Below are 72,089 nucleotides of genomic sequence, written 5' to 3'. Positions count from 1 at the left end.
TGGTGACTGTCGTGCTCGCCGCGGTGACTGGTTCCAGCAAAAATGACTAATAGTTGCAGCTCGCCGGCCGCAGGCTCTTTTTGTTCTCGCCGCCGCACTTGGAGCACCATGGCAACCAGGAACAAAGCATGTAGCAAAACGTTGACGCTAGTAGCAAAAATTAGACATGGTTGAAGCTTTGAAAAAGCCAGTTGTAGCAAACGAATTGGCCACATCCAGCAAAAATCGAAAGCAACAAAAAAAAATCCAAAGAACTTGGTTGAAGCAGAAAAAATTGCCGGTTCCAGTAAAATCGAAGAACGATGGTAGCAAAATTTAAGCATGGTTCCAGCAAAATCAAAACAAAAAGGGTGGTAGCAAAAATTATGACTGGTTCCAGCATTTGCCATGGCAGGTTCCAGCATCTCCAACAGCGGGTTGCAACTTTTGTCTCCGCCGTCGAAGCTTCGCCCATCGCGGTTCCAGCATCTCTGTACACTGGTTCTAGCATCCCCGCACCATGGTTCCAGCAAACGAAAAAAGGCGGTCACAACAAAGAACCTCCCGCTTGTCGTCGCTTGCAGCACTTGGCTCCGCTGGTGGCCGCGCCGACGAACGCCGGTTCTAGCATACACCACCAACGGTTGCAGCTTTGGGGCTTGGAGGGTCTAGCACGGCCGCGCCCACCCTCCACTCCCGGCTGCAAGTCTCTCAGCACCGGAGCTCGCTGGGTTGAATCCATGGCATTGATATGTGAGAGGGATGTGGAGGAAGAGAGGTGTTACTAGCTAGTTGTGAGGTAGAAGATGAGGGGTGGAAGCTACGGTGAAGTAAATGAATGGATGTGGAACCGATGCGTGAACAGATAAGGTTGGGAAGAGGCGTGGAGCGGTGGGTGGGCCTAGCTGCACACGTGGATGTGTGCGCGCTCGTACGTGGAATGACCTGGTTAATTGCGGATGCATCGATCGTAACCGCATCTAGCGACGCGGGAGCGACCGGCCGAAAGCTTCGGCCGGGGTACCGGCGCGAAACATTTACCTTGCGCAAATTGCATCTGTCGACACGCTGGTAATCAACCTTGACGACAACCACATCGCGGACACGACACAAGACCAATGGCATTAATACTGTGAAACTCTTGGGTCCGCCAGCCAGACCTCCACTGCTCTGTGGCGCCATACACACATAGCCTACACCGCCTTCTGAGACTGCCACTCCGACATATCACCGCTCTCCATCAAACTGCAACGCCGCACGACCCAGCTTCCTGCAGCCCACATTGCATAGGGCAGTCGTACCACAACCTTCCCAGCACTTCCAGAGCCGCCACCCCAACATATGGTCCAACCGCTCCTAGTGGGACGCATTGAACGAGCTAACTCATGCCACAAGAAGAAACGTCATGTCTGCCTGCCAACTTAAACAGCCAAATATCTCCATAACCATTGGTACAGAACAGTTGTAACTTTCCAGAATCATTCATATGTATACGTTAGACCATACCACAAAATGTCATGTAAAATATCATAAAATTGATGCACCAAACAATTTTTTTTTGATAAAATGGCCATATTCTCAGAAAATAAGATCACTACCACCCTAAGTACCCAAAGTAGCAGTGCCCACTATTATAGTATTGACATCATTCCAAACTAGTGTACGTTACACTTGCACACCAAACAGGCACAACCATGGTCTTTAATTCATTACATGAACATGAACAGAAAAGAACTATCTACTTCATGACATTGGAGGAGGTTCCCTAAGATAATTAAACATGGAAGATCTTGCTCTCTTTGGTGCTCCACTCCCGCTTGCCCTGTTCTTTTATTCTCTTCAACTACTCTTTTCTTCTCTTCGGTTACTCTTCTCTTCAGTTGCTCTTCTCTTCTCTTTAGGTGCAATCTGCTTTGCTTGATATGCAGCTCTCTTTCTTTAGCTTCAACTTGCATTGCTTCTTCTGCGGCTCTTTTTTTAAGCATCAGTAATTCAAGTGCAATTCAAAGAAAGGGACTACAATTACAAAGGCAAACGGCTAGGGTTTGTCCAAATACTACATAGAAAATAGAACTTTGTGTGATGCCATTACCCTGATCATGAAGAATACGTGGAAATTTTTTATTAGCTATTGCACCAGTCCTCACATCTCTTGCAGGAAGTTCCGCTTCCATAGCCCATCCATCTGAAATGATCTCATCCAGATCCCTCTCATCCTCTATCGAGTCATCTAACCCAACCGACTACTGATCCTGCGCATCCATTCTTCGGGAATCACTAGAAAAGGTGAAAAAAATAAAGCACAATCATCAAACAAAACTAATAGGATTAGCAAGAACTTCACAATTTCGAACACGGTTCTGTTTGTTTGAGATATGCCTTATTTCATCATACACTAAAAATGCAATCCAAAGTGAACTTTCTTGAACCCAAATAGCAAACTGTATAGCAAAATGAACAAGTACTCTAGTTAGGTTCAGTAAACTCTCGCACTGCTGTATTCCTTGGCCTCGTTGGGCTTATATGGTGTTACAGATGAGGAGTACAGAGGGGAAGAGAGAGAGTACAACGACGCTCCTGCATGGCAGGGCGTGCGGGGCGCACTTGGCGCATGACCTGCTCTAGGTAGTTGAGAACGTGGAGAAGTGAAAGAGGAGGCCGTTAGCCACCAGAGGGGCATGCTGGAGATGCTGTCGAACACCCCCCCCCCACCCCCGCGCAGTCGCAACATGGGGTTCGCCGATGTTGAGACTGGTACGAAAATCGTCGAAGAGACGCGTCGGGAGCCCCTTGGTGAAGATGTCCGCAAACTGCGAGCTCGTGGGCACGTGGAGAACTCGGAGCTCGCCAAGAGCGACACGTTCATGGACGAAGTGCAGGTCGATCTCAATATGCTTCGTCCGTTGATGCTGCACGGGGTTGCTCGACATGTAGACGGCGCTGACGTTGTCGCAGTAGACCACCGTAGCTCGTGAGGGAGGTTGGTGGAGCTCACCGAGGAGTTGGCGCAGCCACACGGTCTCGGCAACCGCATTGGCAACCGCGCGGTACTCGGCCTCGGCGCTGGAACGAGAGACAGTGTTCTGGCGTTTCGACGACCAGGTGAGAAGGTTGCCTCCGAGGAAGACGCAGTACCCCGAAGTGGACTTGCGCGTGTCGGGGCAGCCGGCCCAATCCACGTCGGAGTAAGCAACGAGATCGGTGCCGGTGTTGCGGTGGATCCGAAGCCCGAGGAGCGTCGTGCCGCGGAGATACCGAAGAACCTGCTTGACAAGCTGGAAATGGCAGTCCCGCGGCGCGTGCATGAATAAGCAACACTGTTGGACGGCGTAGGAGAGGTCGGGGCGCGTCAAAGTGAGGTACTGCAGCGCCCCGGCCAAGCTGCGGTAGAGTGACGGGTCGTGGAAGAGCGGCCCGTCGTCGGTGGAGAGCTTGGCGAGGGTGTCGACGGGCGTAGAGAGCGGCTTGCAGTTCAGCATGCCGGCCCAATCGAGTATCTCCAAAGCGTACTGCTCCTGAGAGAGGAAGAGGCCTCGGGTGGTGGTGGTGACGTTGACCCTGAGGAAATGATGGAGGGCACCGAGGTCGGTCATCAAGAACTCGCGGTGGAGCGCCTGGATGATGGAGCGGAGCATGTCGGTGGAGCTGGCCGTGAGGATGATGTCGTCCACGTATAGAAGGAGGTAGGCGAGGTGGTCACCACGGCGAAGAATGAACAGTGACGAATCCGCCCGCGACGCGACGAAGCCAAGCATGCACAGGTAGCTGGTGAAGCGAGAGAACCACGCCCGCGGTGCCTGCTTGAGACCGTATAGGGAACGGTTCAGCCGGCACACGTGCGTAGGGGAGGCGGCGTCGACGAAGCCGGACGTCTGGGTGCTGTAGACCGTCTCGGCGAGGTGGCCGTGAAGAAAGGCGTTCTTGACGTCGAGTTGATGAATCGGCCAGCCCCTCCCGGCAGCCAGACTAAGGACAGTCCGGATGGTCGCCGGCTTGACGACGGGGTTGAACGTCTCGTCGTAGTCCACGCCAGCCTGCTGTGTGAAGCCGCGAAGCACCCAGCGCGCCTTGTACCGGGCGAGAGAGCCGTCAGGATGGAACTTGTGCCGGAAAATCCACTTCCCTGTGACAACATTAGCACCTGCGGGACGCGACACCAAACTCCAAGTGTTATTCTGCATCAGTGTGTTATGTTCGTCGAGCATAGCGTTGTACCAGTTTTTGTCCTGTAGGGCAACGCGGTAAGAAGAAGGGATGGGACTAATGGAGGAAGAAGCAGGCGTGGAAGCAGCAAGTGCTTTAGGTTGAGCGAAACCAGCTTTGGCCCGCGTACACATGCGGTGTAGATTATTGGGTGGTGGTACGGGCACAGCGCGGTGGGAGCGTGGGAGCAGCGAGCAGACGCGCGGGGGTACGTGCATGTGCATGGGGGGCTGGGAGAGGATGCATGCAGCGGCGGGGAGCTGGGGGGAGCTGGACGTGCATGTGCATGGGATGGTGGGTCCGGGGGGGCACGGGCTGGTGCATGGGTGGGGGTGAAGCGGGCGGGGAGGGGCGCGCTGATTGGGCGCGCGGATCCGTGGGTGGCGGCAGGTGCAAGTGCGGGGCACAGATTGGGGAAGAGGGGCCCGGCGACGTGGAGGAAGGGCGGGGGGATCGGGGCGCGGGCGATCCCGAGGAAGGTTCGGGTGGATGCGGATAGGAGGGAAGGAGAGCGCGCGGTTCGGGGTGGATTTGGGGCCTAAGATTTTCTGTGGCCGGGCGTCGGGCGGGCTGTGGGGTGTCCGGAGTGGGACGATAGGGAAAAACGTTTTCGTCGAAGGTAACGTGACGGGAAATAATGACTTTGCGAGTGTCCAAGTCCAGACACCGATAGCCTTTGTGCTCCAAGGGATACCCGAGGGAGACACAACGAGAGGAGCGAGGGGCAAGTTTGTGGGGGCTAGTGGCGATGGTGTTAGGGAAACAGAGACAGCCAAAAACGCGCATGTGATCGTACGTGGGGTGTTTGCCGAGGAGACGGAAGTAAGGAGTCTCGGATGCAATGGCAGTGGAGGGTCTTCGGTTGAGAATGTATGTGGCGGTGTGGAGGGCTTCAACCCAAAAGGCAGGGGTAGTGTAGCATGTATGAGGAGGACATGAAGAATGTCATTCGTCGTACGAAGGAGGCGTTCGGCTTTTCCGTTTTGTGGAGATGTATGGGGCATGAGAGGCGAAGGGAGGCGCCATAACGGGAGAAGAGGTCGCGGAGGGAAGTGGTGAGGAACTCACCGCCGTTGTCGCATTGCATACATTGGATGGGGACATGAAACTGCGTGAGGACGTACGCGTGGAAACGATGGATGGCGTCGACGGTATCGGACTTGTGGCGTAAAGGGAAGGTCCACGAGTAGTGCGAGTAGTCATCTAGGATCACAAGATAATATTGAAAACCCAAAAAACTACAAACAAGGGAGGTCCATAAATCACAATGTATGAGCTGAAATGGTGCTATAGTAAATGATTTGGAATGGGAAAAAGGCAGCCGGGGCTGCTTGCCTAATTGGCATGCCGTACATAAGGTAGTGTGTGACATGCTGTTATTACATGTGGGAAGAAAAAAACGAGCTAAAGTGGAGATTGTCTTGTCACTAGGATGCCCCAAGCGTCAGTGCCATAAGTCGCTGCCGACCACCGTGAGAAGAGCTTGCACGCCGGAGTTGGTGAAGAATGGATAGAGGTCCCCATGGCTATTGGACCTCATGATGATCTTGAGGGTGGCTAGGTCCTTCACGGTAAAACCAAACGGGTCAAATTCTATACTGCAAGAGTTGTCAATAGTAAAACGACGTAGGTTTTGGATGACAGAGGGGGAAATAAGTACATCGTAGAGAGAGAAGGAAGATAGTTTGGTGGAGACGACGGCCGTCACGGGTAAGCGAGAACCGTTGCCAACTAATATGCCCGAAGAATGACGCAAAGATGGAGCAAAACACTGAGAGAGGGAGTCGGCCATACCAGTCACGTGGGAAGAGGCGCCGGTGTCAAGAATCCAGTCCGGACTGTCGCCGGCGTTCTGCTGCGTCGACAGGTTCTGAAGAGCGGCGTACAGCTGATGGTACTGTTCCCACGTCGGGCCAGCGGACGAAGGCGCTTGCACCACCGGGTAGGCCAGCTGGGGTGGTGGTGGACGCGGGCCCAGGACGCCGGCAGCGTTGGGCGCGGCCCAGGGGGCGCGAGGCTGGGGCGGGCCGTGAAGGAGAGCACCGTACGGGGCAAAATACCCGTGGAGTGGCGTGGTGGCGACGGGAGCAGGTGCAGGGGCGCCGCGCCCGGGCGGGGCACCGCCAGAGGAAGAAGAACCGCGCCCGCGGCCACGCCCGCGGCCTCCGGCGTCGCGATCGGCGGCGGGAGGGGTGGCACCTCGGCCGCGGTCGCTGGAGATGCCCGAGGATCCCGAGCCGGAGCCGATGGTGAGGGCGGTGGCGGTGGCCTCCGGGCGGCCGTCGAGTCGAGCGTGTTCGTTGGCGGAGATTTCCTCCATCAGCAGCCGGGAGCGCGCCTGCACAAACGTCGGGAAGGGCATCTGCATGGAAAGGAGAGTGGCCATGATCCGGAACTTGCTGTTGAGGCCGCGGATGAGCTGAAGGGTCAGCGCGCGGTCGGTGATGCGCTCGCCGACGTCGCCGAGGTCCGTGGCGAGGGACTTGAGACGCCGACAATACTCGGCGATGGAGAGATCCCCTGGACGAGGTTGCGGAATTCCGCACCGAGGATCACGGCACAGCCAGCTTGATTGTCGCGGAAGAGAAGGTGCAGCTACTGCCAAATGTCGAAGGCGGTGCTCTCCGGTGTGGCGATCACGTCCAGGAGATCGTCAGCGACGACCCCGTGGAACCAGAGGACGATCGTCAGGTCGTCGTTGCGCCACACGGCACTCTGGAGAAGCGGCTCGGCGGCGACGTCGAGGTGGTGCTGCACTTGATATTTGCAACAGACGACGTAAAAGATTTGACGCCATTTGGAGTAGTTACCCGATTCGAGCTCGAGCCGGTGGTGGAAGAAGTGGTTGACGGAGGGCGGCAGGCCGGCCGCAACGGAGGAGGAGCCGACGTCGGGCACGTCGGGACGAAGGGCCAGGGCGCTGCCAGAGCCGCCGGGCGAGAGTGGCTGGACGGGGACGCTCCCCGCCGTGCGAAGAACAGCCGCGGTGGTCACCGCGGGTGGCACGGCCGCCGGAGCAGACGAAGGAGGGGTGGCCTCGGGCATGGCCTGCTTGCCGCGGAGCACGTCGGGGGCAAGGCGCGCCTCGCGGGGTGCGGCCGGTGGAGCGGGGGGCGCCAAGGGTGCAGGCGGAGGCGCTGCAGCCAGAGGGAAGGGGGCGAAGGGGTTGCTCGCCGGCGTGTCGAGGTCGCCGCCGGAGCGCGTGCGGCGAAGGAACTGATGCATAGCGGAAGCGAAGGGGATAGGATCGGTTGCGTCTGATACCAAGTTAGGTTCAGTGAACTCTCGCACTGCTGTATTCCTTAGCCTCGTTGGGCTTATATGGTGTTACAGATGAGGAGTACAGAGGGGAAGGGAGAGAGTACAACGACGCTCCTGCATGGCAGGGCGTGCGGGGCGCACTTGGCGCATGACCTGCTCTAGGTAGTTGAGAACGTGGAGAAGTGGAAGAGGAGGCCGTTAGCCACCAGAGGGGCATGCTGGAGATGTTGTCGAACAAACAACACGGTTCCAAAAATACCGACCAACCAGAAACTAAAAAGATACTTTAGCAAAACCGCAGGGCGATAGAAAGGATCGTTACTTTGTTAAAAATGTACATGACTGGACCATATTATGCATCTGGACAGCAGGCAACTGATAAACAAATACATTTCAAAAATTAAATCATGAAAGAGGACATGACAGGGCAGATACTAATTCACACAAGCCACTGCATTATAACCCAACAAAATACCGAGCACAAACAATGGGATTTAATATCCAATTCAGGAAAACGTGCTAGCAGACGATCAAGTAATTCATTCATTTCTATTGGATCCATGAACTATTTTCAAAATCAACGAACTTTCTCTTAAGTCAACGAACTTTTATTAAAATTGATTAAATTTTATTCAAATCAATGAATATTTTTTCCCGAATCGATGAATTGTTTTTTCAGAATGATAGAATTTTTTTTAGTTTTTGAACTTTTCAAAAAAATTGATGAGCTTTTTTTCAAATTCGATGAATATTTTTCAAATTGCTCATCTTTTTTTAATATTGACGAACTTTATTTCTGGATCTTTACAAAAGAGTAGAGATAAGAAAATATAAGTTGTCAAAAATGTTAATTATATATTTGGGATATAGTAAACGTGTATATAAAAATTATTCTTGGTGTATAACAAAAATGTAGAAAGAAAAGAACAAAACCTGTAAAAATTGAAAAAGAAACACAAAAAAACAAAGAAAGCAAAAAACCAGTAAAACCCAAAAAAAAGAAAAAAATTAGACAAGAACGATAAAGACATGCTATCATTAACTACTAAACTGTACTTTGTTATTTTCATCGTACTGCAAATATTTCTTGGGCATCACCGATGAGCGGCGAGAAGAGATGCGTAATGAGATACCTGCAACTAGGTAGATATTTTTGTTGTCTAATAAATTAAAAACATCTTGAATACACTTAAAAAACCATCCCATCTTCATGTTTTTGCGCAACACCATTTATCATGTTATTTGTCATGTGACATCGTGAAAAATTTCAAGCGAATTACTCATGTCTTGGGAGTGTGTATGGGGTGACTTTTTCCCTCTCGTGCAACGCACGGGCATGTTAGCTATAATAATAAAGGGGCTATTATTTCTTGCTGTACGTCATGAAAATTGCCCCAAAGTTGTAAAATATTACCCACCAATGCCATCTATATAGGTGATAAAAATTGTTTCAGAGTCCCCCGCCTGGGCCGGCTCATGCAGTAGGCACCTCCTATACTGCGCTCTACCGAAATCACTAATTGAGGAGTACTTGTTCCAAAGATCAATTCCACCTCCTCAGGTTGAGATTGCGCCAATTTTCGCAAACTGAGGAGTTTTCCCTTTTTCCATAGATCTGTTTATTCAAAACGTTTTATCTCTAAAATCGTGTGTCCAAATGTTGAACCATTTTCATTGTTGGATCCCTCGCGTCGAGAACTTCAATAATAGATCTCATGTTAATAGGTTCTGACAAACTTTTTCTCATGAAAAAAAACGGACCAAAATAACGAACGCGAACTGGGAGCAAGTTTTTTCCTTTCTGGAAGCCGTTTTCAAGAGGCAAATCTGTGCCTCTCGCGGAAGAAAAAAAACAAGAGAGAACACGTTTTTTCCGTTTCTAATTTTTCTGTTTCTAAGAGGCACGGTCCTCTCGCAGAAGCGAAACCGTGCCTCTCATGAAAAAAAAAGAGAGAAACGCGTTTCTTTTGAGTTTCCGAGAGTGGGGGCCGTCCCTCTCGTGAAAGAAAAAAAAAGAAAAAAAACATTTTTTCCGTATCCGAGAGGCATGCCCGTGCCTCTCGCGAAAGAAAAAGAACGCATTTTTTGTGTAAAAAATACAAAAGAATTGTTGAAAGGCTAGAAAAGATAGGTGAAAACCCGAAAAAGAACCATCTAAAAAGCCAAAAACACATGCGGAAAAAAAAACAAGATCTGAAAGAAGCAGTGGCGTGCTCTCAACCCACTCCCAACCTCACCGGAGCTCCTGACACAATTCCGCCCTATAAGTTTGTGCAACGTTTTGTATAAAATAGCTGTGAAGCACTGGCTAACCGGCTAAAGGTGGTTCTACCTTTCATGATCTCTGAAGAACAAAGTGCTTTTGTCCCGGGGAGGTTGATAACCGACAATGTGTTGGTGGCGTATGAGTGTGTGCATGCTATAAGGAAAAGGAAGAGAAGGAAACCACTGTGTGCCGTGAAGTTAGATATGATGAAAGCATATGATCGAGTGGAATGGGATTTTTTGGAACGAATGCTACGGAAGTTTGGCTTCTCTAGTCACTAGACGAAGATGGTCATGAGGTGTGTCAGATCTGCTACGTTTTCTGTCAAGTTGAATGGTGGGCTCTCACACACATTTAGTCCTTCTCGAGGGCTCAGACAGGGAGACCCCCTCTCCCCTTATCTCTTCCTTTTTTGTGTTGAAGGATTTTCAGCGCTGCTCAAGAATGCGCAAAGTGAGAAAGAAATCAAGGGAGTATCTTTTGGGATGGAGGGGCCGACTGTTACACATCTCCTCTTCGCAGATGATAGCGTGGTATTTCTAGAGGGATCCAAAGAAAACTTCGAAGCTCTCCGAACCATTTTACATGAGTATGAAGTGGCATCGGGACAGAAAGTCAACCTCCAAAAATCTGCCATTTTCTATGGCAAGGGGAGTACGGAAGATATGAAACAGGAGGTGCAGCAGATTATTGGCATCTCAGTGGAGGCGCTAAGTGAGAGATACCTCGGGCTTCCGACAGTTGTTGGAAGATCAAAGGAAGGAACTTTCAAATATGTTAAGGAGAGTGCTAGAGGAAAAGTGGGCGGATGGAAGGGAAAAGGATTGTCCAAAACTGCAAGAGAGGTGCTTGTAAAATCAGGCCTCCAATCAACACCAACATTTACCATGAGCTGTTTCCAACTCACAAAGAAAATGTGCGGGAATCTGTCGTCTATCTCTTCAAACTTCTGGTGGGGTGAAACGAATGGTCAAAAAAAGGTGCATTGGATCGCCTGGGATAAGATGTGTACGAGGAAACATGAAGGGGGTCTTGGATTTCGAGACCCGAAGGCGTTCAACCAAGCTATGCTCGCAAAACAAGCTTGGAGGATGATGCAGGACCCGAACTCATTGTGTGCAAGGGTGTTGAAGGCTCGGTACTTTGTGGACGGCTCCATCCTTAATGCTACTTGTCCAGACGGGGGCTCCTTCACCTTTAGAAGTATCATACACGGCAGGAACCTCCTGTTGGATGGGCTGATATGGAGGATTGGAGATGGCACAAGTGTGAAAATTCACCATGATAACTGGATCCCGCGAAAAGGAAGCCTGAGGCCACTGGGCCAAAACTATGTACATGGGATAACATATGTCAGTGATCTTCTTAACGCGCACGGCAACGCTTGGGACCAAGCAAAGCTGCATTCTATGTTCCCCCCGAACGAGGTGGAGGATATCATGCAAATCACGATTGGAGGGCCGACAATGGATGATTATCTCGCATGGAATTTCACTAAAGATGGTGTCTTCACGGTGCGGTCGGCATACCACTTGCGGATGACCCAGAAACGACTAAAAACGGGCCGACCGGAAACATCATCTACCGTGGCGGACCACAAGTCGTGGGTGAGCTTATGGGACACCGTTGCTCCGGGAAAGGCTAAAACGCATATGTGGCGGCTCATTCGGAATGGGCTAGCCGTCGGAGCTGAACTTCAGAGGAGGAAGATCAAGGACGGGGTGCACTGTGTAGCATGTGGGAGGGAAGAGACCAACTATCACAGATTTTGGGGCTGTTTCCACTCAGCGAAGTTTTGGAAGATAATGCAATCGGAGTTGTGGGTGCCGGTGGCGATCCCGCCGAAGTCAGTTAGCCCCCAGACTGCATTATCAAAGTGGCTCTTGACCTGGTTTGCTGAGGCATCCGACGATGCAAAGGCTATCCAGGTACAAGGGGTCTATGCTTTGTGGCTAGCGCGGAACAATGCAAGGGGAGGTCAGAGAATTGAAGAAGTGGAAGCAATTGTGAAAAGGGTAAGGCACTTAATGGAGGAGTGGCCGTCCATTCACGGAAGAAAGAGCAGGCAAGCAACTCAGGGCCAACGGGAGAAGTGGCAACCACCAGATGATGGGTGGATTAAGGCAAATGTCGATGGTGCTCTGTCCAAAGTAGGGGAGATGGGAGGCGCTGGAGTTGTGTTCAGGAATCAGGAGGGGGCTTTTTTGGGAGGATCGTGCCATGCTTACCCTAGATGCAAGGACCCGGCAAGAGCAGAACTATATGCATGTAGAAGAGCAGCACAACTCGCAGCAGAGCTCAATATACAAAACCTTCACATTAAAATGGACTGCAAGGAGATCGTTTGCAAGCTGAGGAACAAGGAGAAGGATCTCTCTGAGCTGGGACCGATCATAGAGGAGGTTAAGCAGATCCTGGGTTCGAGAGAACGCTGGAAGATCACATGGGCTAGCCGATTTGCTAACGTTGCTGCACATCGGTTAGCTAGGCATGGAGCGGCAAATAACGTATGTAAGGTTTGGTTACATGAACCACCAGACTGCATTTTGTAGGTTGTATCAGACGAAATCCCTAGCTGGGAGCTTTAAATAAAGTTATGATGTGAGGTTCACAAAAAAAAGTGATTGTTGGGAGGCTCCTGAAGGAGCGTTTGCCAACTAGTTGGTTCCGCACTCTACCCGCTGGGATAAGACGCGGCGCGCCGCAACCTGTTTTTTAAATTTATTTTTTTCCTTTTTTTATACTTTTAGAACTTTGAAAAGGTTCCAAAAATAAAAAATGAGTATTTTGAAATAAAATATTTAATAAATCATAAAATGTTTGTGGATTCAAAAAAAATCGTGATTTTATTTAAAAAATTGCTTATTCAAAACATGTTCAAAACTTTGAAAATAAATGTTCAATAAATCTAAAAATATTCATGGTATTTTAAATAGTTCGTGTATTGAAATTTTAATAATATTGAACAAAATTTTACCAACTCAAAAAATGTTCATGATGGAAAAATATCCTAAAATTCGAAAATTCTTCATGACTTACAAAATAGTTATTCATCCATAAAATGTTCGCTGATTCAAAACATGGTCTTGCATTTCAAATAATGTTCATTAAATCCAAAAAAATTGTTAAATCAAAAAAGTATTTGTATATTTTAAAAATTGTTCCACTAATTTCCAAAATAATTTTATGCCATTCTAGAAATGTTTCGCTGATTCAAGAAAATTGTTAACGTAAATGTTTGTAATTTTAGAAAACGTGTTTGCAAATACTATGAAATGTTTGTGAATTAAAAAATGTTCTTGATTTTAGAAAATGTTTGATAATTTGTAAACGTGTTCATGAATTTAATAAATATTCATGATTTCAAACATGTTCATGAGTTCAAAAAGGTATTAATAATTTCACGAAATTGATTGTAATAGTATATCTCAGTGATGCAGCGAAATGTGATGATGGCCATTGGAGATTATAATTTTTTTTCTCCCGTTACAAACGCACGGGCCTTTTACAGTCAGTTCCGAGAAATAATGCTTTTATGCACATGTTATCATTGAGTACTAAAGTGTACTTTCCTATTTTTAGTCCAATGCACTATTTGTTGGGTATGACTGGAGGAACGCAGGTGAATTGATATCAGCAACTAAGTTGATATTTCTGTTGCCTAAAATAAACTAGACACAGCTTCAGTACACTTGAAAAATCATTTTTTTTTCCCGATGTAGTTTCTCGTATGGCACCGTAAAAGATTTCATGTCATTTGTTGGGGTCGACGAGTGTGTGTGTGCGGTGCGATCTTTTTCTCCCGTTGCAACAGACGAGCGTGTTTGCTAGTACACCATAAAATACGCGTCTGAGAACCAATCTTACAGGTAACCAAACACCTAGATGAACTGAGCATATGAGCTCTGCGCTCAGTTTGGCACTTTGAGTGCCCTCTCAGCAATTTTTGACTAGGCACTTTAGTGACTAGAACAGCGTATATATACTTTCAGCCAATATGACTAGCCTGCTGAATCAAAATATGGGATACATCAATCATTTCACAGATAATTTAGCACGGCCAGGAAGGGTTCGAATGTGAGGACAGATCCAAGTAGTCAGCAGAAAGAACATCATCTCATCACCTGTATCGTATCAGTGGAATATGAGGAGCAATTATGCAGCAGCAAGAACCTCACAAGATCTCTCAGCTGGCTGAACAAGGACATGAAATGCAAGTTACACGGAGTTCCCTAAAACAGGGATTTACCTGGAAAGAAGAAAGCATGCTGGCGTTTCTGCGCCCACAACCTGCATTTGCGAAAACTGTGTTAACTTTTCAGCTTCAGCAACATTTCATTTAGATATACTCCCTCCGTCCCAAAATAAGGTTGAGACACTTATTTTGGGACGGATGGAGTAGTTGCTAAAGTAGCAGCATGAGCTATTAAAGTTATTTTTACTAGTAACACATGGATATTTCCGCAGAAACTAGGAGGAAGACGGTATATACTTACACAATGCCCGTGCCTGCAGGGGCAAATGCCTTGAAGGACATTCCTCTTTGGTCGTGAGGCTATGGTACATTCCAGTCAGTTGCAGATTTGCAACAGATATCTATTATAAAACACATTCCCATTAGGATGAACCTATTGGTTACATACCACGGCATTGTTTTGAAGGATCAAACTGCCCGTGATGATGGTAACCTGAGCCATGGAGAGCACATAAAATTAACTTTAGTTACTGCAATAGACAGAACGAGTTTGTCCAAAATAAAAGAGGAAACTGTAACTCCTAAGCGGTGGCCAAACACTACTGCCGATTCTAATAAGTAGCATAACTGTAATCTATGATTTATGTACTAGGTCAATCTTCAAACTTTAGCCAACAAGGATTTTAAAATGGGATCAAAGAATACCCACACAGATTAATTTTTATGACTGATGCAGTATTCAGAACAACCGATAATCCAGGTCCTCACAGGTACGTCATATAGGGGTAGGCAAATAGAACAGATATGGCAAAACCTACCAGGTCAATCACAATATTTCAGGCATACAGACCCACAGCACGGTCAATCACAATATTTCAGGCATACAAACCTAGAAGATTAGATAGGTCCAATAACTTCAACTTTAATGATGGGTGGGTACATAAATAGGTGATACACAAGAAGGCTGGCACCTAAGATTGAGAAGGTAGGATACTGTTAATGTTGTTATCGCAAAAACTGGTGTGCAAAGTACTAAAGAACTGGCAACAATGAAGGTGGATTAAGCACATAATTGGAAGAGTTTATACAGCTTCAGGGGTATGCTGGCTATGGATAACAATTGTTTTCCAGTCCACAAGTCCCAACCAGCTTAAATTTATCAACACATGATATGTGTTTCCCAAAGGGAACCAACATCAAAAGTCTGCAAAACTGCATGCCTGCCTAGAAAATCTGTATTACGGGTATTCAAACTTGGGTTTTCCAAATTGTCTTGATGCATGAGTTGTACCAGCACAAAAAAGAGTTCATTTTCAGTGTAAAATCCACTACTTGTGGTTTTCTTCAAACCACCATGAAAGAGATTAATCTAATAGAGTCGGACTGGCTGAATCGAATTGGTCCAAATTAATCAGATGATTGATGCCCTGTCTAACTGAATTGGGTAAATATCTGTGCAGACATGACTTCGGTCATAAAGAAAAGACAATTTTGTGTAATGGTTTATGATGGTGGCCTGCACATAAAGTAAAGGGCGTCCACAATCGTTCCCATTAAAAAATTGAAAACACTGTCGAAAGCACATACAGAAAGCAACCTGCAATTGCAAGTGTTTGACCTACAGCTTCAGATAACAAAAAAACGAGTTGACGTTTATGCGGAACAGGCATTGTATTAGCTACCAGAAATCAAGAGAAACTTGTTTGTCACCAAATATATGATAAATACGACAAATATAAGTCATATGTTAGCACAACAAGTAGAGCCCATTTATGAATTGGAACAAGTCTCCAGAGTTTGCTCTTGTGATCGCCAATACAAGCTATCCTCCTCTAGTCTCTACTCTAAGCTGAACTCCTGACCCGGATAGCCACTACTAATTATGAATCATTCTCTACTTCCTGAAGTCTTGATTCTAACAAAAATTTGCACAACAAATTATTTTTTATGTCAAAAAAAAAGTTGTTCTAGATCTTCACGACGTGCTAAAAATTGACATTCCTCCTAGCACGTATCTGGCTAGTTGTGAAACTGGCAAAACCATACAGGGACCTTACTGAGAGATAGAAACTATAGACGATAAATATCCTTAAACAAACTCTTCACTGTAAAGAATAATTCCACAAGTTGGTACATCGGATCCGAATTGCTAGGTCTATCTAAGAAAAAAGGTTATAGTAATTCAGAAATTGATCTGGCTTCCTATATACTTCTGTAACTTTAGAATCACATCCATGATGCCTACATAACTGATGTTGATTTTGTCAAATCAGTTGTGAGCCCTTACTATAATATTTTTGTTTACCTGTAAATGCAGAGAGAAGTACCTGCTAACAAATAAAACATTTCAGAAGCAGCATCAATCTATAAAGTTATGCTTTCCCTTAAACATGAATTGTCTAGAATACACCAAATAGTTTACTAAAATAATAGAGAAATAACTTTCACGGGTGTCACTTTGGCAAGATACATGAAAGCAGGCTCCTCAAAAATTCAAAAGGCTGATGGGTTGATTAGTAAGCAAGCACAGAGCCACAGCGAGACATGCACAAATATTCAGAGGCATCGATGAAAGGCAAAGCATTATACAAGATGGACAAACAGTACTCCAAGATCTGAAAAATAGGATTTGTGCTGACAGTGCTTGCAATCAAAATCATCCGAATGGGAGATATGAGAACAGCCCATCATATCTCGACACATTCTTGCTGACAGTGCTTAAGTTACAGAGGACTGTGGATGTGAGAGACTGACCAGACTTGCTGCCAGTGAGAGGTGCATGGAGACGGAACATAAACCTTTCATCCAAAAAAAGGCTTCCTACAATACACAAATCAGAGTTTAAAACCGAAATTAACTCAAAAAATCGCTCACATCTAAGGAGATAGAGGGGGCAGCGCACCGCCTTTGGTGTGGGTGATGTTGGAGGAGGACGCAGACCACAAATTAGATTTTCTAGTTCACGCTATATCTATGTTTGTACACGCTCGAGGTCGATCCAACGTTGTTGTAAGCCGTGGTTGTTAATGGAGGGCCTACCCTGCGTTACCATTAGCCCACCCATACCTTCGAGGCCGAAAAGGAAGTTGTCCACTGGCTGGGCACTTGGCCGGCGCGGCGTCCGTCCATGGTTCAGTCGCTGGGCAAAGCATCCTTCCAGGAGCCAGCAGACAAACATAGGCCACAAACTCATGCCTTCCATCTGCCGAAGCGGCGAACGAAGCAGGGTTCGACACAGGCCACCAAGGACAGTTGCAGGGGCGGAGGAGGAGGGAAGGCAGCGCGCAGCAGCGGCAGAGGCGGACGAGAAGAGGACGTGTCGTGGACAGACGACCGTGCCAAAGGGGCTGACCACACGCAGAGATCGAGGGGAGGCGGCAGAGGTGCCGTGGACCGGCGACCGTGCCAGAGGGGCGGACCACACACAGAGATCGGGGAGGTGGCGGGCACCGCCCGCAGAGTCGGAAGAGGAGGGTAGGTGCCGCGGACCGGCGACCTGCCAGAGGGGCGGACCACACAAAGAGATTGCTTCCTATCCACCGCACTCCATACTATTGCCAGGGAAGAAGATTGGTCCTTTATTTACGAAGAGAGAGAGGAAACGGAAAGGATGCTGGTGGCAGGACGATTGGGCTTCTGTTTGCGGTTGGACACCACTGAGCTTCGGTGGTAATTTAGGACTGGAAACAGAGCAACCACATGCAAGTCTAGATGCTAATAAAATTAGCTAAATGAGAAAATAATTGATGATGTGGCAAGTTGCTGAGGTGGATAGGCTGCATGTGAAGAGAAATAGGATAGTGGGGATGAACTATTTAGGTATTATAGATTGCGCAAACATACATGTCCTTTGGCAATGAAAGCTGTAAACAAGTTTCTTTTGTCAAGCTAGCAGACATTAAAACAGCAGGGACTCGAACATGATTACGCCATTGGGCCAAAGGATCCAAACTGTTTGAACAAAAACATTTGCTCTGTAAAAAATCGCACTACAATTTGCACGATTTGGTACTGACCATGTCAAAACTACCAATCTGTACACCCAACCATGACAATTGTAAAAAAAATCCCATACGCGGGGCGGCGTAGCTCCGGGTGAAGGTAAATCTGTTTCCTTCTTGATAGGACCTTTACCACTAGCAGCTGAGTCTGCGGATATGTTGTCATGTTGATAAGATGATCAAAATGAGTTACAGTCAGTCGTTTGTTCAGGTTTTAGGCAATACTGTAATATCAAGTGTGGAAAGAATAACGTACCACTAGCTCCTTGCCACCAAAAAGAGTTTTGAAAGGGTTCTGAAGAGTACAGTCACAACGATGACAATAACTGAGGCCAAAATCGAAATTAGAATGTTTGGCTGTGTCTCTCCCTTCTCAATCACATCCCTGGAAACAAAGAGAAATTAGATGTCATTTTCAGAAGACACCAAACTGTTTGAACACAGGATATAAGAAAGGATCTTGAGCCCTACAATGATCTTGGTCCTGTATGGTTCCAACAACGGGATGTCTGCAACCTTGTACAAAATGTCGAAGATCCTCTGCAGTGTGCATACCAAATCGGTCAGTGATAACATGCAAGCATTGTTTTTAAGGCGGTAAGGCGACCTAAGGCGCTGGGGGGCGCCTTATCGCCTAGGCGACGCCTAAGCGCCTAAGGCGGGCATATTTGTAAGGCGCTGGGGGGGCGCCTTATCGCCTAAGCGTCCAAGGCAGGACGCCTTAAAAACAATGCATGCAAGCAGTGATACAATGAAGGATTTAATAAAAATAATTGCTGGAGATATGGAACAAAACATGAATCTGACAATGTCAAGAAAGGTTGTTGCTTCACTGAAGGGATGTCAAACATTTAATGTATGGAAAACATCAGAAGAATGAATTACCTGGAAGCCCTTATGATGCACCTGCTGCAGCCTCCTCAGCCTTCTGCTTTTCCTTCTCAACATCAAACTTTGGCTTCCATGTCTTCTCCAGGATAGATGTGGCTACCTTCTCATCATCGGCAATAAGAATGTTCTCAAACAGGATGCCATCATGCATTGTCCAGATCTCAATTCAGATAGCGGCAATTGGATCAAAGTCAGGCTTGTCAAGCTCAATGTAGTACTCAAGGTTGGGGATTTCTTGGGGCTTCCAGCTTCCCTTGTAGTTGGGGTTGTCAATCAAGGGGGCATGCCACTTGCCCTTGTAGGCAGGGTTATCCTTCATTGGCTTCTTCCATTTACCACATCCAGGTGCCTTTTTGCACTTGGGGTTGGTTGTCCATCTTTGGTGCCTCCCATTCGCCATCCTCCTCATCATCCCAGTCCTATCAGGACTAGCAGCCTCTGGATCATCAATTTCCTCAGGCTCATCAACTAACCATCCTTCTGGCTTGGTGGCCTTCTCATCCACAATTTCGATTGGGGCATTCTCATCCCAGTCATCAGGCTTCACGGCATCTGGATCAGGGATTTTAGCTCTCTCATCCCAGTCATCTGGCTTCTTGTCAGGGTCAGGAATAGTCTTTGATGGAATAAGTGCTGGCTCAAAATCGTTAGCGGAGACAAAAGTTTGCTTTGCGCTTCTCCTCCTCGTTATCCGGCTTCTACGACCATGAACATGGCATTGCTGCGTTTAAACATGAATGAACTATATGGCAAGAGGCTAAGTTTGACGCAGCAATGCCAATTCAGTAGGAAGAAAAACAGGGCATGAACATGAATGAACTAAATGGCAAGAGTTGCAAAGAACATGATTTTAACACCTATAGCAATCTACTAATCGCTGTACTCACAAATCAACATTGCATTCGTACCATAAGAATCCCGGCCAAAAAATCAAGTCTAAGGTTGCAGAGCCATAAATCAGCTAGTAATGTTAGGTAGTGAAGAGCGAGACGCTGCACTTTGCGTCGATCATATGTTGTGCTAGCAGGGAACGGTTCATAAAGGAACAATTTTAATTAACTCAATGCAGAATCATGGGGATATTGATATAATTACCCCAATGCAGACAGTTGCTATATTTTCTCAATGTTGCAAATGCAGTTCATCTACAAAAATCACATAACATAAAAGGCAAGAAGACAATACAAAGTCAATTCTCCTCCCAAAACATGTTGCATGTACTCTCAAAACATACAATCGTCTCACAGCCTTAGCAGATCAGATTCAGAGTCAGAAACGCAACCACCCGCTAAACCCATCAAATAAAACAAGCAAGCAAATACCTTTGTACTCTTCCTTGCTGGAGATGACCCAGCCCCCCGTCAAAGCAAAGGACTAGTGGAACAACTGCAAAACCCACGCAGAACATCACAAATCTCACCCAAAATTTAGTCAGAGAGATCAATCACAAAACAAAGCCTCGATATGCAGATTTATAGAATGGTAACTCTGTTTCCTTCTCGATAGGACCTTTAGCACAAGCAGCTGAGTCGATCAAAATGAGTTGGACTGTACAGACAAATTTCATCATGATATCACAAAACAAAACCTCGATATGCAGATTTATAGAATGGTCAAGATCTTGTGTCCCCAGGAAAAACATACATAAAGGGCAAATGATGGGACATATGTCCAGTCTTAGTAACCCCAGCCAAGATTGACAGAAAATAGCTTCCCAACAAAGTTCATAAGTCTAATAACTTATCCCTGACAGAAAACAAAGGTTCACCCGATACACCATATACTACATGGTTACAACATACACTACACAGCACTCATCTCTACTGGCCGGTGGCGTCGATCTTCTTCAGGAGATCTTCTTTCACACACTCCATCTCCTTGTCCACATAGACGCAGGCGGGGCTCTTGGTTCCCTGCCCTCCACCAAACCCCATGACCGAGAAGGACACGAGAGCCAGTGCCAAGCCTGACGAAAGGACAAGTCCACATACTTCGATGGAGGTCCTCACAAGATCGACCGAGGCGTCATACTTGGGCTCGGAGATGTCTTTGTTTATCTCTTTAACGGTGGTGGTGATGGGGGTAATTTTGTTGTCGGTGAGTTTGAATCGATCGGTCCGGTCGGCCTTCACCCGGTGGATCTCGGAGCGGACCTTGTCAACGGTGGACTGCGAACAGAGGCGGCGCGGGGTGAAGTGGGCGCGGGGTGGAGTGCGCCTGAGGATGGGGAGACGGGCGGTGGCGCTGGGGATGGGGGCGCCGGGGCGGTGGAGGGCGGTAGCGGTGCAGATGGGGACGCCGGAAGGGTGGAGGGCGGCGACGCGGGCAGTGGCGGTGGAGATGGGGGCGCCGGGGCGGTGGAGGAGGGCGGCGACGGCCGGGCGGTGGTGGTGGGCGGCGACGGCCGGGCGGTGGTGGTGGGCGGCGACGGCCGGGCGGTGGTGGAGGGCGGCGACGGCCGGGCGGTGGTGGTGGGCGGCGGCGGCGGCCCGGCGAATAGCCTCCATGGCGGTGGGGGAGAACTGGAAACCCTAACAAGTGGCGCACTCGACTGATCTAGGAGGAGGGGCGGCCCTTTTATTTCGCGGCCGGGAGGGATCGCCACCGTCCGATCAGATCAGATCAGATCGTCCAGCATGCTTTGGCTGGCTCGGTCCACGATCAACTCTTTGGGCTGAAAAAAAAAACTTGTCTAACCAAACTGGTGTTGGACACTCGTTTTCATCACAAATCTTATACATAAATTAGTAGAATGTCCGTGCGTTGCCACGGGCCTTTAGCTTTTTTCTGATTGTATGATATTGCCTTGGGATCTTGTCGATGGATTTTTTCTGAACATCAACACAATCCATCTCTACCTCTTTTATACTCTGCAAAAGTAAACAGAAGTACACCTTTTGTATTATCATGTACAACATATATATACAAGGAATAACAATTATCTGTATGCATCTCATTGTGTAAAACTCGATGAGTTTTGAGTCTACTCGATCGTAGGTACGTCCATGACTTTGTCAATCAACATTTTTTATGCCATATGTTTTTATCTCTAACCTATAAAAGTGAACATATAAACATATATTAAAAAATATAAAAGACAAAGTGTCATCTCATCCTACCATTGCTTGGCATCTTTTCTAAACTTTATAATATCTATGAAAAAGTCCTCACATACTCCGAGAGATGATGGCGTATTGTATATCTGAATGGAAAATGAGACGGTTATCACTACCTCGAAGGATGATGGCATATTGAATTTCTTATTTGCGATTAATGAAAGATGCATGTTGTTTTATGGCAAGTTTATCTCTCCTTATTCTTCAACCTCAACAAATATAATGTTTTTATGCCAAGAAGAAACATAAAGAGAAACACTCATTCATTAAACTTCTCCCAATTAATTGTGGTATACCCACTTGTTTTCTACCAAATAATAATGTGGGCATCCAAATTCTAATAAGATAACGGTGTGCTGATATATAGAGTAAAAAAGGACATAAAACGATGGTAGTTAAATAAACATTCTCTCATGACCATCATGCCACCCTGAGAGAACCTTCCTCTCTGCCGCATGCCTCCGCTCTCAATCTAGCGCATGACTTTGACTTCCCAACAAACTTGCATTTGGAAATGGCAGTGAAATTACAAGTCTTGAGTTATTCGTCTCTGGCCATGCTATATGATGCTTAATGCATGTGCATTGCCATGGAATAAACAAAACTGCAGACCCAAATGTATGTCGTTCACGATGGCATAAGGTTCCATTTACATAGGGACACATACCACTACTTAATTTGTTTTTATCTGTGACAATCATCATGTCTCCTTACAAACCAACTCCTTGTAAATAAGGCAACCCTTCCAACCCTTGACTTCCTCACATCACACGCTTGCTCTACCATCATTTTAGCTTCAAAAGTCTTGTCATTTCGTGAAATATGATACTGTGTTGTATTCTGATTTTAAAATGAAATATGCCTCACTTGTCATCAGAGATGTCTTATTTACAAGATGCCTATAGTGCAATAACAGTATTGTTCTCTCTTATTATTCGCCGGCAAGAAAGATAATATTTCTGTGCTTGCAGGAAACATGAAGGAAAAAAAAGCATTGCATTCTACTTCAGTTCAATTTCTAAAATTTTGTTTAGTGTTATACATACCCAAGACTAGAACTCTTGGATGATTACATTAGATGAGTTAATTAATTAACTATGTTTTCCAACCTCAGGTGCAACCTTGCCAGCAACATGTTGGCGGTTCCTCTGTTTTTCTTGTTGCTGCTCCAAGCCGCAACACCTCATGTCGTCATCATCTCTGCAGGGCCACCGCTCCAACCTGTCCCCTGTTGCAGCCCCACCACTCGTTGTCGATGCACTCCAACCCAAGGACCTCCGAGATGGAGGTCGCCTCGCAGCCTAGCGACGAGGTAACTCATCTTCCTTGTGCGTCCTTCGCCCACTGTGCACCCTGCTGCCCTCGACTTCCTTCCTCACAGGCATGCTACCCCAACTTTTATTTTGATTTTTAGTTTAACTTGTGTGTTCTTTTCTGTGCATTATGCTTTAAATGTGCAGAGTCCTGAGGCAAAATGATACATTTTAGTTTGCTTTGCCGCAAGGGCATTGCTGAAACTTAACTTCTGTCTAAACCTATAACCATCCATTTCGAAAACAGATGCTACTTTACTTTGCATGGATCCTGAATAAACACCATAGGGATGGCTAAACTTATTTGCTCTAGTCATCCCTGGTGCCCTTGCTGAATAAACACCACCAAAAATAGAAAGCAAATAGCTTCTGTCTAAACTTATTTGCTCTAGTCGCCATTCCCTCCGGCGACACCGGCTCCTCCACCCCCATTGCAGTGCTCTAGACGTCATCCTGGAATAGCAAGGATGACTTGGTAGTCACTAGGATTCCCTGCAGTGGCCAAATCGCGCTGCTCGTGATCTCCGCCTCCATCAGCTCCACTTCGCCAGAGCAATCAGTCCAGAGGAGGAGGTGTAGCCGGTCCACCCGATCTCCGACGTCTTATTCCACCTCCAAAAAAATTCTTTTTGATTTCTATTCTTCATCACAGGTTCACTTCTATTACCTCGGTGCAAAAAGTGCCAAAAAGATCAGTCCGGACTTACTAAATGTCCATATTGTACATAGTATTTGCATAGTCTTAAATTTCTGGAAAACAAGCTTCCATACAAAGAAGGTTCAGTACAAGAAAAATGGGTCAATCAGTTCATCCATATGCAAACCCTCATAACGAAACCTACCACTAGAGTTCCTTCCACGACGCCTCGACCTCCTGTTCATCCATGGATTCTTGCCATCCAATACACGATTGGTGAGAAACACCTTCGTCCTCCTCCTCTCCTACTCTTCAGTTCACATACTGCCATCCATGATGGCCATTTTTCTTGCAATCTAGATTTTGATCCAACTGAAAGTTCAGGAGTTCTTCGGGGGACTGCTCATAGATGCAAAAAAGAGACATAGAGAGAGAGATGCAAAAAAGACATATATATGGAGAGAGGCTACTACAGTTCACTTGGGGGATGCTTTGTTGTGCAGGATTTTGGGGGTGCCTAGTCTGGCAAGGGTTTTCAAGTATAACATGTGTGATAGTGGCAATTTTCAAAAACTTTAATAGTTCAAGTACATAAGAAAACATAAGTCCACTCTGTAAAAACAAAAGTAGACGCAGAAAGTTCAGTTTTCCTATATACGATTGGTAATGCCGATGTGTTCCTTTGTGGTTTAGATTTCGGCAGTAAACTATGCAAACAATTTAAAAGTACTCAAGTCCAACTTGCAAACCAGTAGCAGTCCTATAGTGCAACATGCATCAAATTCAAGAAAATAGCAAACCTGACTTGAAGCAAATTCGCATTTGGTTGTTAATTTCATAGCTCATCGTTTCTAATATAAGCCAATGCTTCTATTCTAATCTAGTTTTTTATTTTGTAGATCACCTTTTCTAATATAATGTTAAAAGTCAACTAGATGAAAAAATCAGTGTGTTAGCGATCAGTACTAGTGCTCATCAGTATGGCAAGCAGCAGTATTGATTAGTATGACTTACACAAATACCAGTACTGATTAGTACTTTCTTAATGTTAAAGATGAGCAGTAAAAGATACAAGTTGCAGTTCCAGGGCAACCTGTCTTGGATCCTTTTCAGATTCAGGTAATAAATGTTTGGTAATCTTATATACTTGCATCAGTTCAGACTCGCGGATACAATAAGTTGAGGGAAAACCCATACAAAAGTTCAAAGTTGAGAAACAGGGGTTCTTTGTTTCAATGTTTGCTAGTGTATGCAGATTGGTTTGCATGAATTTCATAGTTGGATGGCTACTAATCTCTATAAAACCTTGGAAGCGGTGCTTGCATTACTAGTCCAACCATACTAGGTAAAACTGAATGTACGTAGCCAGTTCAATAACATCATCTCCTTGTGCAAAAAGTAGTTAAAAAGGTCAAACTGACATCTGCTTCAGAATGTCGCACAAAAAAATATTTATCTGTATTTGTCTTTTTCATGTTGAATTATTTGAAGTAAAACAAAAATAGCTCACTTTTGTGACTTTCATCATTTGAAAATCTACATGCCTGCAGTTCGAGGATGGACACCCCAGGTTCTCAAGCAGCACAGTTATCGCACAAAGTCGAACTTGCTGCTGCACCATCTTCACCAAGTCATACTTGCAGAAGCCAGGGGATCCACAAATCGTTGGGAGCTGTCCAAGTCGAGCTATGACCGCAGTCCAAGTGTTACTGCGACCACCATCTTCACCAAGCGCTGCACCCATTGAGCACCCACACAGTGAGAACGCCATCTCATTTTTCTTTGGACATTTTCTTTATGATTCATGCTCGTTGATGGATCAACTACTATTCACTTAGTTTGAACTCTCTGAACTGTGGATGGGGCTCGCGCGCTAGCGCCACTGCCGGCCCCGTATAGCTAAGTCCTTGGCCCACTGCACGCCATGCTGCCCACGACCTCCCTCTCACAGGCATGCTACACCAACTTTTATTTTGATTCTCAGTTCAAGTTGTGTGTTCTTTTCGTTGCATTGTGCTTTAAATGTGCAAAATCTTGAGGAAATCCTAAAATATTATGTGTGCAATAAAGGTAATTAAGTGCCTTTAGAAATTCTGACAGTCCATCCCAGACTAAGCAAACAGTACATGCTAGTGTTGGTTTTTTAAGAGATTTAGTATTAGTTGATCAACATTTTGATGCTTTTTCACTATGTCTGTACTTCGTTATAGTTAAGCATTGATCCATTTCTCAGCTGCAAGTAAATAATGATCTTGCACTTCATAATAATGCCCTCCCCCTCTGTTTCTCTTCCTCTCTAAATCCCCTTTCTGTCACTAATTTATTTTCTCCCTGAATGCAACACGAGGGAGGCTGGAGCGACTACAGATCGATGACAAGAGCCACTTCAGTTCTGTTGTTCGTGTATTGGAAGTACGTATCCTCTATCCGGGCAGGAGATAGAGGTGATTTCTCCCCTAATGCAACCTATTTTGTAAGTAGCCTGAGACCCATCATGTCCTATATACAGATTCAGAGTTTAACACATCAATGGAAGTTTGTTCTGAAAACTGAAATTGTTCGGGATGTACTGATAGATTAGTTGTTAATTATTGTAGTGTTTCGTTCTTGCAGAATAAAAATAAGATGTATGGCTTACTTCTTGGCCCAGCTGAGAGAACCCTCATGTTGAAAAGTATAAAGAAGTTTTGAAGCAATTCCTAGTGTCTTTAGAAGCATTCATGGTTAAAAGCAACGACAATCTCCTCCGTTCAAGTTGAGCACTGGTCATCGTCCAAGTTGAGCGCTAGATGCCGTCCAACTTCAAAGAGGATTGTATGCAAGTACAGAAGTTTGTTTCAGTGAGAAAAAATGCAGGTTTTTGGACAATGTTCTGTATGTTTGATTTGCTCAACCTTAGAACTTGGAGATATCCACTCTATTTTTCTATGAGGAAGGCACACATGAGATCATGTGCAATGGTTATCCCCCTATTTTGTTTCTTCAAATGTGTATTTTGTTTCTTATAATGTGTTGTTCCCCTGTTCGATGAGGTAACAAAGAAAAATAGTGAAAATATCATTCCAGACTTGTACGGTAGAAAGTGTGGAGAAGAAAACAGAAGTTTTAAAACAAGGGAATGGTAAAAAAATATAAGTCCGTTCAACTATATAAACCATGCAGGTATGATGGCGATGACGCCTTCAATAAGGATGAGAAGGAAAATTTAAAACTAAAACAAAAAGAGTTTCAAGTGATTATTTTTTGAGAAGTACAAACTCTCTAGTACCATAAGTTTGAATATTATTGTGCAAAAGGTACAAAAAATGAATGCCTAGAAGAAAAGAACACTTACTGCTAGAAAGAAAATAGCTTGTGAAAGTTTAGATCATAAAAAGGTCAAGTTGCAGAAAGAATGAAGTGCAGAACTTTGATGCAAAAGAAAAATTAGAAGTTCAAGAAGAAAACACATAAAATATTTTCTTTTATATTTAGTACAAAGTTGAGACACTTATTTTGGGATGGAGGGAGTATAAAGTAGTTTTGAAGTAATTCCCAGTGTCTTTAGAAGCATTCATGGTTAAAAGGCAACGACAACGTCCTCCGTTCGAGTTGAGCACTGGTCATCGTCCAAGATGAGCAGTAGGTGTCGTCCAGGTTCAAAGAGGGTTGTATGCAAGTACATAAGTTTGCTTTAGTGAGAAAAATGCGGGGTTTTGACAATATTCTGTATGATTCATTTTTATTCAGCTTTAGAACTTGGCGATATTCAGTCTATTTTTCTATGATGAAGGCACACATGAAGTCCTATGCAATGGTTACCCCCCTAGTGCTTCAAAGATTCGTATTTTGTCCTCAGAATCAGTACAACGAAATGACAGTATCAGTACAAACGCTCGAATTAATCAGTTCAACAATACTAACACGATGGCGTGATGAACTGCTAAAAATAATTATATCCTCCTCATAAAAATACAATCAGCCCCCTAGGAACAGAGGGTCCATGACATGCTATCCATACCGAGGGTGAACTTCACAAAAAAATTCATAGCAAAAACATCGCTAGCTAGCGACAGGCACACAAGAAAGAGGTCAGAGACAAGGAACTATACCTTTTCTGAAGGAAGCTTGCTCAAACTCAGCATTCTCGTTGTTAAATCTTTCACTCTATAATAGGCAATTCTCAGCTTCTTTTTTTTTACCAGAAAATTCATTCTATTACTAAACCCGCGCAGCGATCTCGCTGGCGACTAGCACTGAAACACAGTCTGGAGCCTGCTCGATCCATGAAAGATCAACACCTCTTGCCCTGAAGCCAAACACGACTAGTTCATGGGCTGCCTTATTACAGTCCCTTTTACAAAAATTGAAACTAAATGACTCAAAGTTTGCATGACATACACTACGCATCTCGTGTAACAGGACGCCAATCGTGGCCCGGTCATAATCATCAGAGTTCAGAGCTTGGACAAGGACCCTGGAGTCAGATTCGGGTACCACTCTGTGTAGGCCAAATTCAGCACTCGCTTCTGCTGCCCTCAAACCTGTCATCGTCTCAGCATGCAGAGGTCCCGATATGTGCTGCATATATCCATCTGGCCGCCAAGAAATCACCTTGATCTGAACGAAAAACACACCCCCAGGCTCCCTGTCCAGTATCCGCATAAAAGGCGGCATCAAAGTTAACTTTGACAAAGTCAGCAGGTGGCCGCTGCCAAATTTCCTTTAACTGATTAGTGGCTTGCTTGAGCTGAACAACAGCCTGCCTGAAGTCCTGAATATGTTGACGGAAATGGGTAGCACATCAGCGCACTTGCCCCTAGACATACATTGACAAGTACTCAGAGAATACCACAGAACTATAGACAGTGGAGGTAGAGAGCAAAAGGGCGTACACTCAAACATATATCTTTACAACAAACTGCAGTTTTTCAACAAGATTTTTTAGTAACGGGGGATCCAACTGAAGCACACCACCCTTTTTTCCTACAAACATAAGTAAAATGAACCTCAAGAGCAAATCACTAGCGGACTGCATTTGCACTTCCATTTATCTTCACAAAAAGCACAAAATAGTGAAGTGCAGTAGACGACGACATGAACATCTCATAGTTGTGCTTGTAGGAGGCCATTGGGGGAGAACGGTCGGTGGCGCCGGGTGGACAGGGTCGTTGGCACCACACGGGCTGAGGAACGGCCAGAACAGAGCTCCGCCAGCCACCCGGCCATGGGCTTGGTATCGGGAGTCTCCGAGGTCACGCGCCCGACCAGAACGGAGCTCCGCGGGCCACACGGTCACGGGTTCAGAATCGGGAGGCTCTGCGGTCGCGTGCCCGCCAGAACAGAGCTCCACCGGTCACCCGGCCATGGACTCGAAATCAGGAACTGGGGCAGCCGCTCCACTTGCTTGGGAAAGGCGGGGAGGAGGGGGAGGGGGCGTACGAGCATGAAATCGTTCGAGCAGCCAGGGATCTTAGGCGCGTTGACGTCCTACGATGTCGCTACCAGCGGCCGCCCCCGCGAGCGCCGCCTCCGTCGCCCATCGCCGCACCTAGGATGGGGTCGGGGTTGCCGGGAGGGAGGCTGGAGGGTGGAGGGATTGGCCGCGAGCAGCTCCGTGGCCGACGAAACGGGGAGAGAGAGCGGAGGGAGCTCTTATTTACTCTTTTAATAAAACCCATCGGTTCAACGAAATGACGCCAACAGTACAACAGCTCAAATTAGATGTTTCGGAAGCGGGATGAACTCCTAGCACCAGCTCGCATGCGAGCAATTCAAGAGGAATTGGCGGCATTCTTTCTTGACCACGTGATCGCTGAAGACGGAGAATACTATATGGACCATGAGTACGCATGTTAGGATATTATATTTGTAAGAGATAATTATTGTATATATGTAGCCGGTAGTGTCGGATAGATATACGAGAACTTGTTGTTCGACCAATCTCTCGGAGAAGGAGAGGTGGTCGATATCACTTCTCTCTGTATGCATATATGTCCATGACGATCTTCAGTTTCCTTCGTTTGCTTACTAGCTAGCTAGCGTGTCTAGTCCTCTCTGTACGTATGTATAGTATGTAGCGTCCACCAAGCACGGACATAAGAGAGGACACTTCTCTCTATTAATTATAGCTAGCTAACACAATATATGAAACACCTAAATTAACCCCCCAAAATCCCCCAACCCCCCCCCCCTTTAAAAAAAAACAAAAACCCCAGCAACAGAAATGCTGACGCGTGGATGCCTATTGGTCCCGGTTGGTGCCACCAACCGGGACCAAAGGCCCTCCTGCCTGGGCTCCGCTCACAGGCCACGTGGAGGCCCATCTGTCCCGGTTCTGGATTGAACCAGGACTAAAGGGACAGGGCATTAGTACCGACCCTTTAGTCCCGGTTCAGGAACCGGGACAAAAGGCCCTTACGAACCGGGACAATAGGCCCTTTTTCTACTAGTGGTTGTGAAGAATTCTATTAACTTTTAGTTCAAAAGAAACTGCCATAATGTTTAGAGTTCTTTTGTGATGTTGCATGGTGTTCTCATTTTTGCCTTCTGGCATCCTTTCTTAATTCCAAGTTCAAGGAGTCACTTGATGCTATTGACGAAAAAGCAATTTTGTTACGGTTCCTCTGACTTATAGTAAACCAAAAGGACTAAAACATTATCAGTCGGCAGTTGTTGAATTTGTAAGATTGATGTTGCCGTGTTTACCACCTTTTTTGGTGACTACACTATAAATTCTTGAGATATAGTGCAATAGTTGATAGTTTGTCTTATAATCGTAGTTGCTGCAGCATCAGAGAATGATTTACTTCTCTGGCCAGCTCTGCTTCTCTGATTTCAGAATATATGTTGTTATAAGTTTGTCATGTGCTTGCTTCAACGATCGGTGTCCACATGGTGTTCAGTACAAGATTAACACTGGCAATTAGAGGTTACTTTGACCACTATACTATGTTGCTGTTACAGAAGAAGACCATGGCCACTGGAGGACTATATGAACAAGACTCGCCAGGTCCTGCATCATCAACTAACAACCAACTCCAAACAATTACTCAGGCTAGCTCTCTTTCTATAACTAACCCATTTTACAATTTCTCTCCTTTCCCAGGTAAAGATAGTATAATCAGTTTGGTTAATAAGTAGCACGTTCCATATGAAACTTACTGGAGCAGATAGTTTACACGATATACCTTGGTACTCCAGCTATTTTGTTTAGTTGGTAAATAAAGAGTATGTTTGTTTCATCCAAAGTAGATAAACTGTGTACCTGTGATCCTATATAGGCATAGTAGCCAATTGTGTATAAACCAGGTGTGTTCATATGTATAAAAGACATCCATGTTTTCGTAGTCCCTTTACCCTACTTACTTTATCTACAATCATTAGTTATTTAAACCCTCAGCTGAAACTGTTGTCTTATATTACTGAAAGTTGCAGAATATCCCAACAAAAGTCAGAATTCCTTATAATAAGATAATCAATGCATCTGATGCTGACAATTCCAGGAATTCCAGAGCCTGAGTATCGACAAAATCTACGCCGCAGCTCTTTTCAATACATCTATGGTACCGCTCGAAGATAGACCTCTAATTATGAATTTCCTTCCTTGCTGTCATCATCTTGTTGTGCACTAACAGTTTGTTTAAAATCCTATGTTATTCAGATGAAATGTGGTGGTTTAGATGAAATTTCATCGAAAGCTTTCTTCGTCATTAATATAGTGGTCCTAATTTGTTCTTATGTCTCTAGGTGTCCTCATTTCGGGATAGTATGTCCGACAACAGGAGATTCTACATATTTTCTCCCACAAAGACATTTAATTTGAAGACATATTCGAAAGATGACTGTGTGTTTGTGGTCGAGGCCTTGATCTTGGCCAGGAGTGTTTATTTGCTCAGGTCGCTTAGTGGAAGAATAACTTTTGTGCAGAGTGACATTTCTATTTTGATAGCAAGGATTCAAAATCGGATAGAGGCTTTAAACGAGAGTCTTATACAGGATTGAGAATAGGTTATTCTTTCGTACTTTTCATGCCACTGAAAGCAACTGAAGCTTCGCTATGAGGATCATCGAAGCTTGTTTGGATCCAGTAGATACAGTTTTGAGGTAAGAATGGCTGTGAATATTAATTACTGGTGCACATTCTTTGAGACCATGCAAAATTCTAAGATAAAATGCTTATATGAAATTGATAGGTAGCAGAAACTGCTTATGCCTGAAACTAAATAGTGGAACTAAATTGATAGGTAGCAGAAACTGCTCATTGGTCATTTTGCTTGGAGACATACTGAGTTCGTTAAGCCTACTAATTAGCTAGAACAGGTTGAGCCAAGAGGTAGATGTTATTTGTTCTTTCATGCTCTTTCTTTTGTTGATATTCAGTCCTAACCTCACAAAACTGCGCTACACTTTCACTTATAATGAGCCAAGAGAGAGAATGTTCATTAGTTTTATTTGGATTTAGTGTACATAAATAATTGGCTAAGTTTGGTTATATTTAGCATTAGTTGTTTCCTGGCACTGAAAAATGGTAGCTTGTTTAGTTTCCCTTGACAAGTTACATTAGCAATGTGTAAAAGTTTGTCAAAGCTCTCATTCCTTGTTATTTTATAGAGCTGTTTTACGGTGATTGGGTTAGTACTCAGAGTACTTAGCGGTACTTACATGTCTGATGACGTCTGATTATTATTAGCCGTCCGATCTTGCGGGGAATTAAACTTGATTAAATTTAAGCGATAAGGGCATAATGGTCCAGGGGCAAAAATCTTTTCTTGAACCGATCACCCGAGGACCAGATCCATGTATACTCGATCCAGATCAGAAACCTCCTCCGATCTATTCGTCGCCGCTCCTGACCTTCTCCGTCCTCGACCTGCCTGGTGAGAGGAATAAATTCATCATCCTCGTCCTCCACCCAACCAACCCCAGCCCCCCACGCTGTCACCGAAGAAGAAGAAGGCCGGATCTGCGCCGGCTGAATAGGCGGCGACGGCGGCGGGCGATCCCATCTCTTCGCGCGTACCAGGTATGAATCCAGTTTATTAGAGTCATCATCCATGCTAGGATAGTACTTGTTGGACGTTGATGATTGGTTTCCCTCACATGTCAAACCAGCAAAGTCTTTTCCATGCACTTGTCTTTGCCTATGAGCTATTTTACACCTGCAACATTGATAAACAGAAAGATGTTGATGATTGGTTTCCCTCACATGTCATATGCAGGAAGACATGGCGTATGCAAGTGATGAGAGTATGTTCGAGTATGTAAATGTTGTCAGCAAAATGTTTGATAGTGAGGCTGAAGGCTATGAATTCTACAACAAATATGCTCTTGAAAAAGGTTTTAGTGTGAGGAAAAGCTACGTTGAGTGGGATGGATCCAACAAATACATAATTTTAAGGAAAATTGTGTGTAGTCGTCAAGGGTTTCGCGAAGATAAGCACATGAAAAGAAAGATGGAAGATAGAAAGAGGAGGCCACGAAGTTTAACTCGTGTTAGGTGTAATGCTAAATTGGTCATTATGAGACAGGAGGAAACCGGCCGGTGGTTTGTCAAGGATTTCATCGATGAGCACAGCCATCCTCTAGCCCCACGGGATCTTTCTTGTTTGTTGCGTTCGCACAGACGAATTAGCGATGAGCAGAAAGCGGACATTGCGGACATGGAAAAATGTGGGATCCGCAAATACCGTATTATGGATATTTTGTGCTTCCAATACGGTGGATTTGATAAGGTTGGATGCATAAAGAGGGACGTTTATAATTTCTGCCATGCTAATAAGCAGGAGACAATCAGTGCCGGTGATGCTAAAACGGTGATCATGCACATGATGGCGAGGCGAGAGCAAGATGTGGATTTTTTCTTCAAGTACTTGGTAGACGAGCATGGCCATCTGAAGGGACTGTTCTGGGCTGATAGTCAATCGCGACTTGACTACGAGGCTTTCGGAGACGTCATTGTTTTCGATAGCACATACAGAACCAACAAATACAATCTGCCATTCGTGCCTTTTGTCGGGTTGAATCACCACCGCAGCACTGTTATATTTGGCTGTGGTATAATTTCTCATGAAACAAGCCAGGCATACGAGTGGATGTTGCGGACCTTTTCTGATTGGATGGCACAGAAGCATCCGATATCTATGATCACAGATGGGGACCTTGCAATGCAGAGAGCAATAAGGGTGGTCTGGCCAGACTCAAACCATAGACTATGTATATGGCACATTCAGCAGAACATTGTACGCCGTCTGCATGATGATGACGTAAAGGAGGAATTCAGATCTTTCATTTATGATACTTCTTCCATTGAAGAGCATGAGATAAAATGGATACAATTCTTACAACGGAATAAAGTAACCAGTGAGGAGTCTTGGCTGCATCAGATGTATCAGATGAGAAAGTTGTGGTGTGCTCCATATCTTGAGGGGCGTTGTTTCCTAGGATTGAGCAGCAATCAGAGGAGTGAGAGCTTGAACTCTGTGCTACATACGCATCTTGAGGGTAAGATGTCATTGTTTGAAATGCTAGAGCACTATGAGCGTTGCCTTGCGTCGCGACGGATTAACGAAGCTCTCCATGACGTCAAAGCCTTGCAGTCCGTTCCATTTACAGAGGAAAATGCTTCGCCGCTTGAGAAACACGCCGCAACAGTTTTCACACCTAGTGTCTTTAAGATGGTCTTATGGAGCATAGATGCTGTCAGCAAATGTCAGATTAGAGAGATACTAGATGGATCAGAAGATTCCACTTATGTTGTGTCCAAGCAGGAAAGAATGGATAAAAAGTTTGGAGTGCGCATTGAAGAGCAAGGAGGTCTTTTGCACAGGGTGAGTTGTTCTTACCGTAAGTTGGAATGCACAGGCACACCATGTTCCCACATTTTTTACATACTGGGGATTTTAAAACAAACAATTCTGCCCGGTTGTTGCGTTCCCACTAGGTGGACTATGAATGCAAAATGTGCATACGCACCTACCAGAAAAAACCAGATGTATGACTATTCGCTAAGCCTGCAGAGGTACCGCGAGTTGCGGAATTGTAGTCACGCCGCAAGTTTCCAGGCATGCCACTCTGATGAGGACTATCACCGTCTAAAGATGCTTTTGCAAGCACAACATCATGGCAAGCAATCAAGTTTTGAACAAGCTGACAGCAAGGAGTCAACTAATGCTCGGCATAACAGCATTAGGTTTGGCCCGTTGATGCCGCACTCGCAGAAAGTTGATAAGGTTCTGGATCCCGTGCATGTGCCAGGACGAGGTGCACCGAAGAAAAGGCCGCAGGCAAAGACAAAGAAGTCAAGATCACAGAATATCTGTGGCTATTGCAAGAAACCAGGTCACAATCGACGTAAATGCGCTAAATTGCTAGAGGTACGAAATATGTTCATATTTTTTTGCATGTGTTTTACTCATAATTGATGTCCATGTGATTTATTCTATTCTTCTGTGTAGGATATCGAGGCTGAACTGTGATATCTACATACAGCATGAACCGACGATGAGCCAGAGAAAGTCGTGTGCCATTCATGTTTGTGTGACGTGGTCTTTACATTCTATTTCACCGTGACAGTAATTTAGTGAAGTGCGGTTGTACTGGCATGTTACTGTATTAGTTCGACATCTTTCGTTTCCATTTTCTGTGTGTATCATTTGATGTCCAACTTTAAGAATGATGATGTATTTCGACAAATTGGGCACTATGATTCTTCACCCTTACTATGGTTGTCATGCATATTCATAATCATCATGCATATTCTTCATTTACAGAGCAATAATGACTGACGTATTTTTTAAATAAGCGGGGCCCACTGGGGTGTGCTTGGAAATCTTTGAAAAACCTCCATGCACGTTCATCTTCGCTGCACGCAAATCGGGCAGCAGCCGCTGTGCCAGTAGCTGTCAAGGCCTTGATGAATCACTATTCACATGCAGGTCCCCGACTCTTGCATGCAGGTCCCCGAGTATTGCATGCAGGTCCCCGACTCTTGCATGCAGGTCCCCGACTCTTGCATGCAGGTCCCCTTGAGGCATAGACCGATGTTTTCAGCAGTCATTCTAGAGGGCATTATAAATTTAAAAAAATACAAAAACTTGGAAACCTAGATTTGTTTGTGGAAGAGATCATGTGTGCCAAAACTGAGGTGATTTGGAGGTGGTCGAAAAAATGCCCGCATTCCCGGAGGGACCATTTGGTCTTAACTTAAGCCAGTTTTTGCAAAACGTGAATTTTTCCACCACCTACAAATCACCCATATTTTTCTTGTACATGGTGACCCACATGTGCAAAACATGTGTATGCAAGAAAATTTTGAAAAAAATTATTTTACAATGCCCCCTTGAGGCATAGACCGATGTTTTCAGCAGTCAGTCTAGAGGGCATTATAAATTCAAAAAATTTAAAAAAATACAAAAACTTGGAAACCTAGTTTTGTTTGTGGAAGAGATCATGTCTGCCAAAACTGAGGTGATTTGGAGGTGGTCGAAAAAATGCCCGCATTCCCGGAGGGACCATTTGGTCTAACTTAAGCCAGTTTTTGAAAAAACGTGAATTTTTCCACCACCTACAAATCACCCATATTTTTCTTGTACATGGTGACCCACATGTGCAAAACATGTGTATGCAAGAAAATTTTGAAAAAAATTATTTTATAATGCCCCCTTGAGGCATAGACCGATGTTTTCAGCAGTCAGTCTAGAGGGCATTATAAATTCAAAAAATTTAAAAAAATACAAAAACTTGGAAACCTAGTTTTGTTTGTGGAAGAGATCATGTGTGCCAAAACTGAGGTGATTTGGAGGTGGTTGGAAAAATGCACATTTCTGATATTTTCACAGGTTACAAAATATATTATTGGAGAGAATATAGACAGCACCACACAGCAACATCACATTCATCCAATACAATAGAAGATAGCTCTCCGAATACAATTCATCATATTAGTCTCCGAATTCAAAAGACCGAACAAAGATAGAACATTACAAGTCTCGAGACCGCGAGTAGCGAATTTGTCTTCACATTACAAGTCGATATCGATCATCTAAACTACCATCACATAGAAGAGAGTTGCGGTCATCACGATGAGCATCATCGCGATGAAACTGGTCTTCATCCGGTTCCTCCAACGCTCCCTCCTCTCTCCCGCTAGATAGCGGGCGTATCTAGATTCCGCCTCCGCCCTAGTGGTGTACCCTTTGTAACTGTTACCGCTGAAACAGTGAACCTGTCTCCGACACTCCTCCCAGTCGTCGTAGACTCCGGGAACCTTACCCTTGTACACGACATACGACGTCATCTCTATGCACAAGCCAAACAACAGACAATACATAAGCAATAAATAAGTATGCAACAAAAGGATTGGAAGAGAAAAGCAAGACATTAATAGCACAATTCATGGTCCTAGTAATAAATAGCATCGATTACATCTAAGTTTAACGACTGTCCAAACCAAAGAGACATACAATTCATTAAAGTTTAATTACAACATGAGCCAATCAATGTTTCAGAACTACACATAGCATCACTACTTTCGACTCGACTCATGGGACCGGAGCGTGGATGAAGCCGCCGTCTGTCCTGATGGTCATGAAATCGCGGGCGTTGTCAGCCTGCATTTGTAGTGTTGTGTCTATCTCACTGCACAGAACACGGAATGTTAGAAGAAATAAAGAACGATCGATGGATGCATTTTTTGTTGTTTTGGCTAATGTTGTTTTGGTGCTGTTTTCGTGCCATTTAGGATGGCTGCAGTGACTTTTTGGTGCCATTTTTCATCTCTTAATATGGTTGCAGTGAGAGCAAAATATGGCTGTTATTTTTTTTGTTTTGTTTCAGAAACAGGACAAACCAAAGGGCCCACGTCTCCCCTCCAGATTTTTCGAGGGCCAAAGGGCAGGATGTTTGAGTTTTCGAGGCAACTCCCCACGCCTCCCTTCCACTGGCAACTCCCCACGACGCAGGGAACTCCCCTCCTATTCCATTGCCGCTCAATCTGCCTCCCTCTGCCTCCCTCCTCATTCCATTGCCGCTCCATCTTCCTCCCTCTGCCTCCACCATCAAGAAACTCCCCTCTGCCTCCACCATCGCTGGCCAGGAGGGCAATGACGGAGGAATCGTGGAGCAACTCCCCTCCGTCTGCCAAGAGAATGGCGGAGGCATCGTGGAGCAACTCCCCTCCGTCTGCCAAGCATCACCAAGGTGAGGCGTCTGGCAAGGAGCCGCTGGTGGTTGACGACGACGTTCCGGTCCCCGGGCAGAAGCAGGACTACACCGTGAAGCTCATGGTTGATATCCACCTGAAGGAGAAGCTGGATGTCGTATGCACCGGCAATCCAGACGAAGCCGACAAGAGGATCCGCGAGATCAGGAGGAGGCTCGGCGGCATGTTTCCTCGGTCGATCGGCGTTGATGTCGAGTATACGAGGGAAGATGAACCTCCGCAAAAGGCTGCAGTTCTACAGTTATGCGTGGAGGATCTCGTCCTGGTATACCACATCACCGCGGCAACCAAATGGTAAAAACATCCAGTTCTGGAGTTTCTGAAGTTCTGACGTTTCTGTCTAATTAGTAATTTCTGAAGTTTCTGAAGTAGACGCAATAGTTCTGTAGTTCTGAAGTAGATGCAATACTAGTTCTGAAGTTCTGAAGTTTCTGTCTAATTAGTAGTTTCTGTAGTTTCTGAAGTTTCTGAAGCAGATGCAATAGTTCTGAAGTTCTGAAGTAGATGCAATACTAGTTCTGAAGTTCTGAAGTTTCTGTCTAATTAGTAGTTTCTGAAGTTTCTCAAGTAGATGCAATAGTTCTGAAGTTTCTGAAGTTTCTCAAGTAGATGCAATAGTTCTGAAGTTTCTGAAGTTTCTCAAGTAGATGCAATAGTTCTGAAGTTCTGAAGTAGATGCAATACTAGTTCTGAAGTTCTGGAGTAGATGCAATACTAGTTCTGAATTTTATGTCTAATTAGTAGTTTCTGAAGTTTTTGAAGTAGATGAATTTGATGCACCAGATTAATTTGATGCAGGCCTAAGGAACTCCGCCCGCTCCTGCAGGAGAAGAAGCTCTACACCTTTGTTGGCTTCTCCATTGGAGGTGACAAGGAGAAACTGAAATTGTCTGGTTTGGAGATCAACCCCGACAAGTACGTCGACATGCAGCGCAAATGGAGAGTTCCAAGGAATGGAAAGAAGTGGCAGGCTTTGGCTGAGTTTGCAGCCAGCCTCATCCACCCATCGTACAAGGAAATGAAGAAGAAGATCAACAAGGAATTGGACCACAAACTATGGGGGGACAGCCCACTACCAAACAACCTCATCGAGTACGCAGCGAAAGATGCGTACGTCACCTACGAGGCATGGAAGAAAATCAATATCGTCAAAGAAGGTTTGGAGTACTGGCAAGAGGCGGAGGATCATTGGGATGACCCCTACTACTGGGGATATTGAGTTGTTTGTGGTATTATGTGTCTCAGTTTACAGTTATGTGGTTGAACAAGTTTGCTTTTGTAATGCTGAACAAGTTAGCTTTTGTTATGTTGAACAAGTTTGCTTTCGTAATGCTGAACAAGTTAGCTTTTGTTATGTTGAACAAGTTTGCTTTTGTAATGATGAACAAGTTTGCTTTTGTTATGTAGTTATGTGATTGTTATGATGCTGGTGCAGAACACTTATGGTTGTGATGTGATGCAAAATCCTTCAACTTTTGGTGATCATTTAGTTCAAGTTTTGGTCAGATCATACAGAATGTTGTCTAGAAGTTTTTGTGATCATTTAGTAGTTTTTTTATACAGAAGCCTTTCACTATAACTGAAAAAGCTGAAGTTCTCAGCATCAAGAATCACACAACACAGCACCTACATTATGATGATACACTATCAACTGCAGACCTGAATGCATCCAATTCGTCCTTTCCCAAGCAGTGATGGTAACTGAAAGTATAACAACTAAAAACACAGCTCTACTGTATGTGTCCAATAGTGCCATCATAACAGAACTTTGAAAAGTCCTATATTATACAGTAGCAAGCATCACAAGTTTCAGATGGTGGCACAAAATTGCTACACTCAGTCGATCTACCTAGCATTATCAGCATGGATACCATTGAGACGTCAACAGAAACTGGGGTACCTGCGTTGTGCTACGGTGGTTGAGGAGATGGATCCGGCCGATCCCGTTCGGGGGGCGCGGGGGCGGCGGGGGTGGAGTCGCCGACGGCGTGCAGGGGCGGCGGACAGAGGGGGACGAGTGGGGGATCTGGCGATGGAGGGAGGGAGGCCACAGTGCGAGGGGAATAGGTGGAGTGGGGGGAGGGTTCTAATGGCCTACTTCGGATGGGCCTAATTCGGATGGGCCTAATTCGGATGGGCCGTCTCGTTGTCTGCGCCTGAGGCATGCATGCATGGGAATGGCGGTGACGTGGGTTTGCATGCGCGGGTGGCGGACGTGAACTTTATCTATCCGAAATATGTTATGATTTCTACCCGAAAACAAGCTCGCGTGCGACGCTCTCCCGTGTGACGCACGCCTCTCGCGTGATACGCGATTCCGATGCGACCGCGTGCCAAGTTTTATAGATGGAAACTTCTTTAGACACAATGCCATCTCAAAAACAACTCAGAAACAACTGTATGATTGATCATAAAACACATGCATTGTTGTTCAAAGAAATGTCTCATGAATAAAATGTACCATAATTGCGAACATAGTGTGAAACAGAAAACAAAATGTTTGTTTGCAACTAAATAATCCTGGTTTGAAGCTTTAACTGGTTGAAAAACAATTGAGCCTACTCCATATTGTCTTCTGCACTGCCAAAATCCAGTGACCTCTTGCGTTGCGTCGTTGGAGATTGCGTCGGGCTTGGCGACGACCCACGTGCTTCAATCTTCTTCTCTTTAACATCAATGTAACCATACAACTTAAGTTGTTCTTGGTCTTTCTCTGCCAACTCTCTAGCAAGACCCTCCATTTCTTGGATTCTCACTTCCTGTAGAAAACCATAGGAATTGTATTAGGAAGAACTCAAAAAAGACGTAGCCATAAACTAGATGCATGTAACATGTAAAATTTGAACCTCGGAATCAATGTCATCCTCGGGAAAACAACTCGTAGTTATATTGTACACAATGTACAGGTGACATGTCTTGCTGCCATTCAGATCAGAAAGCATTTTTTGTACATCATCTGGTCCTGCAATCAAGAACATTCCTTCTGGCAGCTTCCACGCAGACCCGGGTAAGAAGTAGTACAGTTCTGCTCCCAGTTTGCAACCAAAAGTATCTCTCATTTCACTCATAATGAGATCGTAGGTAACTTTGGCGGGTTCAAAAATTCTGACCTCTGCCGGGTGTTCATCAAAGTATGCTCTCGGGACATGTGACATCTCATCATCCCTACTAACAAAAAATTCCATGACCAGCACCTAGTATCTCACATCAGAGTTAATACATTCAATGAGTAAAGGGGCAAACATAATTTTTTGTGTGCATAGCAACATTGCGGCGTTGTTACCTGCTTTTGTGGAATGTATCCTTCATGTGGAGTGACTGGGGATTGTGCCATCTCAAACCTTCTCACCTTATTATGTGGAATGTATCCTTCATGTGGTGTGACTGGGGACTCTGCCATCACAGGTTTCTTATCCTGCGTATGAAACGTCGATAGTGGGTTTACACACAAGTTTTGAAAGGTCATACCATATCTTGGGTATGCATCGTTGCGAGGTACTTACAAGGGGAGAATTGACGATATGTTGTTGGGGTGGACTGATGTGGCATTGAACGGGTGACTCTATCGCAATGTGTCGAGTGAATGGCGACTGTGCCGTGTCATGATGCTTAGCCTACATACAATCGCCGACATAAGGTTGCCACAAATTGAAGATGTTTATATCATAGAATACGTAGGTCCTTAATATATAGAATCGGTGCGAGATACTTACAGGGGGAGAATAATTGAAGACATGTTGTCGGGGTGGCCGTGAGATCGCACGGTCTTCTAACATATGTCCTTCCAAGCAGACCTTCTCCAGCATGGCCTTATAATCCATGTCCAACCGCTCCTGTAGCAGCTTACTGTCCATATCCGCACGTGCCTGCAACACATAGGCATCCATCCTGACTCGCTCTGTCTGTATAATACTGTCCACAAGCTTCCGGTCCTTCTGCAACGTTTGATGCATTTCCTTGTAGCCTAAGACAAACTTTTTTTCCATGTACTCACAGTCCCTCTTATACTTTTCTTCAATCTCAAGACGCATCTTCGCCATCTTAAGGGAAAACTCCTCACGCTCCTCCTTTATCATCCTGTCCACGTATGAACGTTCTTTTTTTCAGTTTCTTATCTACCTCAGCGCGATCCTTTTGCACCTTCAAGTCGATCTCCCGACGCGCTTCATGCAAAGACTTGTCATACTCCGCACGGTTGTTATGCGCCTCTGAGACCATGGTCCCTACAGCAACACATATACCCATAGTATGAAAACTGTATCCACACCCTCATCCAACTAATTCGAAACAATACGACCGTGAAAAAATATTCATAATAAGTTCGTACGATCAACTAGTACAAACTATCAATCAAAAAGCTCTTGCATGACATCCTGTACTCGAATCACAACATAACTACTCAACTATGGCAAAAGCTGGATTTTCTAATCTCTTCGGAAATTACTTGTTGGTCGAATCAATGGAAAAAATAATCAGCACTGCAATCGAAGATGAGAGAAGCCGTGGAAGAGACCTTTTTAATCCGGCGTCGGCGTGGTCGCTTGAGAAGCGATGGCGCGATCCCGGCGATGGCTATGTGAGGAGAAACAAGGTAGATGGGGGTGGTTAGGATAGGGTAGATATGCGGTAGAATGGGAAGGTCTATATCCGTGATTGTAGGGTTAATTAGTTATTTTGAAGTAATGCGCGTCGATGCAAGTTTTTTTTTAACGAGCACGATCTTTTCGGGGCTTCGAAAACATGTGCACTGACCGCGGGTCGAACCACATATGACACAAGCCCGAGCCATGGCCGTGCCCGTGCCAACCCGCCGCCCACCATTCTAACTTATTGTTCTCTAAAAAAGGAAGAGCAATAAATTCAGTCCAAGAATTTCCAGATATAATTGTCAACCCATTTTCGTTCGTAATTACGAGATATGTTTGGCACAATTAGTGGCTAACTGGGTTCTTTTTTTTTGAGGAATAGTGGCAACTTGGTTTGATACATGCCAAACGTTACGTTCAGATTAGTTGCATTATTTCGTTCATTTTTTATGAAAAAAATCTATAAAAAGTGTTAATTGGACAATGTGAACAATGTGGCACGAAGGTTGTCGGCCCAGCCAGTGGATGGAACGGATGGTACATGTACACGCAAGTACGATCTCTGACACGTGCATTTCGGGTCCCTGTACATGTACATGTAAACCAACCCAACATTGATCCGGTTCAGTGGATGCATGCATGATCTATGTGGCACGAAGTATGTCGGCCGAGCCAGTCAACGGACCAGATTGATGCTACAGGAGGGACTCCATTGTAGACCAACGCTCCATCAATGTCCGGTGTGTGTGCTCCGTCAACCCTAAAACCCTTAAACCCTAAACCCTGATAACCCTAAACCCCCCCACCCCTCCCACTAAACCGTAAAAACATTCAAATTTTTGCCCCACATGGAAACCATTATGCATGCATTCTCTATGTGGTCATGGGATGCCATGAAAGATTTTTGGGATTATACACGCAAGTACGATCTCTGACACGCACATTTCCAGCCTAGCATGTCAACACCCCGAAAGCACTAGCTGGGTTCCTCACCTGTATGAAACCAACCAAACATCGATCCGGTCCAGTGGATGGATGCATGCTCTATGTGGCACCAAGTTTGTCGGCCGAGCCAGTCAACGGACCGGATCGATGGTATCGGAGGGAATTCATTGTAGACCAACGCTCCATCAATGTCCGGTGTGTGTGCTACGTCCACCGTAAGACAAACATAGTTCCGTTAACCCTAAAACCCTTAAAACCTAAACCCTGATAACCCTAACCACCCCACCCACTAAACCGTAAAAACATTCAAATTTTTGCCGCACATGGAAACCATTATGCATGCATTCTCTATGGGGTCATGGGATGCCATGAAAAAAGTTTGGGATTATACATGCAAGTACGATCTCTGACATGTGCATTTCCGGCCTAGCATGTCAACACCCCGAAAGCACTAGCTACTTTCCTCACCTGTATGAAACCAACCCAACATTGATCCGGTCCAGTGGATGGATGCATGCTCTATGTGGCACGAAGTTTGTCGGCCGAGCCATTCAACGGATCGGATCGATGCTACCAGAGGTAATCCATTGTAGACCAACGCTCCACCAATGTCCGGTGTGTGTGCTATGTCCACCGTAAGACAAACATAGTTCCGTCAACCCTAGAACCCTTAAACCCTAAACCCTGATAACCCTAACCCCACCCCCCCACTAAACCGTAAAAACATTCAAAAAATTTCCCAACATGGAAACCATTATGCATTCATTCTCTATGTGGTCATGGGATGCCATTAAGAAAGTTTGGGATCATTAGTACATATACATGCAAGTACGTTCTCTGACACGCGCATTTCCGGGCTTGCATGTAAACACTCAACCCTAAACCCTGATAACCCTAACCCCTGATAACCGTAAACCCCTAAACCCTAAACCCCATAAACCCCACACCGAGTTCACAAGATTTTCTTATTTCTTTATATCATTTATCCAAATCTCACATAACTCACGCGGCCCACCCCTCCCTAAATCCCGCGATTATAGCTCCGCATTCTAACCACCCGGGCCGCCCGCACCTCCCACGACCGCTGCAAGATCAGATCGGAGACGCCGGTCGCCCACGGAATACAGGAGTCGGCGGCCACCACTCGCCGCCCACCGCCAACGTGATCTGAGGGCTCGGACGTCAGTGTTCTTCTCGCCGCCTCCTCCTCGCGTGAACGTGCCGTTTTTCCTTTGCGTCGTCGACCGCGCTATACCGGCACTTATAGTTTCCGACGCACTAACCGCCGCCATCTACTCGGTGGCACCATCTCCGAGGTAAGGTCTTAGCTGATCGTAACTCTTTATAATCGTTGTTCGCCCATGCTTTAGTTGTTGAACCCTCATAGGTTTTGCACCCAAATAGGTTCTGTGCTTAAACCCATAAGTGGATCATATGTTAAATGACCCAGTTAATTTTGTTAAAATTAATTCTCTGCTAATTTTGTTATACATTTTCCAATTTTGTTCAGATTAATTGAGCCTGATTTTATCATTGCATACGAGGCAGCAATGTCAGTTTCAGATACGAACCTTAATAATGGAGAAAAGCCCATCTCCGAAATTACCGATGCGGTAAGTAATTTACTGTTTGTGTACAATCGTTTCGTACACATAATTCATGTGTACTCAGTAATATTTAATGGCATGTAACAGGAACTCGCCGAAAAGCATGGTCATATGAAGTTAGTATGCTCACAGACAAGGTTCGGAAAAACCATGAAACTGTTGTCACAAGACCACAGAAAGTACATCATATCAGAAACCGGTCTTGGCGGTCTGACCCAGATGCATGAAGTGACTCTACGGCGCATAATGTTGGTTAGACTAGCCAAGAGCATAGATATGGACACGCAATCCATTACCATCGGTAAAACGCCAATTCCTATAACAAAAGAGGACGTGCAAGGTATATTTGGCATTCCGATAGAAGGGGGGGATATAGAGCCACATCTGGAAATGCAAACCGACACAAAATTGTTTACCGCCTATGCAAACAATGGGCAAATTTTGATTTCTGACCTTGAAACGGGGATCCGAGCTTCCAAAGCCCCAGACGGCGATTTCCTGAGGCGGTTCATTCTGTACGCAATTGGTACTGTTCTAGCACCAATAGCACAACATTATGTGGACTCGAAATTTCTCAACCTCGTTACAGATCTTGAAAACCTTCGGAAATTTAACTAGGGATGTTTCACATTTAATCACTTCTTCAAGTCCGTTCACAAGTTTAGAAATCCAGATCACGTAAATCTACAAGGAAATTTAATTCTGCTCCAGGTTAGTGATAGATCACTACTTAATGTCCTTTAATTATTGTTCTGTTGCATATCTGTATGGTGATGAACTAATTTATTGTGTAGTATTGGTACTGGGAGCACGTGCGTAGTGGCCGATTAATGTATGCTTCTAGACCCCCTCCATTGATCGCACGATGGGACGAAATGATGGCTACTTTAAGAAGCGATGCTTACGTAAAAGGAGGTCTTCATAACGGGCTGGTACCTATCTACAATTGAACTTTATATATCCGATTTTTTATTTGGTACTAATGGTTCATTATATTTTAAAAAAATAGGTTGTCATGGAAATTTGTGCTCCTCAACGACCGTCCGAGAATTCTAATAATTTTCCAAGAAAAAAAGATGAACATGTGCATCAACATGATTCGTATCGAGCACCATCACAAGGACAGCAATTTAGTAGCCAGCAAGTATGTACTCCAAAGACTATTTGTTTTTGCAATATCACAAATAGGTGTCATGGAACCTCATTCATTTAGCTATTGTTACCAATGGGGTTTTATTTTGTTTACACAGATTGAAATGGTAGTTGAAGTCATGAATGCACGCATTGCTGATCATGAAAAGAAGGTATGCAGGAAGTTAATGGAAATTGAGCACAGATTTGATGTCAAATACCAGACTCTAGGTGAAGACTTGATCGACATGAAGACTAAAACTGGCACTAATCCTAGGTTGTCGAAGGCCGAGGACGAAATTAAAGACTTAAGGAGGGAACTCCATGTATGTCATACTGTGCATTTTGTATTTTTTATGAATATGTTCCTTCATGTTCATTATTGTTTGCATTGTTACAGGACTTAAAATACGAATTTACAAGGAACTGACAATCAGTGTCACAGAAAGGAGGCGTGCAGGTGATCAAAATTGGCCCAACACGTTAATATCTAAAAGTAACAAACTAATGATGAACTACCTTTGTTCATTGTAGGATCAAGTCAATGTGTGCAATTCATCCCTGACAGGAACTCCTAGGGCTAGCCAAATCACGACAGGGACTTCGAGTACACCAAGTGCAAGACATGTGACGGAAAACAATGAGGAACCACAATTAACTCCGATGAAGCCTGTCTTTGGTAATGATTACAAGTTCACGGATGAGGACATAGAGACAGCCGTTTACATCTGCGGAACATATGACCCTGTTGACATAGCTAGAATCGGAGACATTTCCCTCACATCAGAAAATCTGAAGCGAAATTTGGACGAGAAATACATTTATGGTGATGTAAGCCCATTATACTCTATTGTACATCATTACTGCAACAACTGCCTTATTATTGTATGATTGAAAATTTGGCAGGTTATTATGGCATATGCTCTCATTAGCCAAATTGAGAATGATACTACCTCAATCATATCCCCTCAAGAAACCGAAAAGCTGTTACAAATGAAGAGGGTGGTTCCTGTTGGACGTGCAGCCTCATGGTTAGCTCGTGTAGCAGGAAAATTTGTAGGGCGCCGAAAGGTACACGTTTTCCACACTTTCATAGTTTACGTACACACTGTACACGACAAATTTCGGTTCTCAACCCAACCCAAAATTTACTGCAGGTGCATGTCCCACTCAATGTACACCAAAACCATTGGATGCTAATGATGTTTAATTTTGACAAAAAAGAAATTCAGACTCTGAACTCCATGAATTATCATTGTGACAAGACCAAGGAAGATTCTCTTGTAAGTGTTCTCTTGCTGCCTCTCTTGATCCGCATGGAACATGAGCTCCCAAAGTACCGTAACCCTATGTATAACTTGTCGTACCCTAGGTGGACTTGATTCAGTTCTGCATTGACGAAGTTGTCAAGAAAGGGTTGATATCACCAGCTAATAACATCAATTTTGCCAAATGGACCAAAAAACGCTATGAGAACATACCACAACAGACCAATGGGTACGCATGGCCTCATAAATTATTATTTGCGTACACGAATAAGATTACTGATCTTTAACTAAACATCGCAGGACTTCCTGTGCGGTTTGGACACTGCAGTACATGTTGTCATGGAACGGGGATGAAATGACCGATATTTTGAACCAGGTAATTGAATGCCTAATTTAAATTTGTACTTTGTTTAGCTTGAAAGCTATGCTGACGTCAGTGTCGGTTATCCAATATAGGCAAGGATAGATATTTTCAGGTGGAAAATATGTACAGCCTTACTGCATTCAAATTGCAATGCGCTTCGTCTCGAATCATATAAGTTCCCCATAACGGTTAGCGCTACATGAAGAATATATCATTTATTTCATAAGTCTCATGATTAGAACTAACGCAGCACTCTCTCTTATACAGAAGGAGGTGTACGATGCCCAGCAAGCAGTTCTACCTGATGCTTCAGAAGAGGACGTACAATTAGTCAACAATCCCGATGGTTCCAACGAACCTGACACATCCAACTCCCAGAAGGATACCGGTGCAGCCAACTCCCCCAAAAATGGTGCACCCAACTCCCCCAAAAGGAAGAGAGCACGTGGACGCCCGAGAAAGCTAGTCGATCCCGAGCAAGCAGCAAAAACAAAGAGTCTTAAAGAACTGAAACTTAAATTTGACAGCAAGACCATAGCCAACCAAGTGTCTTCGTTACCATCACGGTCACGCAGAGAGCATAAACCAGCACCAGCTTTATTGAGCCCATTCAAACACAAATAGGTAGCATCAATTGATACATGCTCATGCTCATGCTCTACTTTTAGCATCATTTGATACACGTTTAGTTCTTATCAAAAAGTGGAAATATGTACTTTTGGCAATCATGAGCATCCTCTACTTATTTCAATATCTAATGCATTGATACATGCTCATGCTCATGCTCTACTTTTAGCATCATTTGATACACGTTTAGTTCTTATCAGAAAGTGGAAATAGGTACTTTTGGCAATCATGAGCATCCTCTACTTATTGCAATATCTAGTGCATCATCAGTCCAAAGCTTGATTTGCCAATAGGTGGAATCGGCAATCATTTGCATGCTTTCATTTTGTCAAAAATTAATGCATAGTTTAGTTGTAATTGCTCATAGATATGGTAGGAACATGCTGAGTTATACACTAAACATAGTCATGCCAAGCTATAACTACCATAGTCATATTATGACAGTTCCTAGCATGCATCACCGTACGGCAGAATAACACAGCAACCATAACATAGACCACCGTACGATACTTGAGTTGCTAAGGCCTTGTACAATGCAAGGTGCTTAGGGGAGTTGCTTATAGAAATAAACCAGGCTTTTCTTAAGCACAGGTGCTTATTTGTACAGGGTAGACGCATAACTAGGCGTCTCTCCTGTAGAAATAGGCACCGGTGCTTCAGAAAAACCATGTTTATTTTTCTAAGAACCACCCTAAGCATCTAGCATTGTACAAGGCTTAAACATGCATCATCAAAATAGTATTAACAACTAGGAACACTAAACCAGAGTAGCAGCAAACTCTTAACATAAACGGCAGATCAACCACCGCTCAGCATAGGTTCAGACACACCATAGGACATCAGTTTTAGACTCCAACAACAAACAAACATACATAACATAACAGGACACGGGGGTCCTAGGGCAGCAGCAGCACTCTAGCAGCACATCACTTCTCTCCCTTCTTCAATGCATGTTGTAGGGCTCATTGACTTTGACAATCTCGAGGAAGCGTGCGTAGGCAGCATGTTTAGCCAGAGTACTGGCACTATGATTCTTGCCATGTCCATTGCCAGTGCTGAAGGCATGCTGGATCATGCCATCTATGCCGCCACCGATCACCTTGCAACAGAAAGGGCACCCAATCTTGCCAAAGAAACGGTACTTGATCTTCCCAGCAATCAGATGCCTCAGGGTGTACCGGCTCTTGCTGTGCCTGCTGTCCATGCCGTAGTCCACGTCGTCGTCATCCTCCTGTCAATTAGTGAATTATTACACATATAACAACTCAGCTAATCTATTATGGTACATTGACTTTAATTACAATGTTTTGAAAGTACACATGTGTAACATGGCAACTACCTATTTGCTAGAAATAAGGCGTATGTGCACATACATAATTGAGCCAAAGAAATTGACATGCATAAATATGGACGGTGGAATAGTTGCATTTATAGATTAGTGCACAAGTAGTACATAATTAACACATGAAAGACTTCATGAAGTGGCTTGGTTTAATGATATTTGATACTTGTTACAGGTGTAATTCTTATTGGAATCAGAAAAATGGCTTCATTGTACTCCTCCATGTTTCACACAAGGGGGGTTTGTTCTATCTACTGGAATGAAGAAACCATTATTCTTTCTGACAGCGGCAATACTGCTTGTCCAACATTGTTAGACTCTGATAAGTTTCAGAAGGAAATTGGTAAAGGAGCTATGGGGTGTCTCACTGCTCATATTGATGAGAGATGTGGCTGTGATCATCTAGATAACATACTGTGGAAAATTGGCTAGATGAAATGTTTTGATTTTTTGGTATCCAGTGGATATGTACTGTCAGCCCATAATTATTAAGGGAGCGATCACTTCCTTTGCAAAATGGAAAGCTGTATAGAATTTGCAAATGGATCATCTATGAACATGTGTGCAAACTAATCATCTATGAACATGTGTGCAAATTAATTCATCTACATAAACTAAAATGAATCAGGAACTGCAGCATTTTGTCACTGTCCTGGGGAAGCCAATGGAGAATCCTGCCATATATCCATTGTTTAACCCACTTTTTCCATTAATGTATCCCTGCCATGAACATTTTCTTGTAGTTGGGTTCATTACCCCACTTCTTTCATTAATGTATCCCTTGTGGAACTTATGCTCATCTAGTTAACAAGACAAACCCCAATGCCATGAAAAAAACCCAGAGTATCTGCTGGAATCAGAATGTGAATCAGATTTTAAAAAGCACATCCAACATGAAGATCTATGCTAGATCCCTACAATCCTACATGCGTACAACTAGCACGCCCAAGTGAAATTGATGCTCATGTAGTTAACAAGAAAAACCCCAATGTCATGAAAAAAACAGAGCAAAAAACAGAGTACTACCTCAGATAGCTCGTCGATGGCATCCTCGTCGAAGTCGCTGCCCTTCCTGCTATCTAGGTCGAACTCCTTTATGGCGTTCTCCTCGAAGAGCTCGTCGATTTCGTCATGCACCTTCCGCTTGCGCCTTCTCATCCACTCCTCCTCCAGATCTTCCCCGACCTTGTGCTCGCCGACGGGTGCCTCGACAGCTGTGATGGCAGCGGGAGCAGGCACAACGGTCGCTGCACCGCCAGCTTCCGCCGCTACGGCGGACTCAGCCGCTCCACCCACGACTGCATCCACGGCAGCAGACTGCTCTGCTCCGATGGTTGCCTCTGGCTCGTCCGCCGCATCTTCACGCCCGCGCTTCATCGTCGGTCGAAGACAGGAGGAGGGAGGCGTAGGAAGGGAGGAGGGTGGTGAGGAAGGAGGAGAGGGTGGTGAGGTGGTGACGAAGGAAGAGAAGGTGGGGAGAGGACGAGGGTTTTCTACCCGATTTGGGGAAGAAATGCACTGCTCCTGCCTCTTGGAGTTACCGAGAAGCCGCGGGTGCCGATTTGACTTGACACACCCACCCGGCCGTCCCCGTTCCACGTGGGGACGTGGCGGTCGTGCACGCGGTCCTGCACCTCCTGCGGTTTGCCATCAATTGCTATCGGTCTCACAAGTGGGTCCCCTTGTCATCCACACAACCGAGCCACCACATGTACCACATTTTTCTTTCTCCCCGTCTCGACCACTCCACATTTTTCTTTCTCCCTTTCTCGACCAGCGCTGCCGCCGTCGCCGCCATCTCTCGACGACCCCTCTCTTCGCTACCGGTGCGCGGCCGCCGCCAACTCCGGCAAGTACGTGAGATCTCCCCTCTTATTCCCTTCCCCAACCTCGTCTCCCTACGGAGGCGGATTTGAGCCGATTGGTTTGGACTGAAACTTAGTTTTTGGATTGGATCTTGATTTGGTTTCTATGGTTTGAGACCAAATCAATCAATTAGTTTGAGCCACCACTACCACCTACTACTGCTTCAAATCAAAGAGCCGTTGTTGCTGGCCGGAGCTCGTCGCCTCTCTCGAGCTTTGACGCCATGTCTGATCTAGATTCATGACGTGCCCTCGCATATGGCTTTGTCCACGGTTTGAACCTTTGGATTCAATCCAAAAGTTGAAAACGGTTTGGACTGGGTTGGATGACGAGCATGTATAGTTTGGTTTGGTCTAGATTCTAAATGAAAATATCTGGATTGGTTTGGTTTTGATGTGTGCTATGGATTGGACTGGTTTTAGTTTGGATGCCGAACTATTCCCAGGTTTAGATGAATTGTCATTGCCATTGCTTTATTACGTAGATGATAGAAAATAGATTGATTGGCCATTGCCAGTATAGGTTATCACTATGATTTATTATATTTATGATCTTTGTATTGTACTATGTACAATTCAACTTAGAGTTCAACACGTTCTGTGTAGAATGGAGGAAGCACAATGTGGACGCTGCAACTCACGGTGCTGGACCAGCCTTTCTACTGCCACGCCGTTCAGCATCTACTTCCAGCCTTCTTTTGTTTTTACAGCGGTAACAATTTATATGAACCTTCTGACAGTACATTCTTTTTGTTTTTTTTGCTATTTCCACTAATGTATTGTGTCTGTTATTTGTTTTTATCTTACATAGATCGTACCATGCAATGTGAGATTGGCATTCAATGAGCTTGTCGCAGACACCGTGACCTTCGATGCTCTTGGGGGCCCATACACTATGCAGGTCGAGAAGGGGCGAAAGATAACCCAGATAGGAGGAGATGATTGGGATCGTTTCATCGCCCACAACCGTCTTAGTGGGGGTGAATTGATCAGCTTCTCCTTCAGAAAAGATAGGCCCAGGATTTCTGTTATCTATCTAAATTTGATTCCGGATAGTGAGGATGAAGTTCATGAGGAGGAAGATGGTGCTGAGTCAGATGATGACGATTCTGATGATGATGAGAACCCACTTGTTGAATACCTGTATGCCCAAGGACTCAGACTGGGCGACGAGGAAATCGGCAACCTCTGGGACATGCTTCCGCTACGTGAAGACTACCTAGGGAAGCCATTCGTGACCCGCCTCACAAGGACTAATGTTAAACGGCATATCATGGTATGTTACTTAGTGTGGTAATTACATGATATACATGCTTAGTTAGTGTAGTAGTTCATATGATATGCATGTTGTAGTACTGTGATGAGAGGCCTAGTTTACAATTCATTTAGTGAAGAATTTTATGACATGCATGTAGTGTAGTAATATGCGATGATATGCTTAGTGTACGCAGTAATCTAATGATATGCCTAATTACTGTAGTAATTTGATGCTTGGCGTATAGTGTACTGATGTGATGATATATATGCTCAGTGTTGAATCCAATGATATATGTGTCTTCAAGTGTATGCTTTGTTGATAATTGCACGTGACATGATCATATATCATGTCAACTGTTTTGCTATTTCCACTAATGTATATGATCATGTCAACTATTTTCAGAAATTACCTAAGAGGTTACTTGATAGCTGTGGCATCGACCCGGACGAAGAAGGCATGGCTGCTGGACTACGCCTTACCAGAACGGGCTCCATCACCAGCTGTGCCTATGCAGTGGACACGGACGGTCGCACTGTCTTGAGTAGGGCAGGGTGGAAGAAGTTCCTTTGTGCCAAGAATCTTCGGGTAGGACAGGCCATCCTACTCACTGTTGCGAACACCCGTCGCCATGACTTGAGGATGATGATCACCATCCACCTCATTTAGAACTACGGTGGGCCATGTATCAATCTGAAATGAACTTGTTATGTTTGCTCTTGTTTGCGAGTACTTGTCGTGTATTACCGTACCTATATCTACTCATATCTAGGTACTATTGCTTGTGATGGATTGCAACTATTATTAACTGGTACCTAATGCTCTACTAGCTATGATTATTCCACTGTGTGATGTTTTATAGGCTGTAGTGTGACATGGTAACTGTTATATATGGTAGAGGCTTGTCTCTAAGACCTTGTACAATGCAAGGTGCTTAGGGATGTGCTTCCACTGTGTGATGTTTTGTACGTGCCAGGTTGTAGTATGAAATGCTAATTGTTCTATATGGTAGTGGCTGGTCTCTAATTGGACCGACATGTTGAACTAGTATCAATGGTAGAGGCGTTTCGTTATGCGCCACATCCAACAGTTCACATAATTAATTATCCAAAGATTAAGGTATGAAACCCTTGGTCATACATAGCAACATTTCGTTCCTACAAATTAAGGTACTTCCACATTCAAACTAACTAATACTACAAATTCGAAGGAACTACTTAATACATTAATAGCACATAGGGAAGTAGCACTGGTCCAATGGCTTGAGAAATGACGAACAAAAACTGAAAGAAGAAGGATCAGCCAGTAGCAGCACCATCAGCCTCCCAGCCTCACAACTTCAGCCAGCCTGGTGAACTCCAGGTTTTTTCCTGCAAAACACACATGTGATGTTGGAGGCAAGAAAATAAATATGCCAGGGGTCTTGTCATGGCATCTAATAGCACGGAATGCTAGTACAAATGATGGAGAACAAAACATCCAACATGAGCAAATTCATAGGAGTTCTAGATCCATGGATACCATCAAGAAAAAATGCTCAGTTTTAATTCAGACACAAGACTAAGTGAAAACATGCATATTTCATATCAGCAACATTGATATGGCATCTTTGCAAGCTTGGGTCAGTGACTTGTCTTGTGTTTCATGGCATGACAATAATTTTAACAATAAATAGACATGAAATTGACCCAAACTCATGTACAAAGTTAGGCCATATGATGCATGGATTAATTCACACATAAATGACAAAATGCCAACTTTGTATAGAATTTGCAGTACTGAAATATTTCAGTGTGTACCGGTGTGTACTGAAACTGCAGTAGTGAAATAATTCAGTGTGCATCGGTGTGTACTGAAATTGTAGTAACGAAATATTTCAGTGCCTACCGGTGTGTACCGAAATATTTCAGTGTCTACCACCACTACAACATTACAAATTTTGCCTAGGGTAGTACCGAAATATTTCAATGCCTACCGGTGTGTACCGAAATATTTCAGTGTCCACCACTACAACATTACAAATTTTGCCTAGGGCAGTAACGAAATATTTCAATGCCTACCGGTGTGTACCGAAATATTTCAGTGTCTACCACTACAACATTACTAATTTTTCCTAGGGTTCATATGATGCCTAGGGTTCACATACATCATAATCCATCCTCCAAATCCATGTACTCAAATGTTCATGCAATTCATTGAGATTAAAATGCCATCTAGCCTTCCCTCTCTGAACTATTATGATCAGTATCACCACGATGTAAGCACGAGCAGTAGAAAAATGAGGAGTGGGGAAGCTTACTCTAAACATAGCTACCTCCGCCGTTCAGACGAGGAGAGCGGCAAGGGAAGCGTGGAGAACGGCGGGGAAGCGAGGTCGCGACCATTGCCCTCCTCATCTTGCGCTTCGAAGTCTCCGGTGACTCGGTTGGAGGCTGCACAATCTGCAACGGCACCTCGTGCACGGTGGGTTCCTGATCAAGTGGATGCTCTACCCTGGATCTGAACGCCCACCACCTCCGCCTGGTCCACTCGCTGGACGAATTGGCCTGCTCCATCGCCCAGAGGAGGATCTCGATCTTCTGAATCGGTTGCGCGGGCTGGGGGAAAAGCTTTGCCCTCTCCTTCTTTGTCAAATTCTTGAGAGTGGCCATTGCCGTCCAGCTCATCTGCCTTGTGTTGTCAAACCAAGAACGGATCTCCCTCAACCTGGCCAACTTGACCTGGTCGCCGCCGGCGATCTGCACGAAGTCGGTGTTCTCGCCGCCGGCCATCAGCTCGATCTGCCGTGGAAGAGGGGGTGGGGGGGTTGCCTGAGTGGAGCGAAGTTGCAGCGGCAAGAAGGAGGAGATGACTGCGGTGGACATGGAGGAGAGGGAGGAGATGGCCGCCGATGAGTAATTATGGAATATGTAGCACCATGGCGGCGGTTATTCATTCGACGAGAGGGGCGGCGCGTGCAAATTTTCCTAGGACTAAACTGCCCCTAGATTAAAACGCGTCCCCACCTTGTGACGAGTACCGGCCCCACTCGTTTTAGTACTTTCGCGTACTTTCATCGGAGTACTACCCAGTACTTCGTATTTGTCTGCCGTTAGATCGACATCAACGAACGGTTCTAAAAAAGCCCAACCACTCTAAAACTTGTATATTTTATAAACTAAAGGCCAAGGTAGATTCCTCAATGTACAGACTGTTAGCACTTTCTGAGCACTGAAATCTGTATATTTTAGATAAAGACCGACCTTGTAGCATCTGGCCTTTGCAGGTACCCACACCCCTTCACCACGTCCTTATTTGCCTCCTCCCCTCTCTTTTCCACTCATTTTATTGATTTAACGCCAGCATGTCTCTTCTCTGTTTGTGTAGATTCATTTCTGTATCTACCTACAAGGTGTTCGATGAAAATCCAAACTGCTGTTGGGGCAGATTAATACATTTGTGTATAATTTATGGTTGATGATCTGCTCAAGTTTTTCCTGACACTTACCTTCAGTCCTTGATTAGTTCTTTTGCAAATAGGGTTCAAATGTTTAAAAGCTATGGATTTACTGCTTTTAGCCATCATGTTTGAGCTAATATTCTGCTTTCTTTCTTTCTAGAGATATTCCAGAAAGAAGATAGGACGACAAGGCTAGAGGGGAATTATGGTAAAAAGCTCAGACCGTGTAGTCTTCTAACCTTCACTCATCTTCAGACATAAGCGGAGTTGCATCTACAGTAGAGGCGTAAATCAAGAAGCTAGGGAGAGGGGATGAGGTTGGGTGCCGGACACATGGGAGGAAGAAGGTGCCTGTGGTTTTTTAATGATGGCAGCGGCATACTGCTTCAACAAAGGATGCCCAAGCATGTGAAATGGCATTAATGTTACCATCGGCGAAGGCCGGAAGCTTGCCAAATGTACGCATCATCGTCTTATTTGTGTATGTCATCTGCTCTAGGCAATGCATGCCAAGTCGTTGCTGCATTGGGAAATTTATTTTAGGTTAAAGAATATCTTTTTTGTTTCAGTAGTGCTGAACTTTATATTTCATTTGACAGCTTTGATTCCATATTCAGTTTGACAAGCCATGTTCTGTTCTCCGGAGGAGTAGAATACCACAATTATCATCACTATTTTGGAGGGACAAAGTCAGAGCATCTTGTGTCAGTGTTCGTGTATTCTGATTATCTATATGGGACTAATTAACATAGTAAGTTATCCACTTCATAGAAAGGCACTATTTGGAATCTCCCGATTCCCCCTTTTCATTGCTTGATTTATGCGTGTAGTTCATGTTCCAAAAATATGTTCAAGTGTTATATGCTAAATCAATACGTCTCACATGGTGGTGGTTCATAATTTATCTCTCTTTCTTGATCCTGCATTTTGAAGTATATAGATCACGCAGTCGATCAGATGGTGTTCTCGTTTCATATATGGGTGTTTTATACCGTCGTGGCCAATCTCTATGGATGATGGTTTTTGTGGTAGTTAAGTGTACCGTGGTGAGTTGATGTTGCTTATATTCTCAACTCAAGTATCAAATTCATGTATTTACTTCTTTACTATGAGCATCAACTAATTTTAGATACAACATGGTCCTTTGGGATTACCATGTATTTTCTGTTCTTCTATTGTTCAAGAAGGTCATTCTTGGGCATCATCCTGCAAGGAGTCGTGTAACCATCCCAGTAGGTGCAGGCACACTTGGTTTTGAATATATTTTTGCTGTAATTTGCACTAGGTACTAATGACCAATGTCGCCAAATTTTATCTCTGTTGCCAGTTTGGCAGATGTGCTCCTGCTTTGCTATATGTCTCAGCCTTTTGTCTTTCTGGTGTATCTCATTGCAAAAATACCGAGGGCAACTCGTTGATCTCTTCCAGACCATGGTCCATACATCTATGATTGCAGTTGCCAAAGAAAGATATTTTGACTGTTAGTCTTTGATCTGCCCATACTGCTGCTAATATACTCCCTCCGTCCCAAAATAAGTGCCGTGGTTTTAGTTCAAATTTGAACTTATCTGAACTAAAACCATGACACTTATTTTGGGACAGAGGGAGTATATATTATGATAGGTTGATTTATGAATAATCCAACAAACACGCATATGTTGCTTTGGTCATCATAGAGTTGGACATGAGCAGTGCCGCCACGGCAGTGGGCAGTGAAATCACAAAATAGAGATAGACACGAGTGGAATATAACAATGACCACACTACTTATGGTGCCTGAAGAGAAGATATCAGTGATGGTGGACCTCGTGATGAGGGCATCAAGACAAAGAGATTAATTCACAACTCTGTTCTTGATAGGTTGTCGCATGCCTCGCAGATTTACCACTCCTTCCCTTTCCTAGAATCACTAAATGGGGTACTCTACAGATTCTGCCGCTCCAACCCATATTTAATTTAAATACCATATGAAGGTTGATTTGTTTGTTGAGAAAAACAAACACGCTGAATTAAAATTAAAGTTCTGCTATTGTTTTAGGTCTTGGGAACTAATAGAGTTGAAGAATCACATGGTCATGTACACATGATGTATTTCATTTTCCCAAACATCTTAAGTGAACCTTGGCATCTCCCGCACACCCCAGCAGAACAGATTACAAAGATCGTGTATGCATGCTTGTCTTCAAACCTAGCCACTCTGATTTGGCCTTTCTGATCATTTTGTCAATAGTCTCCAGTGCTTTGGTGGTTCACTGTTATGATTCAAATATACCTTGGCTGTTGGATGTCCTATTGAAATGATACAATTCATGCTTATTTGTGTTGTGTCTGGATTTTCAGGTATGAGGACGCATTTAATCGATGATATGAACATACTTGCAGCTTATCAGTGCTGGGTATGGTATCTTCTGTATACTTGCATACCATCCGTCCATGATGGAGGCGATACTATCTCTTGTCTCCTCCTTCCCTCTCGTCAACTGATGCCTCTTTCTTAGAATTAAATTTCTTTTGTAGCTCCAGCTCTTTTCATACGTGAATGTTTCTTCCTTCATTTACATGAGTACAAAATAAGGAATGGCAGGTTTCTTCCTTCCATTTACATGAAAATATTGTTGTATATGCAAGTTGAATCTTTGTGTTTTCTATTTGTTTGGTTCCTTGATACTATCTGTGCATCCTGATAAACAAGTTTCACTCACGCACTGATAGGCAAAACAAAACATTGGCCAGCATAAATGGATGTGGACACTTAGAATCAGATAGTGTACGTGTAGGCTTTGATTACGAATATGCATCAAAACTATATATTATCATGTCCGTATAAATAACCCAATCCAGGTTAGTTCTATCAGAAACACTTTCCGAATAGAAACAACTACAGGCTTATAGAAGCATGCTGAGTCGTGTTTGCTCGGGTAGGCTTTTACCATTCGTATGGTCTTTGTTGCTTCATGCTTTTTCTCAGAGAGGGTTTTATCTGTAGTGTCTTCGTACTGCTGCTATGCCTACTGCCACTCGGTGGCTTTTTTTCATATTTCTTTTTTGCTTTCTTTGAGCATGATTGTGTTGTTTCCCTAACGTCTTAGTTGCCTCGCTACTTTGGCCCTGGTTGTATGAATGTTTGCTTTATTTATAAAGCGGGGTAAAAGCCTATTTTGAAAAGGTTTTATCTGTAGCCTGCAACCTTTGAGTGTTTCTTACTAAACTGATTTAGATGGCGATAACCAAGTAACGTTGTAACATTACTGTCAGGTAGTAGGAAATTAGCTTTCTTTCTCGAGAAGCTTGAGATCTGATTTTAGGTCCTGTCAGATCGTCCTGATTGTCCTGTTCATCTTTCTTATGTTTTGCAGATAATTGAGGAGCAACCAACATTCTTTGTTTCGCTGACAGTACGTGTGGATGTAAAATGTGCATGGTTTTATGTTGTGATATACGCACAACCAGAAAGATGTGTCCTTTGTTTCTGGGCTCATTTGTGTGTTTCCTATGCCTCTGTTATGCTCATTGGTACTATGTGATTGGTTCAGACCATATAATATAATGCTATGTATGAACATACGTATCTAAATCTTTCATTATGCTTCAAATTTTTTATGACCGGTCTCTAATTATTCTTACTTACATGGTTGGAATGCTTGGTTCACTCTCGCCCTTTGCACCATTGGCGCAACGGGTCATCTAGTCTAATACAATAGTTGAAGGGCACGCAAAGGCAACCGTGCCTTGAATTCTTTCCCAGGAGAGACCGTGCCCTGCAAATTGCAACCCACGCACACTTGCAGCTGCAAATAATCCATGCCGGCTCCATGCTACAGGGAGTTGCCCCTGCTGAGAGAAGGAGACGATGTCAGAGGTGTCGCTGGCCTGCTCCACACGAACCAACGCTCTAATCACACCCAACAGCAGCCAGCTTACTGCACAAGCGCAGATCGATGCTTGCTCACCTGCCTGTCCACTAGTGGTTGGGGCGCGCCGAGCGGGAGCTGGGTGGTGCCAGGTAGGACACGCCCCTTCCAACGTCCTATGTGTACTAATTAGCACATGTGATGTTACTATCAAGCAAGTGATATTTGAAAGAGAGCACAACAGCAGAAATAAACAGACATCGATAAGAGTTGCGCTACAGGTATAAAAAGGTGCAGTTAAAGCTGATGAGTGGCGATCTTAGAGGTTACATTCCTGCCAACATATATGCTATCTGTTCAAAAGCACCATGTTGCAACATCCAAAAGAAAGCAAGGTTCAGTACGTCATAAGCTCCGTACATGGATGGATCATATTCATACGCGACTTCTGTCATTGTCGATAATGCGTCTAGAGGCGATGGCATGGTGAGAGCAAGGCGGCATTTTCGGTGACCTTGAAGCAGAAGGCACAGATGTCTCCTTCGCGGATGTGTGCACGGTGGTAGAACTCTGACAAGTTGGTGGTGATGGTGGCCCTCTTGTCAGTTCCCAGCATGATGCGACAATCATCATGCACATTGCCGTCAGCAAGCCTGATCTTCAGTGTATCATCATCCAGGTTAATGCAGTCCATCGGATTCTCTTTGGTGTAATGGACCTGAAAATACTGGCAGGAGAAAGGAAGGAATTGAGAGGGATGTACTCATGTACAGTGTCATGCAATATGCAAGAAAGAATGTGTTCTGAAGTTACGATTCACTGGCCTGGCTTGGCAAATGTCTTGTATGATGGTGCATACATAGTACTTGATGTTTGGTTTTTTTGCGCCAGAACATGACAAACAGGGCGTCTACATGGTGCTCATAGGGCTTAACCTCATTGCCCCAATAACAATGTTCCTCAAGCTCACCAGGTGCTCCTGCATTGCGCTCAATATCGGTGAGAACCAAATGAAGTGGGTTATGGAATAGCCTTAAATATCATTGATTGTTTGAAGATAAAGCTTTATACAAGAGAAAAGTGTACCCAAGTTCCAAAGCTATCCTATAAGAAAGACATGAAGGTAAGTAAGTAAGTTAAGGATCATTCTTCTAAAGCAGTGAAGTTCAAGTACAAAAGCATGGTAGATTGTAAAATTGTACCATCGCTCCTTGTAACTCCTAAAGTTGAGAACACACACATATATGATGAATAAGACACATGCTCATTGCAAATTAAACATGATTGGTTTCTTGGAGCTAAAGCTTCGACTTAGAGAAAAGTGGACCCAAGAATAGATGAAGCTAAACAACTAAGTAAATTATTATTGTTCGGACAAAATCATAAGAAATTACGAAATTGTACGGCAACTCCTTTTAAGCTCTAAACTTGAGAACTCACAAATGGTTCAAGAAAAGTTTCATAGCAGCAGTGACACTGGAAATGATGACAGAGCCATGGTGAGAGGAATCAGTAAAGTCAGGAAACAAATATCAGGCAAGCACAGGTACCTAAAACTGCAGAGCAAGAATTAGACTAATATGATGTTATATTGTGTATCATGATGCTATAACTTGTTTGTATTTACATATATAATATGCTGGTTTTCAGCAGTGTGGAGAAGAAGAGAACAAAATAGCAGGCGATGCAGCTGCGTTTCATACATAACCAACATAGCGCATGCTTACCGCGTATGTACTCTGGATGGTCGTCTTCATCGCACTACGGAAAACGTGTTTAGAGAATTGTTAGTGTGAGAAATAAGAATAATGTTTGTTTGAAATAGAAATTGTGTATATGAATTCAAATAGAATCGAACATAGTATTGAGGCACAAGCGGGCAAGCAGCAGTGATAAAAGTTTAATAAAGTCCATTGCCTCACAAATTGTGCAGACAGATAATGAGGTATTTTGTGAAGACAGATAATGAGGTATACTTCCTGCACTGAGTGAATTTAGTTCACAGTGCACTGTTTTACAAAATGCAAAATGCCACAGACAGGCATGCTGTGAGTTTACATCATTGTGATTCAACAATGATGCATGAAAAATTGTGGGTAAGCACATTCTTCGTGTCAATGCGGCAGGCTCTTCCTTGCATATATTTTACATTTTTAAACCTAACAAATTGATGGTTGTATTGTTGTGAAGAGCCTGGTTAGCTAGAACCAACATATTTTGAAGAGATGTAGGGCATAAATTAAGAATCTACTACATAACCTACAGTAGCTTGTAAGAGAGCTATTTGTGAGCTACTATGGCAGGAGTATATGCAGATCTAGAGCATTTGGAAAAGGGTGGACAGGCAGGAGAAATGTGAGAGTCGATTTTCTGATGGAATCGATTGGGTGGTACCTGGTTGGATGCCGAGTGGTTGACCGCTGGCGGCGCACACAAAGCCGATGCGTGTCGACGGCGAGCTTCACACCCCTTTCATTCTCCTGTTTCCAGTATGTGTAGGGCAGCTGCATACAAACACCGGCTCTTCAACTTACTATAGCAAAGTGTGATTATCTATTACAAGTAGGGGGACATCTATTCGGAGCACAACTACAAACAACTGGAGCATAGTCTCTATAACACAAAATTGATCATGTTAGACAGGTCGAACAACTTGATCAGCAAGGAGGTGGGCATTGTTATACGCTGATGATTTCCTCTTTCTAGTTCTATTCTATCCCAAGATGCTTTAGGCCGTTGCCTACAGTTGACAAAAGGAAAAATAAATTCATAATTTCAGTAAGTATTTATTGGGAGATTAAGAAGCAGGTGAGTGCAACATAGCAGCAACATAATAGACACGTATCGCCGAAAGAAATGAGAAGTGGAATTATGTGGTAGGAGTAAAAGTGATATTTGAGGTTGTCTAAAACTGATGAAAGCCCAGGATTGAGCAAACCAGTAGTAAAGAAGTTTCTCTTATAACACAATAATGAATAAAGCTTTGCCTTTGTCTAATAGAATAAACAGAAAAGTGATAAATATGATATGACAGTAAGAACCTAATAAAAATGCTTGAGAAAACATACATTAAGAAGGTTCTTTATTGGGCAATTATTCAAACATTCTGTTGGCAACCATTCAACACAATTCCATAGACAACAGATATAATTTTCTACAGAAATCTTATGTCAACTGTTTACTACAATGCTATGTTAACAAGTTCAGGATAGTACTGTTATCCACAAGAAGGTAATTCGTTTGAAGAATAAGAAATATCAATGTCAAACATCACTTTTGTTTTTAAAAACATCATTCGTTCATCATATAACATTATTTTTTGTTGACAAATCCTGTACACCAAATTATTTACAAGAAGTCAACTTCTCATTTCTAAAAGGTTAAAAAGGGATCTATTTGGTAACAACAAATACACAATGGATCAATCCTTAGCTACCAAGTAAATCATCCATTCTTGGGAATATACACCATCACGCCCCTACAAGCCTATGATATTTTCTAGCATCGCCTGACACGGACCGGATCGATTTGCTGACTCGAGGACGATTGCCGGAGAGGGGAAACGGCATATCCGCATATGTAAGTCACCCCCAACACACAACGGGGAGCTTGTCACCAAATGTGCAACATGCATTATCCATTTTCAGAAACAACAAAGCCAGCAGTCAAATTTCTATGGGCAGATATCAGGCCATAAGAAGCCTTGAGATGATCGAGTCCAAAAAAATTGAAGTTATCACTAATTCACTCACAAAAGTAAATTACATGCAGAAAAGAATACATAGTCCACTCAGTTTTATTCATTTAGTATATACAAGTTTTAAGGAGGCCAACACTCATGGTGGGGGCAGAAGAAGAAATTAAAAGATACCTTTGATGTAGTTGTCATTATCCAACGTGAATCCGTGACACATTCCTGCAGGCAAAACAATCATGCCCCTTTCCTTCACTGCTATACAGATCCACTCTTCATTTTGGTCCCTCGCATCAAAGTATCCTTGACAACATTAAAAAAACAATTTGGTAAAGCATGTTACCGTGATTATCACTGGAAATATAACGGTTTATGGCTTTCTCATTTAAAATGCCAAAAAAGGATAAAGAAGGCACCTACCAGTCTACCACTGCCCTCAAGAAAATAGCGTATCTCTTCGTCAGTATGCAAGTGCTCTTCAAAGTTTTTCAGCTTGGCCTTGTAGTTTGGCAACTTCTTGGGATATACGTCGCGGATGTCCTGCTAGATGAAAAACAAAACAGGTCTGTCACGCTTGATTGCTTCTACTACTTGCATATGTTTTATGCTTTGACAATCAAAATGGAAACGCAGTAAGCATTTAGGTTCCAGCTTACAACACCTAATTACGGGCATTTAGCATATGGGACGTCCTTCAAAATTTCAGTCAACTTTTCATATGAACCCGACAAAATCTAATAAAGCTCTTCAATTGGAGATCGGAAAAAAATAATGGAAGAGTGTAGGTGGGAGCCCTTTGCTGCTGCTTACCTCGCTGCTGCTGCTGCCATGGATCTGGAGCTCAGGGGAGAGGGGCGCCACTTCTTCCCATCTACCTTGCCTGATCCCGGTCGCAGAGGCACGACACTGTCAACCCAACGCCGGTGGCTTGATCGCAGCCGCTTCCCCTCCTCATCACTTGTCCTACAAGTTATACGTGAATCTACAAACATGATATTCGATGAATTACTCATGGGGTAAAATTTCTTTCTTTACATATTCTTCCAACAATAAAAGAATTTGCACATAGAAAAAAAGTGTCTTCCTTCAGTTGAGCTTTTCAGTCCAGCCCAAAATGAGCAACAGGTTCCCCAATTAGAAATGGATTATTCTTTGTCCCCAAAACAAAATCTGAATGCACCTACAAACTAAGCTAGGAAAAAAACAAAATGAAGAATCTATAACATGAAGAGCTGGTTGTCGATTTGCACCTCTGATCGTCGACTTGTACTTATTGCTTAATTTGTTGTTGTACCTGCACACGAACCACCCAATCTATAAACTTCAAGATTGAGGTATCAAGATTTTGTTTCTTTGGGAATTGGCATGTCAAGCAGGAGTGACATGAAAAACTAATAAACATGTTAACTGAAGTATCAAGAATGCAGGGTAAGCTAAGGATAAGAAAATAGGAAACACTACTAACCAAGTGTATACTTATCACGTGATGGAACATATGCTGAAGCATGAGTCCCAGGGCTAAAAGCAGATGTTTTATCAAGCAGACTTGCCTTGCTGAAGCACCTCATTGCACCTTTAGGGTGTCTATATTCACATGAGTAAATACACATTTATTGTCAAGTAACATGGAACAGTTTTTGGTATAAATCATAAAATCTTACGGTCCTGGTGGTGTTAGTTGCTCCAAGCACAGTGCACATCTAAAATGCAGTACTTAAATAAAATAAGAAAATTGACAATATGAAGTCCCATAGCAGTATGTACATATGTAGCTGTATTTGAAATTTAGAATCAAGATAAAATCAGCTAATTTATTTACAAATAGCAAAAGACCAGAAAGTCCTGGCTCGCTCAACCATGTTACACCGCACATTTCCCTCTGCTACTCCATACAGCACTATGATACTGACATTGCCAGTATTAAATCAGACACATCCATACTACAGATTAAATTTCACTTCTACAATGACCATCTCCATAATATCTAACCAGCCATCGTCTCAGATTGTCTACCAACTTGATTCACTTTTCATGCCACCATCGCGGACCATAGAAACATACATACATCAAACATCAATGCCATTATGTCAATGTGTTCATCTTAACCAATGTTCACTATGGTTCATGTGCCCCAATGAACTGACGATTGTTAGCGTAAGTTTTCTTTACAAGTAAAAAAGAACCATAAACTGGCAAAGCACCGAATGTTTCAGCACAAGAGATCCTTAGATACCAGAACCAAGCAACACAATCAATCCTAGTGTCCAAGAGAATTGCAAAGCAATCTTGCGCCATATAGGCAGCAAAATTTACATTAGATAAACAGGAACCTAATCTCTAGAAGGCACCAACATGCACCCATGTAAGTGCCAGCTTCTGTAACTACTAATAGTAGTGCTTCGTGCAAATGGCTTAGAGCGGCATGAACATTTCCTGTATCATCTTCCAACATAGCCACATTTATGTTGGTAGCAGTTGAACCTGGATGTGAAATCCCACAATAAGTAGATAGATCACACAGTTGACATATGTTCAGGAAGAAGATATACCTCTAGGTATACAAGTCAACCAAAATAGATAACAAAAATGAGCAAGTGGATGATGTATGAAAGAAGGTTATTATCAAACAAACATGCTCTTATATATACAAATCAAGTATGGTATCAAAGACATTTAGTTTGAAATGTAAGTAACACGCTAGTACTATGCTTGTTTCTACCCTATTCCCAATCACACCTCCTATCTCTCTGGTGCCATCTTTGGCTTTCAACATATGTTAAAGGTTAAAGGTTAGCATGAGATTAGTGACACGAGCCCTTGAATGATGCAAATAACATAACAGCAAATTCAAACTTGTCATTTCACCCGCTTGTCAGTCATATTTGTCAAAGTAGAACAAGGGAACAACTTCACATAAGCTTCAAAGTATGCTACTCTAGACGATATGACAAGCCTAGTGTACATTTTGTGCCCAAGAAAATTCTTCATCATTCCTATAGGAGCCAAAAGGTGTGATTAGGCATCTATTTTTGCCTTGTGTTGCAGGCCTAGTTATCTCCGTCTTCCAGCTTTACGGATATTACAAGATGAGATCGACTTTAGTTTGGCAGTAGGCACCATGCGCCACATGTACCTAAACCATTTGTACATATTCACCACAGCATATATATACATATTAGAGCCAATTCAATAACCACACATACGGCAAAGGAGACATCTATGAGCATCTATCAAATTGACAAGACACTAATCAACAGATAAAACCTCAACATATAACAACAGCAACGTCAACCACAGATAGAATTCACCCACCAAATCTTCATCATAAAAATAAAGACTGTAATTACTATGAAGCTCTAATATCAAACTGTAAGAATGACAACCAAGACACAGATGGAATTCGATTCCTCACAGTTATAGGGAAACTGCACAGGAGAAATCGAAAAGCACGAACCTTACCGGTGCTATCGTAGTAGTCATTGAGAGCTCAATGGTACATGGACTCATCCAATCTGAACCAGTTGGTGACATACTCGTATAGAATTGCATGCGCTGCAGCAACCAAAAGAATCTCTATCTAGCTTTTGTGCGTAGAGGACAAATGCTTAGTTCTTTACTCTACCAATATAAATACTATCAGCAAGGCAAAGAATTCAAACTAAACTATTAAGAAGAATGAGCAGGCAACACACCAAAACTGAACTATGTAAGAAGAATTCGAACAAAACTATGTAAGAATAGAACATCGATAGCAAAATTTTATTAAGATCAACCAAGCCTTATATGAAGCATGCATACTATAAAATACAATGATGTAAAGATTTGAGGCATAACAAACCACGCAGAGAATAGGAACAATTAGCAAATTAAGATGTTGTGATTGTACCTGAGAAATGATGATCAGCACTTGCATAGCTCCAGCAGGCTGTACCCCACCGAATTGATAAATCAAACTCAACAGTACGAATGCTCTCTGCAAAATAAAGAAACGAATGGAATCACAATCATTTTCGCAAGTGAACTGAAGCGACTAAATAGCAAGCAACACCTAACTGGAAGTTTGTGGTTGGAAGAACTAATGCAACTAAATATGGCCAACCGACAAAATATTAATGGAGACACACAAACTAATACACCAAGTACCACAATGATTATATAACAATCCATACTTCTGAAATACAAGACAGGATCATTTTTGCATGTATTGCATCTTAGTGCCATTACTTATGCAGTAGAAATCAAATTAAGTGGAAGTCGGTAGAAATCAGGAGAAGTGGACAACAATATCTGATCAAAGTCAATGCACAGACCAATTGAGACTATAACACAAACTGGTCATATCACCTAAGCATCTAAAAAGAACGATAGCACTTACAACGGACAGTAAAAGTGTGCAGTAAAACAGTTTATTTTAAAAGCATTCCAAAAGAATGACAAATAAAAGAAAGCAAAGAATAGGAATTGACCCGACCTTTTACTCATAGCAGATCAATTATTCTCAATGGCATCATTTTTTGTGCTTAGTGCATAACATAAACTCACCCTTCTTCTTTGTTACTTCAAGACACAATCAAATCTGCATTCAAATGGAATTAGAAGTTCAAGGTAATGAGAAAATTTTACTTAATACATCAAATGGAATCAAATCTGCAAAATTGCCTCGGTAAAAGAATAGTCCAAACTGTACATACATGCCTAATAACAATCATGGCGTAGCAAAACCAAAAGAACCATATCCGTATGTCATCCCTCACCAAAACGATCATGCATCTACATTTCCAAGCTTTTTAATTCAGCGAGGACACTATAAGCAAGATAGGTGTCTGATTTACTCTTGGAGAATCCTAATGATTTACATTATTTCCTTTGTATCACAATAAAAAATGAATTCAACAAAGAGTAAAACAACTACCTAGACTTTGTCAGATTACTTATGAAGTATCAAGACGACAAAAGAATGTCAAGAACAGATGCAAATAAAGAGAAATGGTGTATTTTCTGCACATGCCAAGTCACAGGGATACTAACACACGCCCCAAACTTTGGTGCTTATGACTCAGTAGTTAGTAAATAGTGATCCATCCGAAGATGGATAATTTAATGTAGAAGCACTATTACTGATTTAGAATGTGCACCTTTTGACAAGTTCATGCATTATTGCATGAGCTTTAAGGTCCATCAATCAAACAGATCCCAAGCATAGGAGAATTGAAAGAACTCCTAGAAAAAAATGGAAAGAACAAAGGATATGTGTCATGGCTTCTCTATTCGAATCCCAATTAGCATAATAAGGATACAAGGAAAAGCATATTCTAAAATATGTGATATATCATGCATGTAAATATTTGAATCCCATCTATGGAACTAAAAAAATGAAATCATCCAACAATTTTAGATGTGTGCAACAGATTAACTATACTATCCATCTTCTTTTCCTTGTATTTCTTAATTTGCTCTAAAATCTAGCATCATATACCAGTTAGCCTTTACTTATTTGTCAAGGACTCGATATACATGCCTATTCCTTTCAAACTTCATATTATACCATGATAAAGAAAGGAGAAGATAAAATGAACCTGGTGATCCACATAGGCTACCCCCTTCCCGATTAACTCAATTGCCTGCTCGTATAAAGCTTGAACATAAATCGCTTGTATATGTGACTTTGAAGGGCTCCCATCTCATTCATTGGACTAACTCCTCAATGTGGTTTATATATTTCTTCTTTTCAGCTTCTGCATTTGTCTCACTAAACTTGTTGTTCAGATAGAATGAGATTGCAAAAGAACTAATACAGAAAGAATTCTATGTAAGCATACCAATTTAGATGACATGCTTAGCCTTGCAATCCAAAATCCGGCCTGAGCTGCAGCAAAAACAACACCAATTATCCTGAAATAAGGCATCATCACTGAAATTATAATATCTTAAATGGAGAATCTTGGAGGTATACTCTAAAACAATTTTTTTGCTGGTAACCTGCAAAGGGAATCTGAATATCTGATCATATGCCACTTTGAACTTTGGTACTTCATCGTATAATATTTATAATAAATTGTACACTCAGCAGCAAAAATAACACTCCATAGCAGCCCTGGATTCTATGAAGACAAATCCTGGCCACTTTAGTTGCTGGTGTAAGAATCTTATGGGTACCCAAAACCACTCCATAGCAACCATAGATTTATGGAAGCAATCGTTGGTGTAAGAAATCTTGTGGACTGGACACACAAACCCTAGCTACGAAATTATGAAGGAATCAGAAGGAGCTCAGAGGGAAGGGCAGAGAAAACAACTGGTGGCGGCGACATGGCCATGGTTGGGCCGAGCCACTTTCCTTGTTGCCATCTGTTGTTCCCGTGGAGAAGAGACGAGGCGGAGGCAGCAACCGAGATCAACAAGGAAGAGATGGCGCGATGGAGACCCATTAGAGGACGAGTGCGAGCGGCGAAGGGAGGGGAGGTGGGAAGGGGCGCACCAGATCGGCCATCTTGGTGATCCCCTCGAGGCGGCAGTCGTTCTTGATGTGGAGGCAGTGGAACGAGATGCGCCCCAGGAGGTGGGTCGGGGTGGGTCGACGAGGTGGCGGATCTTGTCGCAGTAGACGTCGATGGTCGAGGGAAGAGGGATGAATGCACAAACTGCTCGAGCTCCTCATCCGTCTCTCCAGCGCCGCGTACTAAGGTACGAGGACGACGACGGCGCGCAGACGGCCTAACTCGGGGAAGGAGCAGGTCTGAACAGGGGCCCTTCCTCCGGTGGGCAACGACGACGGAGCAGCAGGTATGGGGGCGGCGGCGGCAGCGGCGGCGGCGCTAAACCTAGCTGGGAGGCGAAGCGTTGGTGGGGTGGGGGGGGGGGGGCTAGATTTCAGGTACATATGTGGTTACTTGTGTTGAGAATTTTGTTATAAGCATCTGTAACTTACTAATGGAAGCACATTCCAGGGTGATATCTATGTGGCCGTACAGATGAAAGTTGATTTTCCAGCTAGCCCAAAAAAATACAATTACCAAAATTTAGAAGTATTGATCTAACGGTACAAGTAATTCCTATAGAGACATGGCTTGGATCATCAGATTGCAGGGAGCATAAAGTTTGTTTGTGTTGGGACATTATGATCTGTCCAAATACATACTTATGTGAGAAAAGTTTTAAAGTAAGCAACCATGGAACATTTACAAACCATCTTTCGACTTTAATTGCAGTTGAGAAAATGTTGTAGTATGATTGCTCGAGTTTATCTGGAGGATTCAGGGTCAAACAAGGAGCTTAGCAAACCATATTCAACTATAAGTATTTCTTGGCTGAGTCAACTATAAGTATTTCTTAGCTCACAAAGTGGTATATGGCAAACTTGAAAACTCTGAAGTAAAACAATGGCATGACAGGCTTACTCAAAGACATTGAAAAAAAACATCTAAATCAACATACAAGAAAACAAACCCTTATTATAATCAACATAGGTAGCCTACATTTTAGGTCTTTTGACATAACACCTACAAATACATGTTCTGATTCAAAAACTCCCTGTCAGTCTTCTTGGAATTTCTTCGAACACCTTGTAGGCATAGAGAAACAACATCTGCAGAAACAAAGACACAAAGATGAGAAGCTCCAGGAGTACGGCACTGAAAGAGAGGCTGGAAAATTTCAGAAAGAAGAGAATAACTTGTGTACTTGCATCATGCTTCTCCTATTCGCCTCTCTTCTTCGTCGGGCAGAAGAACTGCGACATGAGAGCAGGATGGAGCCGGGCATCTCTGCGGCCCGCGCTCCTTCTGCAGAGGAAGACGGATGGTCTCGATGCCATGGACCACCGCCGCGTCTCGAGCTCCACATGCCGAGTATGAAGCTCCTCCTTGGGCCGCTGCTACAATCGTGGAGATGGAGCCATGGAGGCAGAGCTGCATCAGCTGCCACGCACAAAGAATACGGCGGAGCTCAGAGTGGAGAGATCACCGCGCCATTTAGGAGGCACAACAGCACGAGAGAGTGCAGCAGGAGACGGAGACGACCGGACCAAGACACCGGAGCATCGCCGGCGACGAGG

At 43.9% G+C, this 72,089-nt stretch overlaps 2 protein-coding genes, 1 long non-coding RNA gene and 1 pseudogene across 3 annotated transcripts; all 4 read right to left on the bottom strand.

Annotated features, from left to right (window-relative positions):
- Nucleotides 1-13,864: 13,864 nt before the first annotated feature.
- On the bottom strand, nucleotides 13,865-20,730 carry LOC125534761 (annotated as a pseudogene).
- Nucleotides 20,360-32,899, bottom strand: LOC125534760 (vegetative cell wall protein gp1-like). Its single transcript, XM_048697877.1, has 2 exons — nucleotides 32,698-32,899; nucleotides 20,360-21,370 (listed from the first exon to the last, which is right to left on the bottom strand). Exons 1-2 carry the CDS (start codon nucleotides 32,897-32,899, stop codon nucleotides 20,925-20,927), a joined length of 648 nt encoding a protein of 215 aa, XP_048553834.1. The 3' UTR covers nucleotides 20,360-20,924.
- Nucleotides 32,900-63,050: 30,151 nt separating this feature from the next.
- LOC125534759 (acireductone dioxygenase 2-like) lies at nucleotides 63,051-65,604 on the bottom strand. The gene is made up of 5 exons (XM_048697876.1): nucleotides 65,587-65,604; nucleotides 64,847-64,942; nucleotides 64,465-64,579; nucleotides 64,214-64,339; nucleotides 63,051-63,082 (listed from the first exon to the last, which is right to left on the bottom strand). The coding sequence occupies exons 1-5, from the start codon at nucleotides 65,602-65,604 to the stop codon at nucleotides 63,051-63,053; spliced, it is 387 nt and encodes a 128-aa protein (XP_048553833.1).
- Nucleotides 65,605-69,171: 3,567 nt separating this feature from the next.
- Nucleotides 69,172-69,972, bottom strand: LOC125540687. Its single transcript, XR_007297360.1, has 3 exons — nucleotides 69,856-69,972; nucleotides 69,613-69,771; nucleotides 69,172-69,256 (listed from the first exon to the last, which is right to left on the bottom strand). It is a non-coding gene; the product is annotated as an uncharacterized LOC125540687 (long non-coding RNA).
- Between the last annotated feature and the right edge of the window lie 2,117 nt (nucleotides 69,973-72,089).

This window comes from Triticum urartu, chromosome 2 (genome assembly GCF_003073215.2).
Source record: "Triticum urartu cultivar G1812 chromosome 2, Tu2.1, whole genome shotgun sequence".
Classification (NCBI taxonomy): Eukaryota; Viridiplantae; Streptophyta; class Magnoliopsida; order Poales; family Poaceae; genus Triticum; species Triticum urartu.
Note: the sequence above shows the minus strand (reverse complement) of the source record. Positions and strands in the feature narration are given on the sequence as shown.

Coding starts and splice junctions, on each gene's coding strand:
- LOC125534759 (XM_048697876.1), bottom strand. Junction 64,580..64,846: donor ATGGCAGCAGCAGCAGCGAG/GTAAGCAGCAGC, acceptor TTTTTCATCTAG/CAGGACATCCGCGACGTATA. Junction 63,083..64,213: donor TAATGACAACTACATCAAAG/GTATCTTTTAAT, acceptor TGTCAACTGTAG/GCAACGGCCTAAAGCATCTT.
- LOC125534760 (XM_048697877.1), bottom strand. CDS start 32,899: ATGGATGATGACTCTAATAAACTGGATTCATACCTGGTACGCGCGAAG. Junction 21,371..32,697: donor GCAGGTCGAGGACGGAGAAG/GTCAGGAGCGGC, acceptor GCGAAATAAAAG/GGCCGCCCCTCCTCCTAGAT.